The 72,089-nt window shown below is 40.9% G+C and overlaps 1 long non-coding RNA gene and 1 other non-coding gene across 2 annotated transcripts; both read right to left on the reverse strand.

Moving 5' to 3' along the window:
- Positions 1-21,395: 21,395 nt before the first annotated feature.
- Positions 21,396-29,028, reverse strand: LOC144585830 (uncharacterized). The gene is made up of 2 exons (XR_013540395.1): positions 28,954-29,028; positions 21,396-25,972 (listed from the first exon to the last, which is right to left on the reverse strand). It is a non-coding gene; the product is annotated as an uncharacterized LOC144585830 (long non-coding RNA).
- On the reverse strand, positions 27,080-27,243 carry LOC140703389 (U1 spliceosomal RNA). The gene has a single exon (XR_012082806.2). It is a non-coding gene; the product is annotated as a U1 spliceosomal RNA (small nuclear RNA).
- Positions 29,029-72,089: the final 43,061 nt, after the last annotated feature.

Here is a 72,089-nt window from a genome sequence, read left to right on the forward strand (position 1 = left end):
ATCCTACTGTGGGAGTGAGCTGTAGGGAATATGCAGTAGCATTAAGATGTAGCTGGGAGAGAAAAGAGGGAGGAGAATGAGTGATGTGCAATGCCGGAACTCAGATGTCCGGGTTGGTCTGAATTCATTTTGTGAATCCAAAAAGGCAGTCTTCACATGCTCCTATCATCCTCTTCTATGATTGTTGAAGTGAAAGATCAACTTGTCAAAGTGTTCACCACTGTGGGAGGAGAACGTGCATTACTCAAGATGCTGATGGATGATTGCTGATCATGATTGGTTATGCTGATGGATGATTGCTGATCATGATTGGTTTTACTGGCTGGGGCTGATGGGAATTGTAGTACAGCAACATCTAAAGGGCCACATGTTTACTACTCTTGCCCTGTTCCTTACTTTTGTACATTAAAGAACGAGTGAACATTATGTTTATAACTTTTCTAGCACTTTGGGATACGTTTCAAACCTTGCTGTTGCATCGATTTTGTTGGAATGAATGAAATGAAATAAACAAAAGCACCAGTTCACCATCACTATTGTGACCTTACTTTTGCATGCTAGGATTGAGCTGGATATTGAGGGCAAAGGGAATGAAGAAAAAAATCTATGAGCAAGGGCGAAGAGGCTATTGAAAGTTAGCACTGCTCAGGGGAAAGACCCAACTGAATGGTAATATACAAGTCAGTTTTTCTCTCCCTCAATTGTTTGAAAGATTTCTCAGTGATACTGTCAATATGAACAGGACACAGACAAAACTAAATAGCATTTGTGGTATAAGCATTCTTGCCACCTTTTTTTTTCTCTTCTAGAAGAAGCAGTCAGAAGAAATGAGTAACATAATGATGTCACAATTTTTTACCTCCTCAGAGTAGTCAACTTGCTCCCCCAATGGCTGATTTTATTGGGGGAAGACTTGAGAACCACACTGAGGGTCTGAAGAGGAAAATCCCATGCAATAATCCATGGAGCACACTTTGCTCACCCCTGCTATATAGGAATCCACCCTACATTTTCAGTCTGCGACTAAAATAATCATCCTTTAATATCTAACAGTGTAACTGAATGCTCACTTAGGACTGAGGCCCACAATTTTCAGCTGGGCTTACTCAGAAGCAAATGTGGATAGGGTTGCACTACATCCCTGGCTGGCTTTCTTTTCTTAATGTTGGCCATCTGATTGCTTTCAATGCCTTTTAGCAATTTGCTTCTCAAATTCCTCATCCCTGTATTTTGAAGAGTATCTTCTTCTGAATTTAAATGTGAATTTCCCACGCAGAGCTGTCTAACAACAACATCTCTAAACAGATCCCACAGATTGATCACTATTTTCTCAGGGTTCACTTCATAATCTTTTCTGCAACTCACTTGTACTCTGTTGTACCTAAATATTTGTTTCAATTTGTCTTTGCCCGAATGTACACTCACCCAATAAATAGGAAGGTAACTGAAATTACCCATTGGGCCATTTATTTCTTTAGCAACACTCTCTGGCAGCCTTCCTGGGTTCTTTCTCCATCTCAAGTTCAACACTACAAAGATAGTCTGATATCAAAGATTATGCCCTCAATATTGTTTTCTATTGGGTATTTCTGTTTTATGTTGAGGCAGAAATTATTCTTCCAAAGGGTCATACTCTAGTGCATTTGATTCCATTTTTTTACACTGTGAAAGCGGCTTACTTTATCCTTTTTTCTAGACTTGATAAAAATTGATAACCATACAGTATCCCAGTGATAATTAGTGTTTCACCAGATAGGTGATAGTCACGATAGATTCATATTATATTCCAGTCCCAAGTCCTCTAATTCACCACTCTTGTATTAGAGACTTGTGTCATCAGCATACAAACCAGTGCATATTCCTCTAGTTTTTTTCTTATCTTCGGTATTTGTCTCAAGTGGCTTTGGGCCTCACTGGAAAATGGAAGTATAAGTGTCTCGGGCAAGAGTTCATACAGCCATTTATTGGTAAGTTCAACTGAATATACAACAGGGCTTATTTCTGAATAGACCTATATAGCAGCTATTCTCAATCCTTTTTTTGGCCACAACCATAATGAAAATATGAAAGAAATATAGGCCCAGTCAGGATTGTATAAAGTTGCATAGTGGACCTTATAAGGTAGTGTGGGAACAATTTTTTCCAGTCTCTGAATCCCTTCAAATGTGCCATGGCCCTCACTGAGAATGGCTGCTATACAGGATCACAAACCCCATTTCTCTCTCATTATTTCTATGACTTGGAGTGGGGAACTATGTACATGCCAGAACTTTGGAAGGGACATGGAAGAAATATAGAGGATGCCCAGGTGATGTAAATTTTCTCTCTGCATCACACTTGAAGGCACCATAAAATATGCAGACAGCACAGAGAAATTATATAGTTAGTTGTATCTCTGTGCAGATTATCTGTTGTATGCTTTACTACCGATGTTTTTATCAATGACATACATACAGTTAAGGAAAAAGCAATTCTGTATTTATGTGTGACATTACCAAAGCAATAATTTCTTCTGAAAAACAAGAGAACCTTCATTTGTGAAGTAAAAACAATACTAACTAGAACTGGAAATGAGACAGACATGAAAAGCTGAGGTAGAACTTGGTTGGGTCATTCAGGGCCAGCTTAGACTTTTCTGGCATCTTAGACAAACTGAAATCATGTTGTCTTCTCCCTACTTATCATGTATGTATAGCACATCAAGGCTGAATGCTTCTAAACATGCATAGATTGCTTCCCCCACAAAGGTTCAAGTGAGCCTAGCTGCATGAAAAAGAATTCACACTCTCTGCTTCCTACATACAAAACCACACAGTCAGAAGCCTATGTAGAGGGAAAAAAATTGTAAACGAATCCCACCCCCAACACTGACCTCAAAAAGGAATGTCACAACAAATAAAGGGGAGTGGGATTGGAAACTCAGGACAAGATGTACATAGTTCAAATGAACAGTTCCCGGAAAAGAAAAAGAAGAGCTAAAGATAGCCTTCATGCAGAAAGAAGCAGAGTTTGTAGAAGTTACTTTTTAGGACCGCAACTCCCAGAATTCTGGGGTAGCTGATGCTCTCACTCTTCCCAGGTACTACTGGGATATAATACTTTAGACCACTGGTTCTTAACCTTTGTTACTCAGATGTTTTTGGACTGCAATTCCCAGAAGCCTTCACCATCAGCTGTGCTGGCTGGGGTTTCTGGGAGTTGCAGTTCAAAAACACCTGAGTAACAAAGGTTAAGAACCACTGCTTTAGACACCCCTCACAGTGGCCCATTGACTGCTGCTGCTGTCCAATTGCCTCCTCCTCCTCCTCCTGCCAGGGTTCACATTGCCGCCTTGTCTCCTGCCTGGAGGAGGTGATGAGGGGGCGGCAGCAGCAATCAATGGGCAGCCATGAGGGGTGCCCACGGCCGCCTCTGCCCCATCCCCTCGTGGCTGCCCATTGACTGCTGCTGCCGACACCTCCAGATCACTTCCTCTAGCCACTTGCGGGCTGCCTTTGGGCAGGGGACAAGGCAGCGACGTGAGCTGGAGCTGAGCCCCAGCACTGGCTCCTTCGCCTCTGCCTCCTTCTGTGTATAAAACAACCCTCCATTTTTCCTCTAATGATTTTAAGGGGAAATGTCATTTTATACACAGACGAATACAGTATTTATAGCATGGTATCCACCTCCCTCTAGTGGCTGTCTACGGTAATACATATGAAAAAAATCTGGATTTTTTTCTTTTAATATTTTTAATATTTTCATACTGTGGATAATGGAAATTGTGGATACTTATCCCGTGGTTACAGGATCATATTGAACTAATTTATTCCAATCCGATCAGATCTTAGCTGGTATACTAATACAGCAGGTAAAGAAACATATTGACATGAAGGAACATGTCCAGAGAAGGGCAATCAGAATAGTGAAAGATCTGCAAATGAACCCCTGCAAGTAAAGTTTTCTGGTTGAAGTAGAATTGCTCTGTTGTCCATTTCCAGTGCATGCGTTAGCTGGAAATGAACCAACGTGATCCTTCTTGTTTCAATTTGCTAATATAGTAAAGTGACTTAACAACAGAGCCACTTCATTATATTGGCAAATTGAACACTTCCTCAACACAGTGGAGGATGTTTGCAATAAAGCAGTAAATATGCACTGCATCACTTTAAAAACAGAATTAGGTATGTTTATTACAAGTTAGGTAGCAATATCATAGATATATGTATTAGGTATATGAGTTAAATATATATTAGGCATGTGCTTTAGCTATACATGCCCAATACACATACCTAACTTGTAATACAAATACCTAAAGCTGTTTTACACTGATGCCGTTCATATTCACTCCTCTAATACACACTTGCACTTCCTTATCCCTTCCATGAAGCTGAAGAGATGTTTAATTTGCCAATATCCTAACATGGCTCTCTTCTTAAGCCACTTCACAATATTGGTAAATTGGCAGCACAGTGCTACTGACCAAACAGGTTCATTTGAGGACTGTATATACTATTTGGATGTGACGATTGCACCAAATGGGAATACCGAACCTCCTAGCAAACCTATTAGGCTGACCCAATCTGTTTTGATTGCCACATGTAGTCAAGCCCTAAGTGCCTGAGAAATAAAGATTTTTCTCCTCTGCCAATTGTCACTCATTTTTCAAGGGCTCACTATTTGAGATAGCAAATCTTTACAGAAACATGAGTTTTCTGGAGCAATCTTGGTATAATGTCTTACTGGTTTGCAATACTATTCTTAATAGTAGAAATGGCAAGTGTGCGTGCTGAAGTTCTAAACTAAGATGACCTCCTCATCCTGGTCTTAAAAAAAAACACTATAGAATATACAGTACATAGATTGCTCACCAGAAGAGTGTCATACCTTGTAACACATTTTTTCTAGTACAGCAAAGTTTATACTAATGAAATGCATAAGTTCTTCTCAGATAATAAGATACCAAGAAACATAAAATATAAAGGCCAAAATGCATTCTTTTCATATTTTGGTCACTTTTTGAAAGCAGTGACTGGTATTTTATCATGAAAGCAGTTTGTGCAATCATTCTTGCAACCAGAACCCTACCAGGGCAGGGGTGATTTTATTTTATTCTTCTGGATTCTTTATTCAAGCGTGAGTCGACCTTACTGCAAAGCCTGAAAATATAATATAAAATCTAAACAAATTTGCATTTCCTCAAAGAGTGGCAATTATAATCAACACCATCTGTATTTATGTGTGACATTATGTGGCTGGTCTTTTGACCGTAATAAAGTTTTATCTATCTATCTATCTATCTATCTATCTATCTATCTATCTATCTATCTATCTATCTATCTATCTATCTATCTATCTATCTATCTATCTATCTATCTATCTATCTATCTATCTATCTATCTATCTATCTATCTATCTATCTATCTATCTATCTATCTAATCAACACCATCAAGTGCTGTCAAGTCCATTCTGAGTCAAGGTAACCCTTTTCAGGTTTTTCTCGGCAGAGTCCTCAGAAGGGGCTTACCATTCCCTTCTTCTGGGAGGAGCTCCGGGACTGTGCAGCTTGCCCAAGGCCACACAGGCTGGCTCTTCTCACTGGAGGTATAGTGTGGAATCGAACTCTCAACCTCTGGCTGTGCAGCCAGATACCTAACTCACTGAGCTATCCAGCCAGCTAAATAACTGTTCAGTTTCAGTTGCCATACGTTTATTTCTTCCACATAGAGTAAGGCTCAAGGACTTTACTCCACCCAAGGCCTAAGGTTTATCAGTGTATGTGGAACTATGTAAGATAGGAGGTAGGAAGAAAAAACATAGTAACTGGAGATGGGCATAAACTACTGGGTTGGTGGTTCATGCTGGTTTATTCATAAGCCCAACAGGTGTTTGGTGCTTCCCAGCCCTATCCGTTCTGGCAAGTGGCCACTTGAAGACAGCACCCTGGCTTCCCTGCCCTGCCTCATCTGGCCACTACCTCTGAGTGGGCACTCACCAAAGGAGGTGGGGCTGGGAAGCATCAAACAGCGGTCTGACTGATAAACAAACCTGCATGAACACACACACACCCCAAGTGGTTCATTTCCATCTCTAATAGTGACACAAAGGGAAGGCCCAGATTATCAAATAAACTATCAGAAAATGATGGAGTACAGAGGCAGGGCAGGAGGGACAGGAGGAGTTATGTGCTGATATCAGTCTTATTTAAAAATTTAAAATATAATTCCTGCTTGAAGCTTGGTGTAACAAGCACCATTTACCAACTGAAACAGAAGAATACATAGCCTGTGCCACATAAGATAGGGCAGAGAAGGAAGCGAAAACAATAGAATTTCTACCAATTCCTTGAGTCAATATAAACAATATAAAACCCATGATATATTTGGGCTATTGTATGGAGGGAAAACCTTCTGGTTGCAGGCCATTTTCCCGTAACGCTGCATTTAAAAGTTTATATCATGTCACAAATCTACCCTGAACAGAAGATTGTTGAAATATATAGCACTTCAGAACAGAGTGACTTTACAAGTCACATAAAACACAACAAGGAGTTCTCAGCACAATCAAATTATTGTGACATACTGAAGGCAATGAACAGCATACACTTGTGTATGACTGATGTCATAGGTTAGGAGGTTTAAAAAAATCATCCCCCATGGTGGAGGGGGAAAAGACACAAGAAGAAAGGGAGGTGAGGTAGCAGAATGAGAATAACCTAAAAAATAAAAACCCCACATTTCACCAACCAAAGAGTCTATGAGGTCTCCCAAGATAGAAGTAGCAATCAGTTTTTGTCCTGTAGTGGCCTGTATTGTCTAAAATGGAGGGCCAAACTTTTCCAACATCCCAGCAAGGCTATGGGTTGTTCTGGGCAAAACCTAACAATATCAAATCACCTAATTATTCCCACTTGGTTGTCTTATCTTGTCTTCATTCTCCACTACATTTCAATGCATTGGCTGAAGTGCTCTTGCTTAGCGTGGTCACATTAAAGTAGGTCCACTGAGGCAGTAGGGATTTGGTGAGTCAAAGCCTCCATAGATCCCATTGATATAAGTGGACCTACTGCAGTTGCAAGTGACTGTGCTAAAACAAGTCACAACTCGAGTAGGGCCATCCGAATCAGTGGAACTCATGGAGAAGACAACTCACCAAACACCCATTGATTCAATAGGCCTACTGTGGTCTGAACTACTACACTAAACAACAGGATCTTGACCACTGTATGCACCACAAGGACTTAAAATCAAGCTGCCCCCTGGTGTTGCTTTCCCCCTCTTCCCCTCACCCCTAATTACCTTCGTAGAATCTGGCCCAATGAAGAGATAGCGATCTCAGAAGCTTGCATTCAGTTGGCCAAATAATAGTATCATCCCAATATGTGTTTGAAGGTTTGTTTTATGGACCCCATCCAAGGCTGGCATGGGTGCGCTGAATGAGGCAGTTGTGTCAGCTGGCAGAATATAGTTTAAATGACCCTCTCCCCTCCAACCACCACATCAGAATGCTGGTGTAGGCATGGGCTTGAAGGGAATTGATAAGCAATGCAATTCTGCCTACATATATTTAACAAAGGTGAAAAAAAGGAGGAGAGAACTAGTGGCTTATTTGGGAGGGGGGAAAATATGAGAAGTGTCATCAGTGATGACAAGTGATGGCAGCCCCCCTCTTTCACCTTTAGGCATAGATGAGGGAGGAGCTGGAGAAAGTGGCTTTCTTTGAAAACAAATTAGAAAGGATACAACAGTGATAACAGAAGCAGAGGCAAAAGACAGCAAAGCAGAGTGCATCAGCTGTTTATGCTGTTGGAAAAGAAGGAGGAGGACAAAAGCTTCCAGCCAGAGCCTTCACATGGATGATTTTCCAGGCTATTGCCTTCTCTAGAGTCATGGGTCTGAGGAACACACTTTGGTACCTGGCACTACAGAAGTTAGGGGATTACATGGCTGTCTCTTTCATCTTTAATGGTGGGAACTGGTGATACGCTCCAGTGTCCTTGGCCTCTACCACTGCCTGTCATTAGTTATCAGTGCTGCCTCCACAGGTCATCTTCCCTCCCCCCATTAAAATGCTTTTGCCAGCTGTCCTCTGAGAGAGGCACTGCCATGACTCATCACTGTGGCTATCACCACTTGTCTCTCTTCCAAGGACATTATCTTCTGCTCTCTTCTTCATCATGGATAGGGCGATGCCTGCATTTCTGCTCCCTTCTCTCCCTTCACATAATCTTTGCTCTTTGGGGCTATGTGGCTGATTGGGGGGGAGGGGCACATATTGTTTACCCTTCAAGCCACAGGAGAATTTGAACCATCTCTTCCAATATGGCTGCCTTTTCCTTTGAAAGAGCTAAATGGGAGCAGTTTGCTGTTGGGAGCAATGAGCCTACAAATGGAAGATGACTTTAACTTCTGAGACTTTCTTGGGGACAACATCCTATTCACTTCCTAGAAATTCGTGGAAGAACTCAAGAGATTAATAGCCAAGGATCTGTGAACTGAATTGTTCCACAAAGGTTGAACGTAACATGCACTCACAGTCTCCAGGGAAGAACCTAGCTAAGCCTCTTACTGACTTTTTATCCTACCAGCTTTACAATGGTCTACAACATTTAAACATTTGAAACAATTCTAAAAATTTGAAAAGATAAAATGGGACATCACAGCAGATACCAGGAGAACAAACACCTGGATGTTAGCTAAGTGACTCGTGTTCCTTTATGCTTACTGGGGGATCCTATGAGCTGCAGTTCAAAAAAAAAAATTGCCACATTGTGGCCAATCATGCCCCAAACTGTGTGGTCACTAATTGAGGGAGGAGCCCTCCACACAGCACATGGGAATTTGGTTGAACCAAAATATGAAGTGACTTCTGTAGACTTTGAGATTCTTGCAGTCAGGAAATGTTCTGTTCTTTTCCCTTGAATACAAGATACCATCTAATGCTGAATCTGATGAGTGCATTAATCCTGAGGAAAAGCAAATAATAATAACATTGTTTTCTTGCCCAGCGTAAGGTGATTGTGCCAAAGCTGCCAGTAGCATCTATCTGTTATGTGTGATGATATTCTCATGAAGTTAAGACGATCATTTTCACTTGATGAAAAAGAACTGGGAGGAAAGGAGCTGGGGAAGAAATTTTAGAAATTTGTAATACTGGAAGTGGTTGGCAGTGCACATTTAATAAAATTAAAATGTTCCAAGCCCAAATGATAAAATGATGCTGATGAGTTTAAGCAGAGGATCCCAGAAAGAAACTCTTAATTTACACTTTTACCACTTCAGTAAATTAACTGTGAGTAAAATTGATAATTAAAATACAACTAATTAAATTGTTCTAATTACAAAACACTCAATTGTTGTACAATTTGAGCACAATTACCAATGAACAAATATTTAACCATGATCCTTATAATATGTTGAGTAAATATTTTCTGTAACTTGGAGGAACACACTGTCACCACTTGTAATGGAAATCTGGATTAACTAAATGTGTGCTTTTGAAAGTTGAGTCAGGTTTGTAATCTGCAGGTGTTTGGAACGCTAGGCATCCATGAACTAAATAACTAAATCAACTCTCTTAAAGGAGTACAGTGGTGACATTAATTCGTTCCAGCGAAATTGCTATAGAACGAAAATGTCGTAATGCAAAAATAAAAAAGCCATTGAAACGCATTAAAGCCTGGTTAATGCGTTCCAATCGGCTAAGAACTCACAGTCCAGTGAAGATCCTCCATAGGGGCGGCCATTTTTGGGTGCCTGTGCAGCGAAAAATGGCTCCTAAACACAGCAGGGAGCCATTTTGAGCACCCAGTGGCCATTTTGAAAACCTGACAATCAGCTGTTTTGATAGTCAGGAAGCGAAAATCGATTCCCAAAACAGGGAACCGATCATCGCGCAGTGAAATTCAAAATGTCATTTTGCGATTGCTTTTGTGATTGCAAAAACTTCATCGTAATGCGGATTCGTCGTTAAACGGAGCGCCCGTCTTGCGAGGCACCACTGTAATTGTGGGTATGTTTGTTTAGTAAATAGATGCAGTATTAAAATTGCTGCTATTACTGATACTATTCTTATTACTGCCACCACTTCTATTGCTCTGTTAAATGCTAAGTGCAAATTTGGTAAAACCTACAATACGACAAACAGAACAAGGAAGTTCATAGAATTTGGTCATCTACATAGTACGATTGCTGCCCCTGTCTAAAAATGTATATCACTTCAACAAACGCTTCCAGCTGCATTTGTAAAAAAGTGACATAAGGAAGAGTTTAAAGAGAAAAAAGTTGTTACAACAATAAAATCAACAAATTAAAAACTGATGTGCCTTAAAAGGTGTGGTGATGGAGGTGAAACAGCAAAGGCAAGTGCAGGAAGTTGCTTCCTTGAGCAGGAAGTTTCACAAATTGTGCAACTCACACAAACACATGCATACACAAAGATAGGGCAGCCACAGAAGAAAGAATTAGTAGATGACCTTGTTGCATGAACAGGTTGATCTAGCAATGGGAATTCCTTCAAATACTCATGGAAAGCTTTTTTAGAAAGTACAACTACATTGATCTGGGCTTAAAGAAAGGAGTTGTTCTTCCTGGGAAAAGTCAGACTTCCACAAATAACATGTGAGCTACCAGTCTGCAGACCTTTAGGTTAATTCTCCTTCCCAGAACCCTCACTAATATTGCTGTTTTCTTAAATAAATATGGCTGATTCCCTTCTACACCAGACTCTCTGCATCTTGCCTCTTCTTTCTACCTTCACCTAAAAAAAAAAACAGTAATACATACTTAAACAAAGAAGAAATTAAGTTTTAAATGTTCTTGTTTGAAATGGACATAGAATGCTATAGCTACTGTGAAACCACAACTTGATTACAGATCTTATAATCCACCAACCAACATTAGCAGTGAGCATGAAGACTGGTGTTTCAGTCCTCCTAAAAGTAAAATTTCCAAGTTGTACTGGAAACTTCCAGGGTCCATCTTTTTCCCCCCCTTTCCATTTGCCTCTCCCTGCATTCCCATATTTGAACCAAAACGAGTTCCGATTTAATTAGGGTCCAAAGACCTCCTGCCTCGTGTCTGTTCTTCATCTGAGTAACATCTGCTTTTTTCTGGCAGTTGCTGATGGGCTTCCAGTGAAAGGTTCCATACCCAAAACAGGAGCTAATTTACAGCTTCAGTGGTCAGCTGGCAGTTTACCAGGTGAAATGATCCAGAAAAAAATGTCTTTTGTGAAACAACAACAAAAACAACAAAAACTAGTCCAGTGTTTTTTTTTTCCATTCACCAAAATGGCAAGGTTTGCTCAGGCGTGTCACCCCTTCATACACAATGGCTAAAACATTCAACCAGCATAATCCTTTGCGATGAATATAGGACACGTTGCAGCTGTTTCTTTCACTTGCATGAGTAAGGCAGAGGAAAGGATATCCTCGTAATTCATGCCAGTGACCCTAATTGAACATGTTCCAGTAACAGCACTGGTTAAAGGGGGGGGCAAGCATGATTATGATTATCATCATCACTATTAATTTTTGCATTTGAATGAAGGACAGATGACCGGTTTGGCTAGAGCAAAATTATTCTGAATATACACCCAGCATTCTCTTTTCAGGCAGGCGGCCTAAGGCTAGGAAACATTGAATGGAGCTATTCAGAAAATGGAATCACATCCAGTTAAATTTAAATTAATTTACATTTATTCCAAGCTATGTAAATTTCAAAAATATACCTTAAACAATATGAGAGAGGAAGAGAGAGAAAAAATTCTAAAAGGAAAATGCATTGTAGTCATTTTTGTAGCTATAAATACTTAAATATTTATATTTTAATGATTATCATATTAATCTTTTTAAAGTGATTTTGCTGTTGTCTTTAAGCTGTAACTTTACACTAAGGACTATTGTATCCACAATTGGCTACACTATATCATTCATTTGAGGTACACAAAACATTTATAAATAGCCACATTTTTCCAATATTGGACTTGAAGTGTAGTAACAGAAGAGTATTTATATATTCTGGCATTTAGTTAACAACAGAATGCTGTTCATAGTTTTCTCTCTTTTTAAAATTTCTTTTCATGCATAGTCAAAATGCCATTTGGATTCATTCCTCCATTAAAATTGCATTCACATTTCTAATGAATAAAGCTGAGGAACTGAAAGAGAAATCATTAGGATGGAAAATTAGAAATGCCCCGTAGAGCTCAAAAATTTTACACATAGACATGGGATGTTCAGTGTGCTTCAGAAAGCTTTGTTTAGATTAGTCTCTGCTGGACCATCAAAATGTGTAGAAAATGGAAATTCTTCCTTCAGTCAGTGTGAGCTTGCAACACACGTACAAATTATGTAGCAATCATGTGTCATTGCCACCCATGATGTGGGGATGAAGAACAACAAAGTGATCTGAGACGGAGGGAAGGAGATTTGCATTCACACAGCCTCTTCTATCCTTGAGAATAGTGAGATCTAGCATGAGATGTACCTCATTTAGGTCTGGGGCAACAAATCATCATCAACTGCAGAACTGGGACCCTGTGGATCATCAAATCCAGCCCCTGTCAGAGAGGCACAGTGGGGATTTGAACACCCAACAACACATCTAATGCATCAAATTATTAAGTAAAATGGAAACCATCTTAATTTTGTGCAGTTGTGCATAATTCATGATTTATGCAACTTTGCAAAAAAATAAAATAATAAAATAATCAACAAGTATATGCAAAATTGATAGTTTTTGTGCAAAACCATTGTTGTCAGTGCAAAGACATTATCATAGAATCATGAAGTTAGAAGGGGCTTATAAGTCCATCAATTCCAACCCCCTGTTCAATACAGGAATCCAAATCAAAGGTCATCTGTCAGGTAGTTGTCTAGGTTTCTCCTGAATGCCTCTAATGTTGGAGCACTTACCATCTCTTGAGGCAATTTGTTCCATTGCCATATTGATCTAACAGTTAGGAAGTTTTTCCTGATATTCAACCGAAATCTGGCTTCCTGTCACTTGAACGTAAGGTCATGCACTTTTCTACAGGTTTCTGTGCTATTCGTGAAGTAGTGGTGTCCAGCCTGATGAAGTGGAATTTTCTCCATGAAAGCTTGCAGTTTGCTTGACTTTTTTAAAGTGGTCCAATGAAAGTATTACCCTCCTCTTACATTTGTTTAATTTTAAAAACCACACAGCTTTTTCTGAATTCTTTCCGGCGTATCACAGGTATCTGTTACTTAGGAAGCAATGTTGTTAAAGGCTAATTCATTGATGGGTAGAATCATAGATCCTAGTTATGTGGTAGAAGGACCTTCCCTCTGCCTCTCACTGCCCCACTACATGTCAAATGCATATGCTGATGTCCATTTAATATGGAAGCCATCTTTGGAGCATGGCTTAAATCTGATCATTCTAAGTCTTAGACTGTAAATTTGAAACTTCATTTCAGTGGTAATATAAAGAAGCAATCTATGTTAGATTATATGTGTCCACAGAAATGGAAAAATCCAAAGATATCACACTGACTCTGATGTCAAACTAATTAAAGAGTGTATATGCACTTCTGTATGCATATACAAGTATACAAGTGGTGCCTCGCTTAACGATTACCTCGTTAAACGATGACTCCGCTTTATAATGGTTTTTTGCGATCACTATTGCGATCGCAAAACGATGTTCCTGTGGGCTTTTTTTGTTTGACGGGAACCAATTGTTTGCTTAACAATGATTTTAAAATAGCTGATTGGCGGGTCGCAAAATGGCCACCAGCTGTGCAAAATGGCTCCCCGCTGTTTTCAGCACTGATTGCTCGCTTTACAGGCATCAGAAAATGGCCACCCTGTGCAGGATCTTTGCTGGACGATGAGGTATTTCACCCATTAGAATGCATTAACTGGTTTCTAATGCATTCTAATGGGTTTTTAAATTTCGCTTGACGACGATTCCGCTTAACAGCAATTTGAACGGAACGGATTATCGTCGTCAAGCAAGGCACCACTGTACTAAGCAATGCTACATGACAGTGAATGGACTGCTTAGGAGAATGGTGGATTCTCTGACATTTTAAGATGATTGAACAGAGGTTGGATGGCCATCTGTCAGGAACGCTTTAGGTGGGGGATTGATGACCCCTGCAGTCCCTTCCAGCCCTAGTCTTCTCTGAGTGTATGAGCCATATGCACAATAAGACAGCATGTTAATGAAAGCTGGATTGGAACCAAAAACCAATCAGACAAGCTGGTAATATCTCCCCTGCTCCAGTGCTCGCTTAAAACTACTCTCTTTTTTTGCCACTTCAAATCATGTTCCTCCAGAATGTGTCAGCTAGAGCATCATATTGTGTAGAACTGTGCATGCATCCCTTCATTTGCAGTTACGAGTCCAATTCAGCATTTTGGGATAGACAATAATTTAATCTGTGGTGATGTGGGTCTGACCTGATTTGATCTGTTCCCTGGATCTGTTGTTCCGAGTCTGCAAATTCAGATCTCTAACCCTCCCATTGACTTTTTATGATTATTATTATTTATTTGATTCATACCCCGCCTATCTGGACCGATGGACCACTCTAGGCGGCTTCCAATATAAAATCCCCCCCCCCCAAGTACAAGAAATTTGGAGACATGGCTAAAACACAATCCTCATATTATGACCTAGCATTCCCCCCCACCAGGATGGATTCAGCATTGTTCCAGTATCCATTCTTGTTGGTGGAAGAGAGAGATTGTCTCCCATTGGCCTGGGGACCACTGGCTACTGAGCTGTAGCGTATGCAGATACTCTCTGTTTAGGTCTTTGGATTAACACCACAACCTCCATTTATTCAGGTTCTACTGTGAGCAGGCAACCACTATTGTCTGCTGTTAGCACATAACCACTGTTACTGTGGTTACCTACTGTTAGCTAAGGAAACCACTACAGGCAACAGATAATGGGAAGATAGTATCCCAGAGCCAGCAAAGAATTAGGATTCGGTTGGTTTACTGGGTAGGTTCTATATATAGAATGGAAAGCAGGTGTCACCTTGCCTTTTGCCTTGGAGAGCAGTTTATCAACCCTTTAATCTCCAGGGACATAAGCAGTGACAATATACTCTTTTTCCAAGACCCAGGCAATTGTTGATAAATCAAGCCTTCAAGCGACGTACAATCAAAACAATTTTATGAATGCACACAATGGTTTATTTAATTGTTTATTTATTTGCAGTGTTCTTAATGTGCAAGGAAAAGGAGTGTGCACGAGATGCTTGCAGAGCCTTAAGAACGATTACAGTAGGACTGCCGTATTCATGGGGAAATTGGTTCCAAGCCCTCCTGTGGATGGTGAAAAACGTAAGTTATAGCAAATGCTATAACAGTCTGTTGGACCTGGTACCTGCAATTTTTATCTCAATGGGGGTCGCTATAAAAGCTAAGCTGAAGTCTTCTGTCCTTTACTAACCTACTGAAGACTGAAGGTGACCATGTTTTCCACCCCCCTCTCTCTCACTCACACAAACAGACACAATCTCAATGGCTCTGCACCATTTCTTCTTACAAGACAATTAAGAATCCATTTCCTCGTTTGCTCAGAAATCTTGAGGAAAGAGGTGGCTGGAGGGCACGATGGGGCGGGAGGTGGGAAATCTCTCCCAGGATGCAGTTTGGCTTAAGGCTTGCACTCCTCCTCCAGCCTTGCCAGCCAATCCAGCTCTGAGTTTTACAACAACACTGCTTTGGAAGGAAGCTGCCTTGCCTATAGAACATAGTGTCTGATTTCCTCTAGTGCCCAGTGTTACAAACAGCTATGATGTCACCTGTCCTTCAAGGTTTAGGCTGGAGTGTTAACATCCAATGGTGGTCGGAAGGCGGGACATCAGGGGGAGGAGCTGGGATATATAGGGGTGTGAATGTGTGTGAGAGGCAGATCAGGATCTGTGAGTGTTGAGATGAGATAGTGATCAGATTGTGTGGAGATATGAGTCTGTGTGAGCTAGAGCCTTTCTTTATGTGATTACCTGATTTATTTGTTATACCAGTCTTAATGTACCAATCAATAAACTTTAGTTATTTTGTTTGAAATCCATTCCGGCCTGAAGATACTTATTGCAGGGGATGGATGGTGGCAGACTACCAGAAGAGTAACAGTGGAGTGACGTAGCGACCTTCCTTGGTGAGGTAGAAGATGGCCGTTACACCCAGTTCTGATAACTACATTTGATTATCTGTATAGTATATCTAGGTATTTTCATTTTAAACGTTAAATATTTTCAGATTGCGGTTAAATGAATCAGTGGATATTGATCCAGCAGATATGGGAGTCTTACTGTATAAGGGTACAGTCCATAACTGATCAACAGCAGGATAATGCTCCAGGGCCCAGCTTCCCATGGTGCAGAATTAATTTGGAGGCAATTTTAGGTCACCTTTTACGCTTCTTTTGAGTGATGCATTGTCTTGAGAGTACCAGGGTGATAGGATGAAGTGACAATTATAAAGAGTGGTTATTTATCCTGCAGCTCTAAGCTATGGGACTTATTTATTTATTTGCATCTTTATTTAAATTTTTGCTCTTCCACCTTTTTCGGTCAAAAGGACACAAGGTGGTTTACATCATTAAAAGACAGTATAGCTAAGAACAGTGAGCGTAAAATACTAAAGCAGCAGTCCATTTAAAAAAACCCACTCATGTAGCCAGTCACTCAAGGAAAGCTTGTCTGGATGGAAAGGGCTTCACCTGCTGGCAGAAGGACAGCAAAGATGGGGCCAGACTAGCCTTCAGAGGGAGAGAGTTGGAAAATCTGGGAGCAATAACAGAGAAGGCCCTCTCCTGTGTCGCCACCAAATGCTCTTGTGAAGGTGGTGGGACTGAGAAGAAGGCCTCTCCTGATGATCTTAACACTGAAGTTGGCTCAGAAAGGAAGACAGCTTGGGTCCACGCTGTTTAGGGCTTTATACATTAGAATCATCATTTGAATCCTGCCCAGAAATGTATCAGTGATAGCTGGAACTGACTAAATGCCTAACTGCTTTCAACTTCTTGTTCAGTATTCTATATCTTATACTATTATTGGAGTTTTATGGCAGGTAGGAAATATTTGATATTCCTGATCTACAACCCAGTGAAACTAAAGTCCTTTGATTTATGTCTGTCCCTAGCTTGGTCTGAAAAATTGCTATGGTAGCAAATAAACATAAGGACACAGTGCTGGTCCAACAAGTATAGCCACACTATTTTCTTGAGAGAGAGTAACAAGAAAATGCCCAGTGTCAGGTCTAAGCTATGTTTGCCCTTTGAAATGAAGGTAGGCTGCAAAAAGAGAGAGCTGCCTTCAGCCTCACAGAAAGCAAAGCAGAGAGCCCTGTATTTTCCTTTGGAAGATGACAGGCACGTTTGTTTTCCCATAGAAAATAAATTGGGAGATGGATATCTCTAACTCTGAAGTGGCAACGTTTGCAGTCTCGCTACCCTTTGAGATTCTTGGGCTGTTTATGCGCTCAGCTTCAAAACCAGCCAAATTAATTATTTTCTCTTTAGAGATCACTGTGTGGGAAAGCACAGTCTCTTTGGGTGTGGTGCTATGGTTCTGCAGTTAATGATATAATTGTGGTTTCTGGAACTGACTCCTTCCGTTAAAGGAGGAGTCCTGTGTCTGTACCCCAAGGAGAAAGGCAAGGTTATGCAGCAGACATCAAAAAGAATGAATTTATTAATTTACTAATTAAAGGGGATCTAATCTGCCTTACTTTCAGTTCAAGTCCAGAAATTAAAAGTTATTTATCCAAAGCACAATTAAAGATAAAATAAGAAAGGAACTCTCATTTAACCTTTGAAATCGGACTGATCCAATATGAACCCTCCAGCCTGTGGATTATGACAGTAGTAGTCTAACACATCTGAAGACCATCTGAAAATTGCTCTAGATCTTTAGCCTTTTTACTTCCTCCTCATATGTATTTCTGAATCTGACTCTTATTCCATCTAGCCCAGTGACTACTGACAGTGACTATTAGCCACTTTCCCATGTTCTAGGGGCAGGCCTTACATGGAGCCTTACATGGAGAAGCTTGGGAACCCTCTGTCTGAAAAGCAGACAGGCCTATGGCTACTCTTCAAGGTATTTCTTCATTGAATATTATGGATATAAGGATTCACCAAACAGGATTCAATTAGGTGAATTCAGTTGTGCTGAGGGGTTATGTTTGCATTTAAATCCTCCTTGTAGTGCTCATGGCGGCTATAGAGCACCAGGCAAAGCTAAGCCACTCCCTTTTTGCCAATGGCCCTCATACTTTTCCACAGCTATTTGGTTCAATTTAAGCAGTGTATCATCATTTTCCTGTCCCCAAATGTGAGAGTAAATTTCCCCCCAAAGGGATTGTCACGCCTCATTTTCCAAACATAATCCTGAATTCTGCTAAGAACTTTGACAGCATGAAATCTCCAGGAGGGTTTTACTTTGTAAATAGTGTTAAGCCCACCCAGTGCTTCGGGGGGGGGGGGGGAGAGAGAAATAGGTCACAGAAGGAAAAGAAAGAGCATTGGACCAAATGAAAGAGTTTCTTTCAAAGCATCATTTCACCTTGCTTAAAAAAAAACGCACATTGCCTCTATGAACTTCAGAAAAGGGCTTAATTTATAGAGAGCAATTGATGTGCTGGCAGGGGATTGTCACATCCCTTAATGACAAGAAAGTCAAGGCCCGTGAAGTAGACATAAGCATGCATGACCCATGGGACCGCGACCTTGTTTCCCCTCTTCTTGGTAGTCAGGAGCTGTTTGCAGTATCCTTTGACAGCTCACTGATAAACACTTTAGCTGAAAAAGAGGTGATCTATGGCACAGGCCTAGAAACAGAATGCTGCTTAATGGACTCCGTAATGTTAGACTGGTGTCTTCTGCTAAGCAAGTAGCCATGACCAATTTCCAGGAAAACAAAGGCACACAGTCCACCTCCTTTGGACTATTGAAACTGAAATTGCTGTTGTTAAGCACTGACAAGCCACCTATGACTTATGACAACCCAATGAATGAATGACCTCAGCCCTACTCGGTTCCTGCCAATTTAAGGCTGTGGCTTTGTTTATGGAGTCGATCCCTCTCATGTTGTCTCTCTTTGCCTCTCAGGCAAACAGTTATCCTCCTGATGTTCAGGACTGCATTTTCTATAATTCTGATCCAGCATGGCCAGCAGTCAAGGATGATAGATGCTATAGTCCAGTGGTTTCCATCCTTGGGTCCTCAGATGTTCTTGAGCTAAAATTCCCAGTAGCCTTTACCGTTAGTTATGCTAGCCAAGATTTCTCAGAATTGCAGTCCAGGAACATCTGGGGACTCAAGGTTGGGAACCACTGCTATAGCTCAATACCTCTGGAGAGCAGTGTTGTCTAGCACTTTAGTAGTCATATATCTACTACCTCCTCATCTCATTCTGGTTGGGGACCTAGACATGAACTGTGAAAATAGTTGCCTCAAGTCAGTGAAGTCATAGGACAGCCATTTTCTTTGCACCCCACCCACAATACTGTGGCCCGAGGACTCCAGGACCCAGATACTATGAAGGAAGGCTCCAGCAGTAGTCCTATCAGCAGATTCCTCTCCCTTTTTCTTCCTCCCAGCATACGAGTGTTGCCATTGAGATAAGGGTAGTTCTTCTCTGCTCACCTTAGACAGAAGAGAACTTTCATTTGTCCTGCCTCCAAGCAGTAAACATCGGAAGTCTTTTGTCATAGGGTTAGAAACAGTGTGAAAAAATAGCATGCCTTTCCTTTGGGCACAGGTCGGTAACTCTTCTTTACGAATGCCTTCCAATGAGTGAACAAAACTGAAGTGTAATATAAATTGATTGGAGCCTAATATAATCTTCTTCTGAAGAATATGAAGCCATTTACATGAACTGAGAATACAGTGGTGCCTCACTTAGCGATGTTAATCCATTCCGGAAAAAACATCGCTAAGTGATTTAATCGCTAAGCGGTTTAAAAAAGCCCATAGGAACGTATTAAAACGCGTTTAATACGTTCCTATGGGCTAAAAACGCACCTTAAAGCGAAATTCCTCCATATTGGCGGACATTTTGGGTGCCTCTACAGCGAGGCAAAACAGCAGCAGCCATTTTGTTTTTGCGGTGGCCATTTTGGAACCGCCGATCAGCTGTTTACAAAAGTTCGCTTTGCTATGATCGCTTCCCCACGATCATCGCAAAGCGAATTTTAGCAATAGAGGACATCGCGAAGCGATCGCTCCAGCGATGGCCAAAAGTCCATCACAAAGCTATTTCATCGCTCAATGGAGCGATTCCTAAGTGAGGCACCACTGTACACAAAATTGCTGGTAAAATGCTCTTCTAATTAAAACAGAAGGTGCTGACAGAGTATAAACCTTTAATAAAAAGCACTGATTTTTGTCTTTTCAGTCTGAAGGGAACTTGCCTGTATGTTTAATGCCAACTATAACTGTATGCGATCAATTTAATCTTCTTATATTAGAGAGAGAAGGGCAAGGAATAATTAGTTTACCAGCCTTAGATACACTGGATGGTTACAGCTCATGACAAAATGCCAAAAATAATCAGAAGAAGCTTAACAAAAAATAAAATCGAAAAATTATGCTTGCCTTCTTCAAGCCTAGAAGGTGTTCTTAAAATAGCCATTTCAGTGTCTAGAATTGCCAGGGAAGAATTGAAGGAAAATTAGATTTAGTTAATGGATGAGAGGAATTAATAAAAAGATGAAATTATAACAAATGATGTGATAAGCATTACAATACAGAAAGTGGCTCAAACATATTGGAATGAGCATTATAACTGGGCCAGATGCCACAGGAAGACTGAAAGATTTCAGATTGTTTTGCAGTACACACCGAAGTTGCAAAAAAAAATTAGTTTGGCACATGCAAGTTTTATGTTGTAAGTATTCAGAAATGTTTACAAGGTGGGTTTGAATCTTCTTTCCCCGTATAAAGAGAATGTTTAACCACATTTCCCCTCATTGCTGTTACCATGCTTAGCCTGTGGTCTTTTCACTGGAGCCTGGAACGTGGTGACTTTTCAGTTCCTTTCATCAAAAGATTTTAGCAGTAATTTCAGTACTGCTTGGAGTAATTTGCTCAGATGTCATACTCCTGATCTATTGGGTTGCCAGAGACACTCTAGACTCTTGATAACTAGACCCATGATTCCCATCAGCTTTTGCTTGATAATATTACCCAGCCAAAGATATAAATGTCTTCCTTAATTTTCAGGTACCTGAAGCAGAAAATTCCAGAAGTATCACGTTAAATAACTGTGACGGCTGTGATGATGTCACCTGCCTGTCACTGCTATGGCTGGAGTTTATCTGCCTATGGCAGGACAGGAGGTGGGACTTCAGTGGGTGGAGTTAATGTATATAAGGGGGGAGTGAATGTGGTGAAGGCAGATTTGGGGGATTTTGGGGAGATTGGGATGAGATAGAGTGTTAGGGCCTGTTTATTCAAGTTATGAGGTACTGTGCTAGAGTCGGTCTGAATGAGAGAGTGATTGAGGGGGACACTTTATTACACTGATTGCCTTATTTAGTTCCTACAGTGATTTACTATTATTTATGTTTTCTCAATAAACAATCCTTTTTAATTTTTAAATCCATACCATTGTCTGATGAGTCAGATCAGTAAGTGTGGTTGGTGGCAGCAAGTAAAGTGTGAATGAGAGAGTGTCGTGACCATTGTGACGTGAAAGGAGGACGTCACAATAACTAACAAATTGTTCTTTTCATGGCACCCCAAATCAGTGGCTTGGGACAAGTAATTCTGCCTACTAATAAAGCTGGCCATGGATAATTGTACTTTGTACATGACATTTACTAGATGTAGGGTTTCTTTTCTGCACTAAAAAGGCTTATCTAGTTCAGCTAACCATGTCTAATGCATATGAAAGAGCCTTATTCCCATGCACGCATCAATTTCTTCGAATTAGGACACATTTTTCCCAGTGAAACCACTTATGAGACATAAACTGTCTAGCATAATAACATTAAAAGTTGATAGAACTGCCATCAAGATCAAGTGATTATTCATGAGAAATATGGAAGAGCATCATTTTAGCAGATAATCGGTGAATCTAAAATTCTGAAAATGTACAGTATTGGCATTACAATGGATACATTCTCCTGTCAGCATTAAAAAGTTCTTATTGAAAAAAGTCCAGAACTTTGTAAGATGAGGCAGAATTTGAGTGAATTAAGGCCCTGAATTTCTTCAACTGGAAGATTGATCATCCAGGAAGTTTAAGATTAAAAGGTTGTGGGCTTTTAGTGCAAAAATCAGTTTCAAAGGTACATGTAATTTCTCTTGTGTTGCGGATTCTCAGATGAAAGGGTTTTCTTTCTATAATACCAGCTTTAAAACCTTGGCAGCAATAAAAGACAAATCACTCTGTTTCCTGTGTGTGTCTCTTTCACATATTTCCTCATAAATCTGTTCCATGAAGTTTCTGTATTAATCTGAGATTTTTTTAAAAAAATGCATAAAAATTTGGATGAAAATTGTTGTTTCACAGTATAGATATATTTTGTCACTGGTGTGTACTTTGAACTAACTAAGATATACATCAGGACTTCTGGAAACTGTAAAAGCTAGTAGTCTGATCTGTGCATTAGTCTGGAAGGTGCAGATGAGGTAAATACATATCAGAATTCACAAAGATCAGTATCTTGAAGCAGCCCTACCTGTAACTCACGCTGAGGAAAAAACATTTCTGTGGCACCTAGAATTGCCTTTTGTGGTTTAATCCATAGCAAATATATGCCCCATGTTGAGGGAAGAGATATATTAAAGTATTTCACAACAGGCAACTCTCTTCTTGTAAAACAGAAATACGGATATTGAAACTAGACCCAATGAGTTGCTATAAGGGCAAAAAACTCCAAAATCATACTTTCAACTTATTTAACTCTTGGGTGAGCAGCAGGACTGTAAAAATTCACTTCTCTCATCCTTTTAGGCAAGGATGATTGCAACATTATTTTCTTTTCCAGTGACATCACTTCAGGAACTTCTTAGGGCCTTTGATAAGATCTCTTTGATTGGCAAGAATGAAATTCTGTGTTTTAAGAAAAGCCAGTTTTGCACAAAGTGCAAAACTATGTTGGATTCTTCACATGTGCTACCTGTGTTGAACCCTCTCTACTTAGTAATAAAACACACTTTTTGTCCTTGGACCAGTTCCACTGTCTCAGCCTGAGTTACCTCCGCACAGCAAGCACAGGATTATTGTGTGGAGGAGGGGAACCATGTATGCTTCCTTGAAATAGAAAAGGAACAAACTAACCAAATAATTTTCCCAGTCCATTTTTGACATTGTGTCATGGTACATCATGATTTCATATATTCCCTCCTTAAGGGGGCAATTTTTTAACTGGACTTCTGGAAGGTTTGTGATGTCATATGTCTCAGTGCCCTCTGACAACATAATCAATATGCATAATGTGGTGATCTTTATTATGTTGCTCGTATGGTCTATTTACACTAGATCAGTGTAGGAATGGATGAATCATTTATACCTACTTCATGTCAGTTTCACATGTATTTAACCAAATTTTTGCATATATCTGTGATTTCTTTAACATTCCTGTTTATTTCTGTGTGCAACTTTCCACATTTAGTTTAAAAAAAAAAAAGTTTAACTAATACACACATTTCTATATACAGCTTTCCCAAATTGAGCCAAGAATGGCATCATCAAATTTGGAAGCACTCACAGTTCAAACTGTGAAGTTGTGTTCTGATTGTATATCAAACCATAAACTGTGAAGCAGATAAGTTTTATTTTAAAATTTAGATTCCTTAAAAATGTGGATCATGTTTCATTCCCTAGCTCAGCAACGATAGCATAAAATTGGTTACCATATTTTTCTGTGTATAAGATGATACTTTTGTCTAAAATATTTAGATTAAAAATTGAGGGCTGTACAAGTAGGGATAGAGATGTTTCATCTTAATGTGAGGAACAAAGAAGTCTGAGGCTTTTTAATCCTTCTACAAAACAACAAGATTTTTTTTCAAAGCATACTCAAAGAAATTTGTGTGGCCGATTTTTTATATTTCTCAAAAGGGAACATTATCAGAAAATGCAGAAACTGTTGGCTTCTTGCATGAATTAGCAAACAATAACATTGGGCTACTTGTTTCTGTTGAATCATTTGATCAACCAGCCCTTTTGTGTTTGATTTGTTCATGTTTGTGTTTGTGTATGCACAAACATAGGGAAAAAGTCACTAGTTTTGTACTGCCACACTTTCCACAAAATACAGAAAACAGGACCAAGAAAAATCACCTATTTCATTCTTGCATTAAAAGGTGAAAGAAGATGCCCCATCTTGAGGGGGGGGGGAGAGAGAAGAGATAAATAAATGAAATTTATAAATTATGCCATCAGCCATGGAAAGAAGTGCACAATGAAACCCTACTTTTCCATGTGAAAGAACCTGACACTACCTAGGTTTTTGCCTCCACTGTGCTGATTTCAACAGCATTGGAGACTTGTAGGCCTGTGTGAGTTCTTGAGGAGATTTGTCTGTGGACCTCCTGAAGTTGTCCATCCGTGACCCAAAGCCATGGCCTCATTTATGCGACCATGTTTATTTTTAATATGTGATAACAGATGTGTATCAAGCCGTCAAGCATGGAGTTCAAATTTGGAAAAGTTGCTTATCAAATCTCAGAGTCCTCTGGGGAGTGATTGCACTGGCTGGAAAATTCTAGAAGCTGGCATCTGAAAAACATTCCAGACTTTGCTTGGGGTAGATATTTCTTTCATCAAAATTAATTTATGTCTATTTTCCCAGTCCTCTACTGTGTGAGTAGGGATCCTTGCTTGGTTAAGTGTCCAAACCAGGACTTGAACAAATATCCAGCTTAGTAGCCATGATCAAAGTCCAGCACAATGTATTGTCACAGAGGACGAGGTAGGAAATAGCATGTTAATTGCCCAATCCTTCTTTGTGCCTTAAGATTATTCTAACAGACAGCTCTTTAGTTCAGTGTTCACTTTAAATTCAGGTGATATTGCAAATCTCAAGCTAAGGTGCTTAGGAATAGAATGTGCAAGATTAATCACTTTCCACAGCCATGAGGAACTAAAAAGGCCCAAAGGAACAATGTTTAAATAGGATGAGTAATCTATTTAGGAAACCAACTTGCATGAATCTTCACACCTTTTGCCTCCAGGTTTTTGTTTTTTTAACATATTTGCTCATGGTCTGTCGTACGCTATAGTTTCCAGGAAAATAAGGGCTCTGTCTGTTTCACCAAACTTAGAGTCATTCATAGCTCACATACAAAATGAATTAAAGAAGTATTTCTGAAGAATCTCAACTATACTTACTGCACTGATTAATTATGTCAGTTCTTGCTTATCTAGTCTTTGTGTTGGAGGAGGGGTTAGTCAGCATTCTTCTATTTCTGGGTGAGGATGGCAAGGAATTCCTGGTCATTCTCAGAAATCTTTCATTGGCAAAAATGAGACTTTGTGCAATTTGCGCAGTTTGCACAAGTGTACAAATTTCACAAAAGGCATAAATTACCCACAAACTAGGCTGATTCCTATTTTGTTTAAAAATATGAAGCATGGAGTGAGTTGTTTGCATCTTTCTAAACTATCAGAAACTCCTTCTGTACTTGCTGCATTTTATTTTTTGCTTCTCAAAGGAAAAGAGTGACAGACATATTTTGGTCAAATTATAGAAACCTAATTAAGGGAGCACAGTTCTTTGTCTTGCACTTGCAGTGATTCTCATGTAGATTTTAAATTCCACCCTTGTCATAATCAGACTGCCTAAACTGACAAGTACAAGAAATTTGGTGAGTGTTATTTTCATCTCCAGTCTTTCCCTAGTGTTACAGAAAACAGGGGAAAAGAAATGAAACAACAACATTACCGCTGAAGCTGCTGCTCCATCTTCTGATGAACATCTAGTTGTGCCAATAAGTGCTGAAGAACAGTGTTTCCAGTTTCTCTTCTCAGCTGCTTGCTGTACAAACATCGCTGTTAAACAACCAGCAGATTTAAGAGTCAAAATAATTACTAGTGGGACACAGCTCTCTGACCTCAGTATTTCACTCAATAGCCCAGAGGCTGTTAATATTGTAGGACCTGTAATGTTGGTCTTGTATCAACCTACAACAAATATGTATTCCTCATAAATTTGATGAAACAAGAAAAGAACATATATTTTCTCTCTAATCAGTATATCTTTTATCACTCCAGCAAGCTAAAGGCAGCCAACCCAAAATAGGCAGAAATAGATATAAAAAACCTGCATTCATAAGATTTTCTTACTATAGTGGCTTAAGCTATGGAAGTACAGAATAGCTTGAATATCTGGTGGCAATATGTGGAAGGAGAAAGGGGCACATGAGAATTTTATTTCAGTTCAATTTCACAGGTTTTTATGTTGTCTTTAGATTATGGTTTTATGATTTTTTTTACCAGTTCCCTTTTACTATAAGCTCAGTGAGAACTCTTGTTAGTGGAAGGAAAATACCGTATTTTTCACTCCATAAGATGCACTTTTTCTCCCCCAAATAGTGGGGGAGGAGTATGTGCATCTTATGGAGTGAATACAGTAAAAAAAGGGTTCAGCCACCACCACCCAGAAGCCTCCCACTGCCATGCTGGGAAGCCTCTGAACTGGCACCAGAGGCTGCTTGCTGTGGCAGCCACATTGAACCTCACCATTCTGCCATCTGCACTGCTGGCTTTCCAGGATCTGCTTCCTGGAGCCCAGCTGGAAAACCAACAGGGCCAACAGGCTTATAGCAGCAAATTTAAATGGTAGAATGCAATGAAAATAGCCAGGGAACAAAGGGAAAATAGTGATTCTAAAAAGATCAGGGGAAACCATAAACACATAGGCATAGGCATCCTTCAGTCTCGAGAGACTATGGTAACATGCTCTGAATCGAGGAGTGTCCTCTCCAGAGCATGAAGCCCGGGTAAGGTAATATGGAGGATAGGCTGTTACCCAAGCAACAGATCCCCCCTCTCCACATTGCTGAAATGGTCCAATGGAAAGGCAAGAGCCAATACGACTGGTTCCAGCAATGTCGCAGGAGTTGGCAGAACGACACATGCTGCCTTCCGGACTCCAGCTCCGGAACCATAAACACAGTCCCTCCCATTACCACAAACAAGGCAGTTAATTTTCCCATATTTGGGGAAATCACAGTCATTAGCACATCCAAAGTGCAATAGATGAGCCTTACCCTGGGAAAACCACTTTTATGATCATGGTATCTCCCCTGCCAGGTATGAGTTGGTATTGCCCCTGCAACTCCTGCCCCTTTCTGTGCCCTGTCCCCCAAAGGCATGATGACCCCCTGGCTGCACCTCCTGATCAGAACAGGGCTGCACAGCCCCAGTCCCGCCAGAGGCCAAGAAAGCTCCTCAGTGTTTCGGGATGCCCCACAGGACCCCCATCAGGGGCTGGATGTTCCTCCCACAATCCTCCAGTGCACAGATATTAGCACACCTAACATGTGGGGAAGGCAGGGAAAGCGGGAAATTCAAACTTTCAGTTAGTGAAGAGGCTGCTTGTCTGCTTCCTTGCTAGTCCAAGCAGTTAGATAGCTGGGAGAGAGACCTGGGACTGCCTGGTATTCTCATTTTAAAATGTAAAATTTAGTTTAAAAGCTGTTTGTTTGGGGTTAGTGCTTGGGTGAAAAGGTGCTCCATTTGAGTTGAAACCTGCTTGTGTAGAAACGTGCATACTTGCTTTAAAAGCTGCCTGGGAAGCCTTTTAGACCAGCGCCAATCAGCTGTTAGGTGGGGAGAGGGAAGGGGGCATGAGTGGAGAAGAGTACAAAATGGCTGCCATCTGCCTGCCGGCTGCTCTTTTTCGGCTGTTTGGGAGGCTACCAAGGCATTGTGAAGAGCCAGGCTCAGTCTACAGTACCTGGTAAGTGACTTTCTTTTAATTTTTTTAAAGTTTCTGACCTTTTTCCCCCATAAAAATGCATTAATTAATTTTCAATGCATTTCTATGGGAAATTTGGATTTGACTTGCAAACTTTTCAACTAGTTCTGGGCATCTAATAGAGAATGTATTTCCAAAGGGTGTTGCAGCAAGGAAACTAACTGTGTTAACAGCTGTTAAATAGTTTAATTCCACTATTTATCCTCCACACAACTAAAAGGGACCTCTCAATGCAGTGCCAAATCAGACAAACCATTTCTAACTTAATATAGGCTTGAGCTGTAGCTGGGCAGAGTCGCACAACAATCTCATCTGTCATTGAGACATTTCTATAAGCATGGGGAGGAGGTGGATGAAAGAAAATGTAAAATATAGGTAGAGTGGTATAGGTCTTATCACTGGCTGATAATGGTCTATATGTACTTGACTAAAATTTATAGTACACAAATTTATGGTACATAAACTAGAGTACACAAACCTTTAAGTCTCTCCATTTGTTAATGACAGTGGTAATGGTTCTTAATGCCACTGTTGATTGCTGTTCACTTTACATGGTTCAAATGTTATTCTGTTATAGTTTATTAAATATTTTATTACACTATTTGGTTCAGAATATATTTTCCCTGTTTTCCTCCTCTAAAAATTAGGTGTGTCTTAAGCTCAGGTGCATCTTATGGAGCAAAAAATACGGTACATGACATCATAAATAAATAACTGCAGTCTAAAGGGTGCCTGTGGCCCTATTTATCTGGCTTCCTGTGGAACCAGAACTTGGTTTGGGTGAAAATGTAGCCATAAAAAAGGATTATAAAGCTTTGCTCATCCTATTGTCATGGACAAGGATGGGAAATTGAAAAATTCCTCACCTTGCCAGCAAGAATGGTAAGGAACTTCCTGACACCCTTGGAAGAGTTGTTACATCAAGAACAATGTTTTGCAAAACAAATCAAACCATTTGTATACAATTTCCCCTTTCGGTTAAAATTGAGCAGTGCAGTCTCAATTTCATTGACAATTTACTTCCAATCATAAAAGTTCTCACATGGCTTACCATGACTTGAGGCAGGGAATCTTCTCGTCTTTAAAATTCCTTATCAAGATTTTTGTGTGTGTCAAGAGAGTCTGAATCCAGGAGGAAAAGAAACATAATGAGTGTTCTTTCTATCCCTACTGGCAAACATTAAAGAAAATGCTCTGAGTGAAAATACTCAAAAGAATTTGTTGCTATGTAGTTCAGAACCAGAAAGATTAAATGCTAGCATTTTATATTTAAATCAGTTCTTAAAAATACCCACATGTCTGTGAAACGGTTAGCCAAAGATTTGCAATGAGATGCACCAGGTACCTAAACTTAATATTATGCTTTTTCAAGTCTGCTACCTCAGGCTGAGCTATTAAAAATGAGGGGAGGGGAGACAATAAAAGAAGTTCTCCTCTATTATAACAGCAATAGTTCATCATCAGCCATTTCTGGCATCTCGCTACTGTGAATCAGCACTGTGACAAGCCCCATTCAGACTTGCACATTCTATTGGATTTGAAGCCAGGCTCCTAATAAGACGTGCTGTGAGAAGCACTGTCTTTGTCAGGCCAAAGGCAAGCTGAGGAGAGCTCCTTTGTCCAGGTGCAGATGGCTGAATCCTCCGAAGCCAAGTCCAAATCTGAAAAGAATTCAAGTGGAGGGAGTTTCCTCCCACCTGCTTGCTCCTAATGATACACCAACAATGCTACTTTTCACCACCGATACTGCTGTCATCCTTCTTTCTTGGATCTCAAGCGGTCATCACCTCCTGTGGGTGAGCCAAAAGTCACATGCCCAGGACAGAGTTTCAAGTCTAATCAGAGATATTCTTGGAAGCAGTCCTCTCCCCCATCCTCCACCCACAAATCTCCCTCCAAGTCATCCCACACAAAGCCTATCAGCTTGCAAAAATTCGGCACACAAGCAGCTTTTGAACAATGCGGTTGGGCAGAAACTAACTGTGGAGAGAAGAAGAAGCTGTTCTCAGCTCCTTCCTCTCCGATGACGACAATTAATAATTAATCTCAGGGGACAGTCTTGGCTGTCACTGTGGATTGCTTCTGAAATATTTACCGGTTTGCTCCAGTGTTTCTCAACCCACAGGCCACAAGTCTGGAAATGACGCTTACCTGAGCAGGCTTCTGTGTCTACTCTGAGAAATCTACATGCCTCTTAAGCAAAGCCTTATGAAGCAGAAATGTTTTGGGGTAGCTGTGCTTTAAGGCAGATGTTGTTGTATTCATCCCTATGGCCAAAGTTAGAACATTAATGCTGCAATGCTTTGTACAGAAGGATGGCATCAAATTTCTGTAACAAAAGGGAGGGGGACTGGCAAACAAATGCCTCTATTTTGGAAAATTTACCTTGATTATAAGCCTCTCCCTCACAATGAATTCAGCTCATAATTAAAGCAAAGTGTGCTGCTTACATGCCACCTTATAGTGCTCAAAGCACTCTCTGGGTGGCTTACAATGTAATTATGCAGGCCACACATTCCACACACACATATCAGCAAGTTGGGTTCTCAGTTAATGACTTTGGAAGGTTGGAAGGCTGAGTTAATTTCTAGCTAGCTGTCTCAGCCTGTCAGGATCAAACTCAGGCAATGAGCAGAGTCATGACTGCAGTACTGCAGTACTGTAGTTTAACCACTGTGCCATGATTTCTCACAATGAGTGACAGCTATCTCAAGCACAGCAAGCAGTGATTCTGCTCCCTTTCTCCAACTTACCTTGTAAAGAAGGACAGAAACAATGACAGAGAACCATGGTGGCTGGAGGAGTTGTCAAAAAACCCACAATCTTTTGTTAGCTCTCACTGATAGTAGGGAAGATGAAGGACAACGACAAGTCTCATTTTTCCCAGTATTTCTGGTGAAGTAGAATGTTTAGCACACTCCATTGCCAGTTTGCCACACAAGATCATAATCAGTAGTTGCTAATTTCTCCTAGTCCAGTCTAGCTAAATAAGACCCAAACACCAGTCTTTTGGTAGGGGGGTCAACATCTGTGAACAGCAATTTTATTTATGTTATTTATATACCATCTTTCTCCCCTCAAGGCACTTCAGAGTCAATTGAAGCCACACAATAATCATCATTAAAAGCATCATATGACTTTAAAAAAGCGCGCGCGCACACACACACACACACACATAATATTTTTTTAAAAAAAACACCTTAAAACATTTTTTTAAATCTGCATAGGTGTAATGTTAGGACTTAGAAAAAGTGTATAGGATATTGGACTATGGCTTTTGGAATCTCTTACAAAGCACATCTACTGGTTACTGGAGTCCAAAAATTCATTTTCCAAAATTGAGGAAAAAAACCCTCTGATGTACCATCTATAGTGTCTGAAATACAGTTCAGGTATGTACAGTACATCTCAGAAGTGAATACACTCCCTCACATTTCATAAATATTTTAGTATATCTTTTCATGTGACAACACTGAAGAAATGTCACTTGGCTACAATGTAAAGCAGTGAGTATACAGCTTGTATAACAATGTAAATGTGCTGTCCCCTCAAAATAACGCAACACATAGCCATTAATGTCCAAACTGCTGGAAACAAATGTGAGTACACCTCTAAGTGACAATGTCCAAATTGGGCCCAAGTAGTCGTTTTCCCTCCCTGGTGTCATGAGAAGGGAATCCAGGCTACCCTTTGCAAAGATGGCAGCTGCAGTTTTCCGACCCTAAATGAAGCCACAGCCACCATCTTTGCAAAGGGCAGCCAGTTTCCCTTTCTACAGGCCGTGGCTGCAGAGGCCTGATTGAGACCTTAGCAGCGGTGGCAATGATTACGGTAAGGGGGTGTCAGCGGGGGTGGGGTGGGGCTAAAATTAGTTGTAAGAATTGTATTTTTATATCTGTTTTTTGATGTGTTTTAACCTATGTAAGCTGTCCCCGAGTAGACGCTGTCTAGAGGGGCGGGGTATAAATAAATAAATAAATAAATAAATAAATAAATAAATAAATAAATAAATAAATAAATAAATAAATAAATAAGGTAAGGAGAGGAAGGGAGTGGGGGAGTAGGCTGTGAGGATGGGTGGCTGCCTACTGGCCCACCAATTAGCTGATCAGCAGCTGGTAGGCAGAATGGTGTTTTTATTATTATTTTTATTACGAAGGATGAATAAAAATGGGAAGATATTTGTTGATTCGTAGTCATTGGGACTTAAAAATGACGAATATGGATCAATGAATATTTAACAAATTGGCTATTTTCGTCAAAAAAGCAGATCCATTTTTATATTTGTCCTCATCTCTAGTTTAGATATTAATGGCTGTGTGTTGTGTTATTTTGAGGGGACAGCACATTTACATTGTTATACAAGCTGTATACTCACTGCTTTACATTGTAGCCAAGTGTCATTTCTTCAGTGTTGTCACATGAAAAGATGTACTAAAATACTTATGAAATGTGAGGGGCTGTACTCACTTCTGTGATATACTGTACATGCAGTGCAAAAATGTGACAATGAAAACTGTTTCTCATTAAAATGAGGAGAAACTGGTATATTCTTGAAGAAGCTACTTCCTGGATAAATGGTTTAGAAAGTCACAATTCTATGGGGTAGACAGGGTCAAACAAAAATAAGTAATATCTTAAACGGAAATTTGGGTGGGGGAGGGGAGGCAGCAAATCTATGTAGTCCTCCTCATCCAGGCATCCTGCTAAGTGTTGCCAATGTGCATGATCTTCAAACCACATATCCTAGAGACAAATAGTCCTCATGTCATAACCATCTTTCCAGAGTTTTCCTAACACTCTGCTTTCCTCTGGTCATATATTTTGTCTGCTGTACATAGATAATTGTAGGGTTGATGAAGATACTGGGCTAGCAGTGCTAATACTGTGTGATAAAAAACTGCAAGGTATTGCATTATCCCACATTGGATAGAGTGGGGGTGTAGGATAAAGTAGAGAATTTGAGACCTGGTTCTGTTCGTTCAAGTAGATCCAGGTGAAATCCTGTATTGAGACCGTTATGTGTTTCTCAATAACTAGGTTACATTGTTGTTAGCATTGCTCCAATTGAATAAGTTACACATTAGTACTTGCACTGTGGTTACTGACGTGTCAGGAAAATATGGGGAAATGTTGTCTGGTTCCCTCTAGTGTTCACTTCTGATATTACACTTGAAAATATTTATTGAAAGGCAAAAGACAAATCAAACAATACTTAGAATTTATAAGGGAATGGAACAAAAATGAAAAGTGCCTTTAATTACCCTTTAAATAAAACTTTTGGAAGTAGCTAGGTACGTAACCTATAAATAAATTGTATCTGCAATCTAGGTTGCTTGATAACAAAAAAAGCTGTGAAAACAAAGTGAGTAATGACCATGGCCCCATAAGGCATGTAAAAAAGCCATAGTTTCATTAAGGTTCCTCTTCAGAAAAAAAAAGAGAAGAGAACTCATTCCAATAATAATAATTTTTCTCAGAGTGTTAAATATAGCAAAACATGCTGCTTATAGGCCTTAAAGCACTTTCTGGGTAGTTTAAAATTCAATGATGCAGGCTACATATTGGCACTGCTCAACAAGCTGGATACTCAGTTTACACAAGGACAGAAGGCTGAGTGATTCACAAGCCAGGTACCTGGTACTGAACCCAGGTCATGAGTTGGGTTTTGACTGTAGTACAGCAGTTTAACTACTGCACCACAAGGTTTCTCCAACTAATGGGAATGTAGTTCTTTTGTTTGTATTTTCATACAGTCTGTTTGATCAAAAGCCAATATGCTATTCTACAGAACATCTGTATTTGGGGACCTATGCCTGCTACCACCAATAGCACACTGATGGTTTACAGGGAAGAGGCAAGATGAATCCTGAGGTTATATGTCCTTTTTGTATAAACAAAAAGGTAGAAATCCTGTTGTGCACGTATACAAATGGCATAAACTAAGATATCTCCCTAGACATCATTTACTGAGTACTGAGTCACAATGATTTGGCATGCAACAGATAGTGCTTAGGGAGATTCTCTTAATGTATGGCCATTCATGTCCAAAAATTACACAGTTTTCACAACTGCACAAGACCTCAGACGTTGTGAGGTACTAATGGTATACCTTACCCTTCACAGCAGCTTTGTCCTCTTCCCTTGAAGAATTCCTCTACCCCCCTCACCATTCCCTAGAGAGGCATCTCACAGCCTACAAAGCAGGCAACAAGAGGGGATTGAGATTGTTCTGGAAGTGTGTAAATGAAACAGTCACATTGTTTATTTGCTTGTAAGGTAAAGGTAAAGGTTCCCCTTGACAATTTTTGTCCAGTCATGTTCGACTCTAGGGGGCGATGCTCATCCCCGTTTCCAAGCCATAGAGCCAGCGTTTGTCCGAAGACAATCTTCCGTGGTCACATGGCCAGTGCGACTTAGACACGGAACGCTGTTACCTTCCCACCGAGGTGGTCCCTATTTATCTACTTGCATTTGCATGCTTTCGAACCGCTAGGTTGGCGGGAGCTGGGACGAGCAACGGGCGGATTCGATCTTACGACTGCTTGGTCTTCTGACCCTGCAGCACAGGCTTCTGCGGTTTAGCCCGCAGCGCCACCACGTCCCTGCTTGTACCTGCCTCCGATTCCTGTCCTATCAGTACAGTAATAAACCTCCATGCACACAATCCAGTTGAAGGCACAAGAGGTGTAGCAGGCTATATATCTGATACATCCAGAACCTTCTAGTGTTATTTATTGCTAATACTCCTCAATTGGCTCATTGTATAATTGCTGGTGTATTATCACATCAGTCCATTTCGCTCCATGTTTGCCTATTTTCGCAGACAAAATGGGAACAGCCTGACTATTTCTTTTGAAACAAGGAAGGCATATTGTTGGGTTTTTGTGTGGGCTTTTAAATTTTTGTTTTTCCTTTAAAATTATGATAAGACCTAGCAATTGACTCTCAGCAGCAAAGCATCCACAATAACCCAAACAGCTGGCTTTGTGTCACCACCATAGAAAAGCCTAATTGCGGCAGAGAACACATGCCGCTCTTAACAGCATCGTATCCATATTGAAATGCCTTTGTTCAGTCCTATCACTTACTGAAATGACTATTATTTTCACAATTTTACCTCTAAGCTTTTATGATATCTAGGAGCAATTTGCAGCCATTAGCCCACAGATGCAGGCATAATTCAATGGGAAGGCACGACTGCCAAGATGTCAGCTTTCCTGGCATTGTCCCTGGCACTAGAGTCATGTCAAAAGACTTGATTTCGGTCCATGTAGCTCCTCCACTTTCCACTGATGCCTCGTTCTTGTCACTGCTCTGCCAAGTGAGGCTCTGATTCATGCCCAGACAAGTCCATTTCTACTGGTATTTGCACAGAACACCTGTCTCCCTCTCCCTTTTCAGCTGATTTTTTTAATTTGTAGGATTTTGTTTTCCTCAGAATTTTTACTGCACACCAGAAGGGTAGCTTCATAGAATGATGTCATTCGAGGGGCAGAGCCAAAGAGAATGGGTGCTGCTAGAAAAACCCCAGGTCTCCTTGTTCTACCTCAGGAAGCGTTTAATGAGAAAAAGAATCTTGGCAGCCATATTTTTGGATCCCAATTGCATCTGCCATCTTTCTTCAAGCAGCAGTGAATTATAACAGATTTTGGATGAGGAAAGAACTACAAGCACTGAAGAACCAGCTGGATCTGGTACAACTGTTGACATTTTTACTTTGAGGACCAATTCAAATGTGTAGAGGAAACACAGGATAGCACAATGGGCTGCTAAGATAAGAATTTTTTAAAAAAAGCAAACTAATTCCCTGACATCAAAACATCCTCGTCTCACCCCAGTCACCTTTTGTTCACCCCAGTCACCTTTTGTTCTGCTCCCAGAAGTTATAGTAACCATGTTATCTTGGAGTAGCTGGTAATCAAAATTAAACAAAAGCCTTTCCAAAACTCTGCTTCTTACATATATGTGGGTCTGGGTGATATTTTCTCCCATCTCCTAGGTTTGCTTTTTTTGATACAAGCAGCCTGCCTGGGCCATAAAGAAATCACAAAAATAAATAGCTGGCAGACTTAAGAAGTCCAGTGGCAAAACAATGTTTAGTTAGAACATTTACACTCTCCATTTTGTCAAGAAGCCTGAGGTGGCTAATATTGTACATGAAAATAATAACTGACCATTTTTTTAAACAACATCACAACCTCTGTATGAGCCAAACTGTGCTGAATTCCCAAGGCGCAATGGCAAAGCTGTACAACAGACAGGTTTGTTTGTCTTCTTCCTGTTCTTCCCATACAGTGTTAGAGCTAGAAGATTCCTCAAAGATCTCAGAGTCCACCACCACCACCACTATCCCCAATCTAGGAAATTCTCTGTCACTGTATCTCTAAGAGGTGGCCATCCAGCTCCTGCTTAAAAGTCACCAATGGAGGAGATCCCATCACCTTCCAAGGCAGTCCAACTCTTTGTGTCACCAGGGAGCTCCTCCTAATGTTTAGTCAAACCCTCTTTCTTCTCATCTAAATATGTTGGTTTGAATCTCACATCCTGGAGAAGCAGAGAACAAATCTCTAAATGTAAATGACAGCCCTTCAAACAATCTGAACGTTGTCTCTTTGTGTTCTTTTCTCTGCAGCAAAGTCTTTTAAGTTTTCCCCATTTGGCTTGGTCGCTCAGCAGCTCCTTCTTCCATTTCTCTTATTAGTGTGGAGGAGCAGCTATTTAAGCTTCTTGTTAGGTCTTTCCTTTTTCCTGGTTGTCAATGGCTCTCTACAGTTTCTGACAGGAGCCTTTCCACACATCCCAGAAAATGTGTGAGATTCAAGCAAGGTCCTTCTCCATGCAAAGCATGTGCTCTCGTCCTTTCCCTAAAAATTGAAGTGGCGTGGTCTAGGAACAGCTATGCTCCTTCTGCATCTTTGAATATAGCTCTGAATAGACAACAGTGGTGGCCATCTTCCTTGTTGGGGTGCACCTTACCCCTCTATAACACACTAGCGGACATACTGTTGCAAATTTCTGAATTTTGGCTTAACTCCTCTAACTGTACAGCAGAAAGGCAGGGACTTACAGAGCAGAATTATTTTTAAGTCTCCCCAGAGTAGACCACCCCTTATTGTCTCCTCATCTAGCACTTACAGTCTCAATAACTGACTCTGGTAGGAGAAAAAATAAAAACAAAAATGACTGCTTCCAGGAACAGGGCCTTAACAGACTCACAGCCTGCTTCCATAAGACTCCAGCTATACTAACAGCACACATTGCTAACTATTAACCACTAACTAAAAAAGGTAAAGGTTCCCCTTGACAATTTTTGTCCAGTCATGTTCGACTCTAGGGGGTGGTGCTCATCCCCGTTTCCAAGCCATAGAGCCAGCGTTTTGTCCGAAGACAATCTTCCGTGGTCACATGGTCAGTGTGACTTAGACACGGAACGCTGTTACCTTCCAACCGAGGTGGTCCCTATTGATCTACTTGCATTTGCATGCTTTCGAACCGCTAGGTTGGCGGGAGCTGGGACAAGCAACGGGAGCTCACTCCGTCGCGTGGATTCGATCCTACGACTGCTGGTCTTCTGACCCTGCAGCACAGGCTTCTGCGGTTTAGCCCACAGCGCCACCACATCCCTAACCGCTAACTACCAGCAGACTAAAAGAGAGAGGAAAAGACTCCTAAGCTGAAAGGTGTGGTTCTCTTCAAAATCAGAGGCAGGGAAGGAACAATTGGTTATTGCTGGACTGATTGACAGTCACTCCAGTCAGACCTCCTAGAGACAGTATACAAGGTTAAAAATAACTCCAACACATACCCACCCATTCACTATCACCACCACCACTGTTTTAGCCACCACCATGGCAGTCCAGCTGGACAACATGGCAGAAACAGAGGGTGTCCCTTGTTTTCTTAGCTGAGTCACACTTGTAGTGTCCACACTCCAGAAAATACGACTTTGTTTATAAAGAAATCAGACATGACCCATACACCCTGTTTCCCAGCAGAAAGCTTTCAGTAACGATGATTGAAGTGGAAGGAAGGAAGGAAATGAGGCACATACATCCTATGGGACACAGAGTGCCCATCCCAACACAAAGAGAAGCTATATATGCACTAGAAAGAATGTGTGTGTCTCTTTTTACAGTGTTTAATGCCACCAAGTACATCTGCTGCATCTTTATTCTGGAGTTATTCCTCAGACACATTGAGCTGAATCCTCCTTTTGTTCTGGAAAGCTAGTCAAGCAAGGGCTTAGGATCAGCCAGGGCGTGAAAGAGGTTAGGTACACCCGTTGGTTGCTGACACTGTTAAATCATCAGATGTGATTCCTGCTGATATGCAAAGCAGAAGAACTCCTGATGCTGCAAATATATATCTGATGGCAGAGCCATGACCCAAGTCAGGCTGCCTAGGATGAGTTTTGAATGGGTCAGTTCTGACCCTTGATAAAGACAATGCTGCACTCATGCTCCGTTCTTTAAATGATGCCATTAACACATTAGTGGCCACTAAGAGTCATTAAAGATAAACCCAGTGTTTATTCATGGCACTTGTGGATAAACTCTGATTTAAACCTAGATCCCTTTTGTCCTTTTTTTAAATTTAGGAACAAACAATCCCCCACAATAGACTGGGGTTTTATAATCCTCAAACTAGTTACTTTTCTTCTTGTCAATTCATTCTTCATGCCATTGATGAGTCACTCCTGCCTTTCACTCATTTCAGCAGAAACCCAATTTTGCTTTGATCACTACACTGGGCGGAGTTCCAGGGGACCTAACAAGTCAGTGGAGGCTAGCCCCTTAAGGAAAACGGAGCATGACCCTTCCTCAGGATCCAACTGCTTACCTCAGCCAGCCAGTTCTTGCCTCCTCATGGGGTTTGAAGGTTAAGAGTTTGCCTTTCCCTCATCCACTGAATCCCCAGCGTCTCCAGAAACTATATGGCCATATAGAAGGCTTAAAAGTAAGTGAGCAGCATTCCACTCTGAAGTCAGGCTCAGGGGAAAGAAGAAGAAGGTGGGAACATTTTTAATTTGAGAGGTGGAGTACATTTTTCCGTTGTTCATCTGAGCTGTAGAGAATGAGCCAGAATCTTAATGAATGTCTGCCTGCCTAGCCTGCTAAGGGTGTATGTGCTAATATCTGCCAGCCCTCATATATTTGTGGGAATCTGATCTACCTCTTTCTGAAGCTTCCTTGGATCCGCCATTTTGTTTCCTACAGAGAGGGGCACTAAACTGAATTGTTCCAAGCACATATATGTTCCTGGTTCCCCACCAGCGCCACAAACACCAGCATTATATATGTAATGGGAAAAGTTTCAGCCAACAAAATGGCTCTTTGCAGATAAAAGGACTCAACCGAAACTGAGTGAGCAATGAATCATGGTTTGACAGAGATATATCAGCAGCAAACAGCTCTGAACACAAAGACCCATACAGCCTACAGACTGCAAATCACAACTGAATTCCTTCTGCCTAAGGGGCCTTTTCCAACTTCACATTTCTTTCCTAAAGACTTGGGACTAATGTGATGAATTAGCTCACTGAAGATGAGAGGTCCTTATCTTGAATCCTGGCTATTATTAACCCTTGTTTTCATATTCACACACAAAAAAGATTGTCATTGTTTGTGAAGATTGTATGGTTGTTAATGTTTTCATTATTTTCTGTTTCTCTGTTTTAATGGGGACACTAGGCACCATAGAGAATCCAGTTTTTAAGAGTAGGGTGCAATACTGCTAATAAATACATAGACAGCATTAGAGATGGCCATAAATCAGAAAAATTGTGATTTCTTTTGATTCATTATTTGCTAAGGATGCTGAACGACAAATTACAAATTTATGATTTTTTTCTGATGAATCAATTTATCAGTTCAATTTTTTTTTTACTTTACAACCCTGTAGAATGGCCCCCAAGCACCTAGACACATCATATTTGCAGGAAACCCTCCAGGTTTGGTGAAGATTTAGTTTCAGACATCCAAGTTATACACCCACAAAGTGGGTCCCCATAGGGAAGTGCCCTTTAGCAGTGGCTTGGGGAAACCCAATGTTCACCAAACATGGAGGGAATGTAGAGGGAAGTCATGGGAAGCTTCTCTGTGATCTTGGTATTTCTAAGTGCCTGGGGGGGGGCTTTCCTTGAAGGACCTATTTTTGGGCAAATAACTTGGACATCTGAAACTCAATCTTCACCAATCTGGGATAGATTGTAAAGGAGAATCAGAGGAAGCTTTCTTGCAATCTTGGTGTCCCTAGGTACATTGAGAGCTGTTTTATAACCAAACAAATCAAAAATTACTAAAAATTCATTGATTTGTGTTCGTTGGGGACATTGATTTGTATAAATACAACTTGACAAATCAGTGATCTTTGAATGAGTTTGGTAATTCATTTTTTAAAAATTCATGCCCATTTCTAGACAGCATAGATAAAGCACTCATATTACTGAATGTTACTTTAAGTTCAGCATTTTTCAAACAAGTCAGTTGATAAACTCATTTACAATCCCACTGCGATTACGCCTTTCCACATCCTTTTGTGGAAAGAGCATCTGCCACAGAAAGAAATGATACCAATGCAGAGTTTTTAAATAATATGAGCATAGGAGAAGGCAAACCTGACAGATTTCCCTGTCCCAATTAAGTTTATGATCCTTTGAATGTACTAATCTCTGCTCAATTTAAAACTTCTCTTACGCATAATAATTTATGCAATGTTATTCAGAATTATTAGTTAGAATAACACATTATGAGCATTCCTAGACCCATGTCTGGTGCTGCCAGCAGCAGCAGAGTCTCCCAGCAATAATTCCATGGGCTCAAGATTGTGGGAATGGCCAAAAGCAAACTTTATTGTGATTGAGAAACCAACAGGAACAGGAACATTGAAGGGTTGAGTTCCCTGAACTAACCCTCCAGGGAATGTTCTTTCAAGAAGGTCTCCTGTTAAGGCCACATGGTGCCCTGAGAGTTCTGGTCTTGAAAAACTGGAAGACAAGATGAGTCCCAGCCCTGGTTGAAGAACTTTCAAGGTCAAATGGTAGAGCAAGGTGTTGGGGTACTCGTGCCTGCTCTTTAGTGTGAACCTGTGCAAAGACATTACATCTTAACTATTTGTTGGGTTAATTAAACATACTTTCATCACTCTGAGTCAAATGGGTGGAAGGAACCTGGCAAGCTGCTACTGCAAGAGATGTGAAATCTCTTTGAACCCAGTTTCAAAGCCCATCCTGTTATCAAAGGACTGGGGAAATCATTCATATTCTTGCCCGTCTCTGTATCCTCAGGGCATACCTAAGAGATTTACCTTTTTGGTTAAAGTCTTATCGACTTCCTGCTGTGTTCAAAGGCAGCTTACAAGCCATTAGTGATAGGTGTTCTGTTTAGAGCTTAGATATGAATACGTTACTGAGGAGCCTCACAGTGCAATGGTTAAACTGTAGTACTGTAGCCAAAATTCTGCTCATGACCCAGGTTCAATCCTGGGTAGCCAGCTCAAGGTTCACTCAGCCTTCCATCCTTCTGAGGTAAGTAAATTGAGCATCCAACTTGCTGTGGGAGCATGCAATGTGTACCCAGCATAATTAACTTGTAAACTGTCCCAAGAGTGCTTTAAGCCCTATGGGGTAATATATAAATAGCACACTTTGCTTTCCCTTTGTCTTCACCCTAGAAGGGTGGGAGGCATGAGCTGAAAGTGGAAGTCCAGGCAGCTGGCTTCAGTAGCTGGTACATTACTTTCTGTAAATTAAAATAGCATGTAGTTTACTGGTCTTTTTTCTGGTTTGATTATTTGTATCCTATTTTTTGTAAATTATTATTTCCAATAGTCAACAATCTGTTTTGTTCTATCATTTTTCTTTATATGTGTTCTTTCAATAGATTTGATAACAGTGGTATGTCTGGTTCATTAACTACCAGTTCTAAATCAAGTCCTAAACTCTAAGGCACTCTGCTGGAATGTACATATTTTGGATAAAGGTCCCCAGTTCCTTATTTTACTGAAATCTGCAATGGTGGCAGTTGCCCTGCTCCCAGGCTCCTTGAAGATTCATGAAATGACATTCTAAGGTAAGATGGGGAAGAAACAACATTCACATGTGGGCACCAAGGTCATGTTGGTGGTGCCATCCTGGCCCCAGATTCTCTTGTCCCTGGCCCCTTCGTCTATCCAATGGGCATTGCTCAGTGACTTCAACCTTCGACTCCTCTTCCCAGTCATTCTCCACCTCAGCCAAGGCAATGAATTGGAAATCCCGAGCCTTGATTGCCTCCCCTTGACTGCCTGCATCTGCTCCTCCTCCAAAATATCTGTTTCTCCCTTTGTTTCTCTGAAGAAAGCGCCCATGTCCTCCTGGTCTCCCTCCTTCACCTCCCCCTCTGCCTCCCCCCTCCCCTCTCGCAGGTGGCCCTCATCAAACAGCTCCCTTGTAGGCACCTCTCATCTCCCCCCATTTCCAACGAAGGCTCCTGGAGCTGAAGACTCAGATGACCTGTCCAGGTCTCTGGCAGCAACCCCCTCACACGATTTCATCTGGCAGTCTAGGTGCCAGACTTAATGCCCAGATAAACCTAGACACAGGCGTACAAGGCTTAAAAAGTGTTTGCATGCATTCCATTTTGCTTAAAAAATGTGAGACATTATAAGGCACTGTTTCTCATTGCCTTTGTTGCTTGCCTTATTTCCTGAATTGCATCTGGATGGGGGCAGCAGTGAATCATCTCTTCATGTTTTGTTTTCACATGCTTTACGAGATAGAGGCAAAGTCACAATTCCAACTAGAACCATAGCAGCAAGCCACAAGAAACCTGGAGAATCTTGCTGGCCATGACTAACTTAAAGTCCTGTATTAATTAGATTCATAGTTGATTTTTGCCTTTATTTCCTTAGTGATACGCTGAGTTTTTTTTTTCCCTGGGCTTTCTTTTGTCTCCTGACCACATGGCCTGGGGGTGGGGCCTAGGGGTGGGACTTCCTGCTGTAAAGGAGCGTGTCCCAGGACCCTGGACTCTTTTCCCTAGGAAGCTGGGCTGAGGCCGAAGGCCAGGTCTGTTTGCATGGATGCCATGCTGAGTTTTTTTTCCCCCTGGGCTTTCTTTTGTCTCCTGACCACATGGCCTGGGGGTGGGGCCTAGGGGTGGGACTTCCTGCTGTAAACTTTTTATCTGGCCTTAATATGGTAAATAGGAAAGCCAATTAGATTTGGATAAGCCAGGGAGTCAGGAAAGTTTTAAGGATCAGATCATACTTTTGCACTATTAAAGAGCAGGCCGGGTAGGTGGGGCTCGTCAGCCATGGAAGGCAACCCATCTCGGAGAAGGAAAACTCCGATTTCAAACCTCCACTGCCTTGTGGCTATATCCACCGATGGAAAAGGCTTCAGGAGTTAACCTCGAGGCAAAATCCGGAGCTGGAGTCCCGAAGGCAGCTCGTGTCGTTCTGCCAACTCCTGCGACGTTGCTGGAACCAGTCGTATTGGCTCTTGCCTTTCCATTGGACCATTTCAGCAACGTGGAGAGGGGGGATTTGCTGCTTGGGTAACAGCCTATCCTCCATATTACCTTACCCGGGCTTCATGCTCTGGAGAGGACACTCCTCGATTCAGAGCATGTTACCATAGTCTCTCGAGACTGAAGGATGCCTATGATACGTTTGAGCTTTGTGGAATTGTGGTCCATATTTCATTACAGCAATTCTAGAAAAAGAGTCCTGTGTTTGTATTCTAAACTAAGGTTGATTCCTAAATATCTTGAAATCCTTTGTATATTATAAGAAATATTACTATTTCTTATATAGATCAAGTCTGTTTCTTATATAGATCAAGTCTGCCTTTGCCCATTCGGCATATAAACCAGATTGCCTCAGCTAGGATACCTTTAGACCAGGTGTGTTTCAACTTGAGATGAAGGGGAGAGGAGTGAGTGGAAGTTCTACTGAATTAGTAAGTGGGTAAATGAGCACCTTCATCTCCAAGGAAAAACCTCTACATCAGCTTAGGGAGTTCGGAATGTTTAGCCTTACAAAAAGAAGGTTGAGAGGGGATGTCATGTTGAAGAGGGGACAGGTTTGTTTTCCAGGGTTCCAGAGAATAGGACACAGAGCAATGGTTTCAAACTACAGGAAAAGAGATTCCATCTGAACATTAGGAAGAACCTCCTGATGGTCAGAGATGTCCGGCAGTGGAATAAGCTGCCTTGAAGGGTGGTGGAGTCTCCTTCTTTGGAAGTTTTTAAGCAGAGGCTGGATGGCCATCTGTTGGGGGTACTTAAATGGATGTTCCTGCATGGCAGGGGGTTGGACTGGATGGCCTCAGTGGTCTCTTCCAACACTATGACTCTATGACTTCTTCCTTCCTTCCTTTTACTCCTGTGCCCATCTTTCTTTGCCCCCCTCCCCTGTAAACAACAACAGCTCCCTCAACAATTTGGAGCATATGGAGTTATCTGACAGTTTATGACCTGGAGGTTTATACTGCAGTATTTATTCTCCACTGCCCCCTCCCACTTCTCGTCTTAGGTCAATCACTCCCTAAAGTACTTGGAATAAAGACACCAGAATGCTAAAACAGCTGCCAAATTGCATTATTCCTAAAATAGGGGACAGTCATATGTGACTGGCCCAATGCTGTCAGCTTAACTGAAATGCCAGAAATTAATTCCAGCCTGGTAAAATGTCCTGCAAAAATCAGCTGCAGCATCATGATGCCATTGTGCTAGAACATTATCAGAACAGTAGGAGACACTTGCTTCAGCTTCCTTTTAACCCACTTTTCACTATCATCACTCCAGCCCCCTATCCACCCATCTAGCCTCCCATATATATGTACCTGTGGGAGAATTGTGTAAGAACAGTTTAATTTCAGTGTATAATTGTTTTTTTCAAATATGACATTTATATAGTGCTTTAAAATCTCTTAGCTTACCTGTTATGAGCCACCTTGGGTCCCCTATCAGGAGACAGATGACATAGAAATAATTACACAAACAAGCAACCAAACATTCCACAGGAAATTGTCACCATAAATGGCCAGTCCAGATTTAAGGAGTCTATCCCAGTGTATCTTTGCCCCCCTACCCCGCAATAAAGAAGTGAGACCATAATCATATGGCCCATAAATATGGGCCACACTTTATTTAGAAATCAATATTGCCAATCCTTTTGCAAATGGGGTCCTACTGTAGTGTGGAATCAGGTTTAAGCACAGAGGTCTCCACGGACCCGCTAACAAACCAGTTTGTGAGTTCCTGGCCCCAAGTTTTCACCATCATAAAGACAGGGACAACCTGGCCGGCCAAAATTTGACCACCCCCCAGACCTCAAGCCATCCTCTCCTTGTTGACTGTTGGTCCGGGTGTGGCCCCAGCACATCTTCCCCCCCCCCAAGCACTGTAATTGTACTATCCACAATGCTAAGAGTTCAGATGAGCTATACATTACCTGAGACAACTATGGGACTCATAAAAAAAAAACTATTTTTCTGCACTAACCACTACCGCATAGAGACAAGCCATGCTATGTCCCATGCCCACCATCAAGCTTATCATGCTCCAAAAGCAGACCCCCTTTGATGTCTTTAAGGAAGACCTCCAAACCCGCATCGGAGAGATGTACACCATCTGGCCAGAAAAATTCAGGCCTATCCAAGCAGATCCTCTGGTGACCAATTACCGATCCAAGGCCGATGCAGACAGCTCTGAAGACCTCTCTGTTAACACTCCTCCGCACAGTGTTAACGAGAAAAAAACTCCAAAAAAACATCCCTCCAAACCAGTCGAAGGATGATTGTCAACCAAACGATGCTCATTGCAGGGTACGTGGCCCTCAACCACTTGATATACCATAGCACATCAAGAATTAAGGCCTTTCCACAATTCCTGGCCAGATCATTACCGCCCAGGTGTACGACCAACACATCTGGGGAGTACCAACCAAACACAGCTGGCTCCACAGCATTCTACACAGCCCTTTTCATTCAATATGGGCTCAAGCTCTAAGACCCAGACTGCTAATCCAAGGGGATGTAGCAATGTGATGTGCAGCCCAAAAATATAGCTGTGACCAACAATTATGATGTGCCTTCTTTCCACCAGCACCAAGGGACCTGCAATGAGAAAACAAGACCAGGCCCCTGCCTAAACATTAGGGAGTGTCCTGATGTACCTAAGATAATTATGAGAAGACCACCAACCAATCCCCTTGATGTCCTCTATGTGGTAACCTAATACTGCTGCAGTAGATGCAGCACCAATTCTAAATGAGTGTGTACCAAATTTCAATCCCTGCAGGCCAACCTTATTAAGCGCTAGGTCTGTCAGCCTCCAAAATTGAAACTTCATTAGTGGGGAACTATCCTTATGTATAAAGAAATATTCTTGCCCGGCTTCCCTAATCCTCAAATATGATGCAATGGCTTTTACAGGGCAAATACTGTATCATCCATATGGCAGTGCCCGGCCTAAAGTAATGTAAACTCCTTTACCTCGCTGATCAGCCTTGGATCGGGGCATATGAATCTGAACTGACCCTGCAACTATCCTAACATCCTGCCATTGTAGTGCTAATTTGGACATGTCTCCCTTTCTGGTAGCCACCACCTCACTTATTCTAAGGGCACCAAAAACGTTAGCAAAGATGCCACCTTAAACAGGGCAATTTCATAATCATCCATGCAAAGAACCTCCCAGTGCTTACAAATTAAAGGTAAAGGTTCCCCTTGACAATTTTTGTCCAGTTGTGTTTGACTCTAGGGGGCGGTGCTCATCCCCGTTTCCAACCCATAGAGCCAGCATTTGTCTGAAGACAATCTTCCGTGGTCACATGGCCAGTGCGACTTAGACACGGAACGCTGTTACCATCCCACCAAAGTGGTCCCTATTTATCTACTTGCATTTGCATGCTTTCGAACCGCTAGGTTGGTGGGAGCTGGGACAAGCGACAGGAGCTCACTCCGTCATGTGGATTCGATCTTATGACTGCTTGGTCTTCTGACCCTGCAGCACAGGCTTCTGCGGTTTAGCCCGCAGCACCACCACGTCTCTCTTACAAATGCCTTCCAATAATTCTGGCGATATAGGTGCCCTTGTATATCTAACCCTACCTTTTTTCTTAGACCATCCTTCAATCATCTTTTTAATATGATAGTCAGAGGAATGATCATGATAACTATGGATCTTAGCATAAAAGACGAGCACTGACTGCTTACACTGCACAGACCCAGGTGCCAACACCTTCCTGTTCAGAAACACAATGAATTGCTGAAGATGCTCCACTAGAGCAGGCCACTCTGGCCTGGCTCTAAACTCCTCAAACTCTATACTCGCAGCCGAGTACCCTTTCCATGTCCTCAGTGCCAAGGTCAAGCTATTGCCGTTTCAGCATCTTCACGCCAATTTGCCAGACCTCTGGGGGAAGAATGTTTGTTGGCTCCTGGATCTAGCTTTGTAAACCTCTTGATCTGTTGGTGTGATAATGTATCGGGTAGGCTGTTATCTATCCTTGGGACGTGTCCCAAAATATTAAATCTTAAAGCCTGCAGTATAAAAGCCCTAACTCGCGTCATGACCCATTCTGAATGCGATGTAAGGTTGTTTATGATGTAAACTACCACCTGATTGTCACACCAAGACCGCACAACAGAGCTTGCCCATTCTTCTGCCCAGAGCCACAAGGCTCTGACTATTGGGAAGAATTCCAGGAATATCAAATCCCGGGTAATCCCAGCCTCGTGCCATTCAACTGGCCATTTGCCAGCACACCATCTGCCCCTGAAATAGATTCCAAACCCTAGTGAACCAGCAGCGTCCGACTGGTCCTGAAAGTCCGCCTTAAGCCCCAGTCCCCCCTCCCAAAAGATACTCCATTAAACTTGGATAGGAACTGACTCCAAACCCGCAAATTTTCCCTCATACCTCAAGTAACTCTAGTCCTATGCAAGGGGTGACTGACGCCTTTCATCGCCATGCAGAGCCAATGCAAAAAGGCACGACCGGGCACCACCACCCTGTAAGCAAAGATCAAATGGCCCTCGATTTCCTGAAGCTCCCTCAATGACACCTTCTTTTTCTGCAACATCCCTGCTAACCTGACCTTAAGGTCAGCTAGTTTACTCTCAGGTAGTCTAGATGACATGTCAAGTTCAATACCTAGGAATGTCAAGGACGTAGATGGTCCCTCTGTCTTTTCCTCCGCCAATGGGAGACCGAGCTTGCTCGCCATTAATAAATCTGCACCTACCTGTGTTGTTCTCACTACAAAAAAAAGATAATTAGCTAAATAATAGGCCATAGTCTTACAGCCCACCCTGTGCCTAAATTTCCACTCCAGGAACAAGCTGAAATGCTCAAATGCTGCACATGAAACTGAGCAGCCCATAGGCAAAACTCTATCAATGTAAAATGATCCCTGGAATTGGAAGCCTAGCAGGTTGAAATCCAATGGATGAACTGGAAAAATCCAGAAGGCTGATTTTATATCACATTTTGCCAACTCCGTCCCCACACCACACTTTCTTACCATGTGAACCGCTTCATCGAAGGAGGGGTACACACAGTACAAAGTTCCTGAGGGATGGCATCATTAACCAAAGCCCCCTCAGGGTATGACAAGTGGTGAATTAATCTAAATTCGACTGGAGACATTTAGGGAACTAATCCCAAGAGTGATACCCTCAAGGTCTCCATAGGAGACACCACAAAGGGTCCTAGCACTCTTCCTTCCCTCACTTCCTTAGCAATCTTTTCTTGGGCAATATCCTCCATGCCAAAAACAGATTTCAGGTTTTGTGCAAGAAATGCTTTACGCTCACCCCATGCCGGTTGTGAGCAAACACGGGTCCAAAAACACACGTGTAAGCCTGGACAGAGAGCAATTAGGAGTTTGCACATGCTAAAATGGGCTGAGTGAGTCCAAACTCAGCTAGCCTTGATACAACACTCCTTTTCGCAGGTCTGCCCACATAAGAACACCCTTGTACTCTCAGATATTATTATGAAAAGGTCAAGTGGGCTTTGTAGTCCTTAGACTTAACTTGCACCACTGACAGGACTCTAAGTAAGCTAGGCCGAGGCAGCACTCTCAGATGACCTTATGACAAGTGTACTGTTCAGGAAACCAATTGAGTTTTATAATTTTTATTTTATTAAAGAAAAAGCATGTTACTAGGTATCAAAGCCAAATTAAACCAAAGCAAATAAACTAGCATTGTGCTGGTAAGTTACAAAGATGTAGTGAGGCAAAGAAAACATGAAATATAGAAAAGTGTTCAAAAACCTTACAAAAACACAAAAAGCCATTAAAAAGAATAAAAACAGTTCCAGTCCAGGAAATCATTAGTAAAAACAAAATAATCCAAGTAGGTTATAAAAAGGCTATAGTCCTCAGTGATACTGTAGAATAAAAATCCCTTAACAAAAGTAAAAATCCATTATATGTCCCATAGTCCTTAGAAAAGAAAAATCCAGTAAATATACCATAGTCCTTACAAAATTACAAGAGCATAGTCCATATGGAGTATTCCAAGAAAAGAAGTCCATAAAGAATATTCCATAGGTAACAGTCCATAGAAAATAGTCCATGCATAGTCCTTAGGAAAAAGCCCATAAATCCATAGGTAATCCAGTATAGTAAAGGTTAGTCCATGTGTCACGAATGACTGAAGAGTCGGTCTTGGAAGACAATGTCCATAGGCAAAAAGTTCCTTTTTCAAGAGTAACTGGCAAGGGCTTCTCGCACCTTCCCACGATGTCATCCAATCAGAGTTCATTACTAGGCAAACAGTCCTGTTGCATCACATGACTTCTTTCCCATCCACACCAGATGTTATTTGGGTTACTGTAGTTTATCAAAGAGTCACAACAATTCCCATGTAATCACACCGAGTCCTTTTTCTCAGGCTATCAGAATAACATTCTCTCTGCTCGCCTAGAAAATAACTTGTCAGCATAGCAAAGATACTTTATACAAAGAAACAAGATGGAACCTCCTAAATCCGTACCTAAAACCTTCCAATAAGTAACTGCCATCCTTTCTGATGGGATAATCACACAGCCACTCTTCCAAAACTGGAACTTTAATTGGGTTGGTGCCCTTTTCCAGTATTACCCCCTCCACTATTGTTTTTTACCTCCTCCTGAACCCTTACTCTGGTGCTGAGTCCCAACTCTGAAACATGAGGCACAGGGATGCTGTCCCACACACACTGAACATTCATGCTGAAAACGGCATGGCTTCCTGGTCCATGCACCCTTGTAATTGTAATCCCAGCAGAGCAGGAGAGGTTGAGCCACCTGCCCTGCTCCAGCATGGGGATTTTGATTCAAAGCAATCTTCCCAATAAGATGTCCACTGTCGCACCTATCACCAAAATTGGGCCTGGCTGGCATCATAGATTGTAGCCAAAGTCCAGGAAGAGGCTCATCCCACCACAGATTAGGTTGAATCGCACTGCGCATACGGAATGATTTGTCATAACTAAGTCAAGCTTGACCCACAGAGTCTACATAAGTCCAATAGATTATGTCCAGGTATTTAAAGAGAGTGATGGTTGTTGTGGGTTTTTTGGGTTTTTTTTATTTAAAGAGAGATTGGGCCCACCAAGGTTGAGCCTTTACAACAACCCCTGTGTAGATTATAAAATCAGGAAGCCAATTCACCCATGTCCTATCTGGTTTCTTCCTTCTGCACCTCTCCTTGTCTTTCTCATCCTTATCCAAACCCTTTTTCTCTACATCAAAGAAATGTATGTAGATACCCTTCCAAATTTTTTCTTTAGTTGCTGGGGTGAGGTGGTCCCCTAAGGGCATTGTGTAATCCCCCACCAGAAAGGCTTGCACAGGTACCGTATTAAAATCTGTGTCTGGAACAGATGGGTATGGCCAAATCCCGCCGCCAGCCACCGGATATTGCAGAGCTGGGAATGCAACATGTGGATATGCTGCAGCCCAACCACCATAATGCACACTTGAGCCAGGCCAAGGGTAATTAGGAGCCATAGAACTCTGCACATCATAATGTGTGTAAAAAGGGGGACTAAGCTGCCCACTGCCTTGCCAGAGCCAGATAGTTGTTGGTGAAGGAGTGTCTGGTGCAATGGTGGACTCAGCAGTCGTAGGGGGTGTTGCAGTTGGTTCTTCCCTGCTGTACGCTGTTCTGCTTCTAAAACAGCAAACCTAGCCATTAGGTTATCCGCCATGGCTTTAAGTTTAGCCCGGTGATGGCTCTTAACATCCCTGGCTGAGCGACACGGCTGCCCCTGGCTGGTCTGTGTGGCTCTTTCAGCTTCTAAGGCAGCTATTTTTTCATGCAATTGCTGCCAAATAGGCCAGGACTCTTCATCTGACAATGACTGAGGTGGGGATACCTGAGGGACTGGTCCTTTCTTCACTGGCTGCTTCCCCTGTTTGTTACCCTGACCTTTTCTGGAAGCCATTACCGCCCAGAGGTCAATTGCAGAAGGAACCCCACCGGCCTTGCTGCCACAATCGCCCAATAAATTACAACGTCCCTCTTTGCTGTAAGTACTTGTTGCCAAAATAAGCCAATATCTATGAGGGTATTGTAATCAATAACCTATTCACCAATTACTAAATAAATGTATTAAATCAATGTATACCACTGCAATTAAAATACCAATATAATTATTTGATGAAGCCTGCATATTCAGTCATAACTTATTTATTGCGTCCGATTGCATTATGTAAGATTACAAAGAAATCAATTTACCAATGTGTTTATTTTAATTAACTCACCAATTAAAGATTTTACTAATATTAGTATTAATGCCAAATTCAATCAATACAGTCTTTTTAATATGCCATACGAGACAGTTCATGAAATTTCAATTACTCTTATTATTTATTAATCAATTATCCAATCACTAAACTTATCCAATATATTTACTTGTTGATTATTTACATGATTATTTTAAAAGAACAATCCACACTATCAATGTGTAAAATTGATAAGCAATCAAATAACAATTTTACGTGATTAAGTTGTTTATTTGATTTAAAAAAACAATATATGCCCCTAGATAACTAAAAGTAGTTTGTGGAATACCAGCAATTCCCAACTGAAAAATATGGCCAACCACCTAAACGTGCTTGGCACAACTGCCCAGCATGTGGCCAGTTCAAATTCAAGTGCCACCCACCTCCATCGAGGTATTACTACCCAAGGCAACGGGGAGTGTAGGGGGGATAGGGGGAAGGATGGTTGTAGGGGAGCGAAGCACCCAATGGCTGAGGCCAATTAACTGGTGTCAAGCTGATTAACCAGAGCAAACACCAGCTTGATCAAGTGTCTAGAAAAAGGAGCTGCACCGGCTCACCCCCCCCTTGTTGAATATCACTCAAAATCAGTAGTTGACCAGCTGTTTAGCTAAAACAACCAGTCAGGCACCCAGCAGCAACCCAGTCTAACACAACACTAAATAAGCCAAAATATTATCAATTAATCAATCCAACCAATGACCACTCAATTAAAGTGGCCTACAAAAAAAAAAAAAAAACCTCACAGCACAGCACAGCTGGCACAAGCCACATGGACTCACACGCTCTCCCTATTAGTGTAAATTAACCCAAGCTAAATCTAAAAATTTCAACTAAGCCAAATCGATGTTAATTATTCTAAAAGTAAATAAGCAAAGCTAAGCAAAACGAGGGAGGGAGCCGATGCTACCCCCCCCCATTCTGACACTCAGAGCAGCGCTAGCCTTGATCAAAGGAAACGATCAGCCAAGTGCAATTCAAATGAAACAATTAGCCTTACACCAACTAAGTAGCTCGAAGAAAAATGCTAGCTGAATTCCTTCTCCACCATTGCCAGCGAAATAACCTGCCATTCCCCTCTCTCACATGAAATGCTCTTGTGAGACTTAAGAGGCCACACGATTTCCGGGGAGGTAGGCAAAGACAAGCTGCACCGTCAAAGCAGCTCGACCGCGGCTCAAACATTTTGTATGGAAAGCAAAATGGAAACAAAGTTGTGTGGGCAAACTCTAAAATTATGTTGAGCAATTACTTTGTTGGACTAGTAAAAACATCATCTCTAACATCATTATAAAGGTTTTTGTCCTTGTGACTCCGTTGGGTTGGACATGTCAAAGCTTGAGGCATGGAAAGAAACAGGAAGTCCAAAAAAATCATATTGACTAGATGTTGACATCACAAGGTCTGAAATTAAATTAATGTTCCAACACGGGAGCTATAAATAGCTCAGCTTGACATGTGGTGATATCTGTTCTCCACCTTACAGGATACGAAATAAATTGCCCTTTGCTGTCTCTATAAGCCTGGGTGAGTGCCACTTCTTTTGACTCTCTATATGACAGCTGGAGAAAGCACTCATTTTGTGGAGAATCCATCATGCACCCTGCAGCCATTGCTTACCTCCTCAGGAGTCCCCAGGATCTCCATATTTTTTTCATTTAAAAAGCAAACAATTGTAGTTTTCCAGTAAAATTTGGCAGGAAACTGCTAAATGTACATACTGCTTACTTCAGTAAATCAGTAGTGATTGAAAGTTTTGGCAGGGTATAATATAATACAGAACCTCTAATTACCGATAATTACAAACTTCTTTCTCATGTCTTCTTTGTGATCAGTCAATCAATCAATCAGCCTCTTCCTTTGTTGTTTTAAGAGACTTTGTTATTTAAACAGACTTTTAAAGCATTTGTTGTTTAAACAGCTCCTGCACTTTCTTCTTCCACAATATGGTTCTTTTCAAAGCCACTTTAAATTTATTCCATAGTGAATTAAATCTAATTTCTAATTAATGTCAATTAATAACTAATTATGTCACAATGGGTGGTGGGGAAAATGATGAAATAATATTTAATGATTTTACATTAAAGCTTTATAGTAACAAATAATAATAATGAACAATAATTAATACATACAGTGACCAGAATCCTGTAAGGATTTGTGTAGTATTTGCACAACTTGCCATTATATTTGTGGCCAACTGATCCATTGCTAGGGTGTGTCTTAATCTCTTGCCAGGTCACACATCTAACTGTGCAACTAAGATGTACTTTCACACTTGTTACTTAGCTATAATTAGCCACAGCAAGTTATGCAGACCGTAAACAATCACCAGTAGGATTCTGCCTATTATATATATACCACAGATTATGGTAGACATATATACCTGAGCTGGTATAGCTGAGTGGGTAAGAGCATCTGGCTTGAGTTTTAATCTTCACTGTGCTTCCGGCGTGGCGGTGGGGGGGTGGCAGCGGTGGGGGTGGCAGCAATAGCAGCAGGGGGTGGCAGTGGCAGTGGGGGGCAGGGTGTTTTTTAAATAATCTCCCACAAATTGATGAATATATTCATTATTTGTAGCTTCATGGGGGCAACTTCATGCTTCGTGAGTCATCAACTTTTGACGACTCACGAAGTGAGACAACTCGCCGACATGCTGAGTTGTCCCCATCTCTAATTATAAGTAGTACTTTTGACTGGAGAGAACGACTTCCAAAAATGGTATCTATCACTTAAGAACTGATTCTCACTAATGCAAATATGTGGGCACCTATATTGTTTAGTCTTACTGAAACTATACCACCTGAGAAACTTGTGTTGATCACTACTTGTTCAGTGCTTTCTCTTGATCGAAATCCAGTTAACATGTCACACTGAAGGCTAAGTTAATGGAGAATTGGGTTGGAAGTCACTTAATTGGCCAGGCTTGGCAGAACCAAAGTGAATCTAAGAAAACTGTGTTTTCAGACTGACACAGTCCATAGTGAGTGTGGAGATGAACAGGCCACTTCCAATCCATGTCAGTGTACACTTTGTCCCTCAAAATATACTCTGGACGGCTTTATGTTAGCTAACTCAAATGCTCTTGTTGTTGCCAGTTATTGGGTGGAAAAAATCTGATATATTACTAATTGTACTGTGGTGCTTCTGACATGCAGAAAGAAGTGGGGTAGGGAAAATAACTTTCCCTTCTCAGGAGTTTCTGTTTCCATATGTCTGATGAAATGGACATGTCCACAAAAGCTTATATTAAAATATCATAGTTAGTCTTTAAGATGCCACATGTTTTTTTCTTGTTTTATTTCTTTGGATTTTGCCAAAGCTATTGTACTCTCTATTTCTTTCTTTCTTTCTTTCTTTCTTTCTTTCTTTCTTTCTTTCTTTCTTTCTTTCTTTCTTTCTTTCTTTCTTTCTTTCTTTCTTTCTTTCTTTCTTTCTTTCTTTCTTTCTTTCTTTCTTCACAGGAATCCATGGACCATTATATCCCAACTGGCAGGAAAACACTGCCTCTCGCTGTTAATTGGGATGAAAGAGAGGAAAGGGTCTTTCCTCCTTCATTTTTTAAAAAAAATCTCCTGCAGTTCTTGCTTTTCACATGGTTTCACAGTAATACTTTCTCCATCGGTTCTTCTAAAATGCCAGGGAGAAAGGCAAAACTATCCACTGACCTGAGAAGTTGCAATTTATCTACATCTTCTCCAGTATCCCCCTATTACCTCTAGGTCACTGATTTCACAAAAGCTGGTGCTGTTCCCATCCTACAGCAGCTGGTATTGGCAAAGCCACTGAATATTTATGGATGCCTTGTGCATGCTCAGATGGGTGTTGTAGCAACTAATTTGTTGCCCATCTTCCCATTTCTGGGAGAGCTTGAACATTTAAATCTATTTTCCAGCCTTGCTGACCCTCAGCTCTCATGTACTTGCACCCATTTCATGCTTCTTTCCTTCTGTAATAAGACATGAATCAATGGCTGATTTTTTAATGTTTCCGGATATTTAGTCAAGGTCATGTCTGGTGTGAAACCTAAGGGCTATGATGTTATGGCTAAATAAGGGGTGTATGGACTAACTAATGCTAGGCAATTGGTAATTGCTTAGCTTTTTTCCCCAATTCCATTCAAATTCTAAGCATCAAGTCTTCTGGAACCTGTATCCTCTGGCCAATATGCTTATACCCTAATTTCAGATATGTGAGATTACCAACAGCAGTGTAGTCCCAGTTTTTGAAGTATGGATGCTCACCGTTGGTTTTCACAGCCAGCCCCCACATGGAAAGTCCATAACGTCAAGCCACTGGATCAGTCTACATCAACAAATGAGGAGCAGGTGTTTTGTAAAGCTAATGTCTCTTAGATACCCAATCAAGACCAAGCCCTGCTCAAATGTTTTGCATTACAGTATTACAATTTGCAACAATATACCCTCCCTGGGGAAATCATTTTTTTTCTCTCCTAGATACTCTGAGAGTTGCAAGTAAGCTCAGAAGGGGCAGGGGATCTGGAGGTGGAGAAAGATGGAATTATTCAATAGTCCCTGCTGCTCATTACAGGACTGCTGCAAGGTTGCCACACAGACTAGCAAATGTAGAAACATTTCAAAGACTGTTCAACTCCTTTTAGCTGGCTGCATAGTTCAGTGAGTTAGCTATCTAGCTACACAGCAAAGGGTTGGGTGTTTATTTACTTATTATATTTATTTATTTAATTTTTATCCTGCCTATCTGCCACTCTAGGCAGCATTCAGTTCCCCACTATGCATCCCAGAAAAGCAAGCCTGGGTGGCCTTGGGCAAGCCCCACAATCCCAGGCTGCCCCCAGAAGAAGGGAAGGGTAAACCACTTTTGGGTATTCTCTACCTAGAACACCCTGGAAAGGGTCACCATACGTCAGAACTGACTTAGCAGCATGCCATTATTATTATTGTACAGTGGTGCCTTGCTTAACAACGATAATCCATTCCAGGAAAATCACCGTTAAGCGAAAACATCGTAAAGCAAAAATAAAAGCCCCATTGAAACGTATTGAAACCCGTTCAATGTGTTCCAATGGGGTAAAAACTCACCATCCAGCGAAGATCCTCCATAAGACGGCCATTTTCACTGCTTGTATAGCGAGGAATCCATCCCTAAACACAGCAGGGAGCCATTTTAATCACCTGGTGGCCATTTTGAAACCACCGATCAGCTGTTCAAAAAACGTTCCCAAAGCAGGGAACTGATCATATCAAAGCGAAATTTCCCCGATTCAGACCATCGTTTTGCGATCGCAATTGCGATCACAAAAGATCGTCATTAAGCGGTTTCATCATAATGTGGGGCAATCGTAAAGCAATGCACCACTGTATCCTTTTGTGGTCTCCCCCCCCCCGGCCGCTGCTCTCTGTTAGAGTACAGGGTGTTCATTTATCTTCATAATAACAAAAAGATAGTGCTTTGGGTAGAAATAAAGTTTTTTTTTTCAAAATATAATTTGCTCAAATTGTGAAAACCACGATGGGGAAAATCCTGTTGGTATCTTTGGTATCTTTGTCTTACATTGGAGACGAATCTCTCAAGACATTTGGAGAAGCCTGAGGATCCTGCCTCCATGTCTTGTACTGAGACAGCCTCTCTTGTCCACACTATAACCACTGGTGAGATTGCTTCACTACTCTAGGTACACTCAGTATATGACACATTTTTCAATGTCTATTAGTAACTATAGCTATATGGAATATCCATTTTAGGATTCGTATTCCTTGGAGTTTTTGCTACAAGAGAGAAACAACAGGGAAAGGCTACTGAATTTGTATCCTGTACAGTGGACCCTCAACTAACAGACGGCTCCACTTACAGACTTTTCGAGTTACAGACTTCTCTGGCCGCAAAATTTAGGTTTGACTTGCAGCCGGAGAATCGACCTACAGACCAGAAAAAAAAAACCCAAAATGGAACAAAAACGGCTGGTTACTGATTAATCGGTTTTCAATGCATTGTAGGTCAATGGAGCCTCAACCTACAGACTTTTCGACCTGCAGCCACCATTCCAATACGGATTAATTCCATAAGTTGATGGTCCACTGTATGTGGAATCTCTAGAGGCACCTGATTAGCTCTGAGGTTTCCATGATGCTGGTAGGACCAGCCCTACCGTCTAGGCACAGTGAGGTAGCACCTCAGGCAGCAAACATTGGGAGGAGGGGATCATCAGAGAGATGCAGAAGGTTGGCCTCATGTGGACTGTATGAACTAACTCGTAACCTGTAAGCTAGTTTGCAGTGGGAGAACACTGTTATCTTCTCATTTGGTACTGAAGTTTGGCTGGCAGTAAAGTTGGTTTCCTTACACAGACCACCTTCTCTTTCAACACAGGCAAAAATGTGATCTGGCTCTCAGTGTCAGTGTTGCAGTGAGACACTTCAGAAGATGTTACACCAACAATTTCAATATTGCATTCACCTCCATATATTTGAGAATGTTTAGCTATAGGATTCTGAAATGCCGCTGTAACATTTGATATTCTAGTCTTTCAATCAAATAGGAAATGATCATGAATCATACCACCAACCTACACAGAATATATTTTTATTTACTTGCTGACTTAATTTACATGGAAAGTAGGCAATTATTGGAGGCTGTATTTCAGAGACTTAATCCAGCCAGTCTGTTCAATAAAATACTGACTTAGCAATGCCTTAAACAATGTTATCCTTGGATAAAAACATCTTAACTCATGTATGTGATTGATTTATATGGTTACAAGTTTATTCAGATGCTTAACTTAAAGAAAGAAACACACTGCCTGCAATAATTAATATACATTTTTCTTTTCTGGGTTTCAGCCTTTTCCAGACTGGCATCCTTAAGATATACGTGGCTTGTGACTGGAGCAGAGAGTACTTGCCACCAAGATTCAAGGATGAGACACATGCCCCACTTGGCCCATCAGTTGCCAGAGCCTTCAGATTACAACTCCGCTGGAACCAGTGTCAAAAACCTTTGTGTGATAGAAATTGTAGAGCTGAATGGCTGCACTGGCTGAGGTAGTCCCCCAAAAGTAACTTTTCCAAACTCTTCTCCATATATCTTGTACCCTTTTCCCATGATGCATCATCACTGAACATATTAGATTAGGCTTACAGTGTGCTGTAGTAAATAACGTGAAAGTCTAGGTAAAGGTTCCCCTTGACATTTTCAGTCCAGTTGTGTCCGACTCTAGGGGGCCGTGCTCATCCCGCTTTTCAAGCCGTAGAGCCAGCGCTTGTCCGAAGACAGTTTCCATTGCCACGTGGCCAGTGTGATTAGGGAACACCGTTTTACCTTCCCACCGAGGTGGTACCTATTTATCTACTTGCATTTGCATGCTTTCAAACTGCTAGGTTGGCGAGGACCTGGGACAAAGCGAGGGGAGCTCACTCCGTTGTGTGGATTCGATCTTACGACTGCTGGTCTTCTGACCCTGCAGCACAGGCTTCTGCGGTTTAGCCCACAGCGCCACCACGTCCCTGGTAACGTGAAAGTCTAGGACTCAGGAAACCTGGGTTCAAATCCCCACCTGGCAGTGGAAACTCAGTGGGGAACTGGCAATGGTAAAAACACTCCTTAAATATCTCACATACCTTGAAAGCACCTTCATCACATAAAAATATTTATGGCAGTGGCTCCAGCTTTGGAACTGCATATGTTGTTGGACTACAACTCCCATCACAACTACCAATTGGAGATAATGGAAGTGGCAATCCAATGATATATGGGTTGGAAGTTGGAAGCCATTGCTTTATATATGCAGAATCTGCATCACATTGAATCATACTGCTGGTCCCTACAGCCCAGTGGTTCTGCAAAATTTCTTTCCTAGACCTACCATGGACTAAATGTGGGATCTTTTGCCCACAGACTATATTACTGACCCATTTCTAATCTTTAGCGAAGGGGTGTGCAACAGAGAGCAAAATAAATAAATAAATAAATAAATAAATAAATAAATAAATAAATAAATAAATAAATAAATAAATGAATGAATGAATGAATGAATGAATGAATGAATGAATGAATGAATGAATGAATGAATGAATGAATGAATGAAGAAAAGAGAAGGGAGGGAAGGCTTAAGCTTCCCTAGTTCAGAGTCAGATGGATTCCCTACCCAACTGGCTAAGAACTTGGATTGAATTTAGATATACAATGGTGCCTGCATAGCAATGATAATCGGTGCAGCAAAAATCGCTGCAAAGCGATTTTGTCGCTATGTGATTTTAAAAAGCCCATAGGAATGCATTGAAACCCCTTCAATGCGTTCCTATGGGCTTCAGACTCACCTTAAAGTGAAAATCCTCCATACGGCGCCTATTTTTGCTGCCCGGTAAGCGAGGAATCCGTCCCAGAAAACAGCGGGCGGCCATTTTTTTTACCCGGTGGCCATTTTGGAACCACTGATCAGCTGTTAAAAAATCAGGGTACCGATCATCGCAAAGTGATTTTTCCCCATAGGGAACATCGCAAAGCGATCACAAAAGCGATCACAAAAAGTTAATCGCTATGCGATTTCTTCGTTAAATGGGGCGCCCATTAAGCAAGGCACCACTGTATGTTAAAAGTTCATTTTCAGTTGAATTTGGGGAAACCATTCTGTTGAGCTATTTTAATTGCTTTTGTTTGATTTGTTAATTCCAAACAGCTGGAAGTCTGTAAATTTTGACAATAAACCTGATTTATTCAATGGGGGTTGAATAATTTTGATTACAACTGTATATGGAAACATTATGTTGATGGAATAAAACTCCCCAAATACTTTTTCCAGTATGGTGATGATTTTATTTTATTTACAATATTTACAATATTGTAAATCATATTTACAATATGATGATGAAAGTACTACTAGTAGTTGTAGTAATAAAATAATATTTGGTTCTTTTATAGTTCTACCTCGTGTGTTACAGCTTAGGGGTGTAGAAAATTATAGAAAAAGTATGCTACAGTACTTAAAATACTCTTTGGGTGGTTTACAACTTAATTATCCAGGCTCTCGGTGGCCTCCACAGCAAACTGGGTACTCATTTTATTGACCTTGGAAGGATGGAAAGCTGAGTGAAACTAGGGATGGCTACCTGAGACTGAACACCTACAAGGTCTTGTAGAAGTACAAATTGCACACACAGTTCAGTTTACATCAACTTGATGTAAGACCTAGTGGTCTGAATTCTACAGTGCAAAACAGGATTCAGTTCCCTGCCACCAACTCAAGTGTGTCGTGATGTTCTGTTTAAGAATTGCAATGGAGAAAAGAAGTGAGGGAAAGGATTGCACTAAGCGCTTTAAATCCATCTTGTGTTTAGCAGGAGTGAATGTTAATAATTAGATGGGCCATCTGTTCTGATAAAACAAATTATAAGGATTATAGCAAGATAGTACTGAACAAAGGCTGTGAATATGCTGCTTTATGATTAGAAGATGAATCCACTGTGGAAGTTAGAAGTCTTTAATACTGGAAAAACCTTGCTAGAAAAGGAAAAAAACAGTTTTTGTGCAAATAGCCCAGTGTGTTTTGTGAGAGATTGCACTATTTCTGTAGGTTGCACAATGTGTGTCAAACTAGAACAGCTGCAGCTTTGTCTTCTGCACATTTAAGAGTTTTAAACTTTGAATGGGTTGTTTGCATCTTTCTTAACAGCTAATATTCTGTATTTTTTTTGTATAGGTTGCAATATGCTTCTAAAGGGGGAAGGGACATTAATTTTATGCAGACATGATTTTTTTTTACATAAGAACCTAAGAACAGCTCTGCTGGATCAGGTCAAGGGCCCATCTAGCCCAGCTCCCTATATCTCACAGTGGCCTCACCAGATGTCTATGTGAACACACAAAGCAACTAGATATTTCTCTCCTGATACTCCTCCCCTAGCATTTTGAGGTACCTTCCTTTTTAAGGCTGGAGATTATACATCCCCATCATGGCTTGTGTAACCTTTTTTTACAAGTAAAAGCCTGTTGGTCTCCAAGTCAGCTGAAGCTGAGCAATGTTGTGGGTTTTTAAGTAATCATTAAGGTACCTTGTTGAGTTTTCCTATCCTGAACAGACAAATCAACATGAGAACCACACATGTACATGTGTGCACATGCACAAGCATACACACACAGCAGGATCAGTCCTGCCGTTAGACAGAATGTAGCACCTGCCTCAGGCAGTTGATGTTGGATCCCATTAAATATTTAAGGATGCCAATGTATAATAATAAAAATAATAATAATAATAATGATGATGATGGTGATGGTGATGATGATGATGTTTTTATTCCAAGGGAGAGACTTGTGGAATTGTTTGCCTTAGATGCCAGAATAAATTGGACAGCCTTGGTTACTTCTAGACCCTCGGTTGGTTGGTTGGTTGGTTGGTTGGTTGGTTGGTTGGTTGGTTGGTTGGTTGGTTGGTTGGTTGGTTGGTTGGTTGGTTGGTTGGTTGGTTGGTTGGTTGGTTGGTTGGTTTATTTATTTATTTATTTATTTATTTATTTATTTATTTATTTATATCCCGCCTATCTGGTTGGATTAGGACCACTCTAGGCGGCTAGAGAATTTGCAATTCTGCCTCTGGCAACAAACTGTTTTGAGACAGCCTCAAAGTAGAGATGGCCACAAACTGAACTACAAAACAGAAGGAAAAAAAACCCGAACTGCACTGGTTTGGTTCAGGGATCCTGTTTTGCTGAAACAAAAAAAATGAACTCCCCTCCCTCTGCACTTTGTTTTGCTTTGGCAAAACAGGATGCTCACCTCTAACCCTCCCTCTGCCCCTATTGCCTCCTTACCTTGAAGCCTCCACTGCTGCCACCACCACCATTCTGAGAGGTGATTGGCCTGACTCCTTGCATGGGAACCTGGGCTGCTGTCTGTGTGCATGCATCAGCCATTCAAATTTTGGGTTCACGCCACCCCCGACACATGAACCTGAAAAATGAATCACAAACCGGTTCACTGGGGGAAGGTTGTGATAGTTCATGGTTCATCGTGAGGAAGGCCACCTGGAAAATTTAGCTATCCAATTTTATTTGTGAATATACCCAACCAGATAGGCGGGATATAAATTAAATAAATAAATAATAAATAAATATTCTCCAGAGCTGTATAGGGCTCGGTCATAAATGCTTGTCCTGTAATTTGGGGGTTGTATAGAATTTTCTCTCAGCAACAGTAACCTTCACTTCGTCACAGTGAGCTTCAGAGAAAGGTGGCATTTTTTGCCTCTTTTCAGTGAAATAACCCCTTTTTCATACATTTCATAGGTTCTGATATTCATTTATTTGTTATGAGCTCCTTTCTTATAGATAAAGAGCCAATTACATCAGAAAAAGATTCAGGTGCTGGGGCACTTAGCTTTTTCTTCCTTTTTTAAATGTCTACCTTACGGAAACACTACTTCCATGAAACAATAGTGAAAGGGAATAAAAATTAAAGACAGGTTTTCTTCCTCTGACAAGCTTCTTCTTCTTTTCATTCCATATAGTGACATGGTCTCCTTCCAGTGCTTTGTCATCACAAAATATAAATAAAATTGTGTTTAGCATTTATTTATTTATCATATGCGGCAAGGTTTTTATCCTTCCCTTTCCACTAAGATCACAAGGACTGCTTACCCTACAGAAAAAAAATAGGACTCAGTATAATAGAAAAACTTTGAAAACAACTTTATTTTATTCTGTGTACAGTGCTGCTTCTGGCTGTCAGCAAGAAGATGATTTAATACCACAACAAAGTCTTGCAAAATTCAGTACCAGCCACGTCTTAAAGAAGCAAGCAACATTGGTATGGAAAAGATGTTTCTCATTTTTCTGCTAATGTCATTATTTATGACATAACCTCCAGGAAGGTTATGAGAAAAAATGAACTTCAGTCTAACTCCATATCACAATTGGATACCAAGACCTGGAAAAGAAAACAGAGGGTTTTGTGTGGCTTTTTTTTTCACACCTTCCAGAATTCCCAAACTAGCATGGCCAGTGAGGAATCACTGCTTCTCATCATTAATGGCACCTCTCCGGTCAGCTTAGCTAAATCAGATGTGAACACTTTGAAAAGGGGAAGGAGGACTCTGATGGTTTTTGATGGTAGTGGTTCTACAGAGCAAGCCCCATGATTAGGGAGAGTGAAGCAGCTACTCTAGGTGGAAGACTATAATTGTGAAAAAAAGATCAGCAAACATTTAATCAATGTATTATTATTCTAACTTCCATAGAAGGTAGCCATGAGATTTTCTGCCTCATGTCTCCAAATAAATTGATGGGCTTTAGATACAATGTGCATGGGAACCATTTGCTATTCTGATCCAAGCAGCAAGATGTCTTGAGCCACACTTCCTCCACTATCATGCCACTTTGGTCTGTATTCTATTTCCAGGGGCTGAAGGTCAATGTTTTGTGTTTCATTCATTTCATTTGTGCCATATATTACATTTGGCTGCATTAGGAGTGTTTTTTCTACAGTAGACGCTGGAGATCAGATAAGCACCAGCTTTTAACAAAGCTTATACTACAGGGACTGAATCTATCAAAATCCTAACAAGAAAATGCTAACAAATTTGGAACAAAACAGACTGGAAATGCTCAATATACACTGTAGTCCCCAATAAAGGAAATGCCGAAGAGTGCAATAACTGTAGGACCATTGCATTAATTTTCCATATAAGCAATGTGCAAGTTTTTACAACAAATAATTTTATTGTCATAGAATGAGAAATGCCTCAAGCTGGGCTCAGAAGAGGAGGAAGCACTAGGGATCATACTGCAAATATAAATTTCAGAAGAAAATCACTTTGTGCTTTATAAATTACAGTGAATCCTTTGACTGTGTGGATTGTGAGAACGTATAGATTATTCTAAAAGAAAAAGATGTGTCCCAACATTTGATTGTCCTGATGTATAACCTATGCTCTAGACAAGCAGCTAATATTATGAAAATATATAGAAGAACAAAATGGTTTCCAATATGCAAAGATGTCAGACAAGAGTACATTTTATTTTCCTATCACTGCATATGGAACATCTCATATGGAAAACTGCTGTTAATTGGAGTATTTCTCCAAGTCCTCTTAGACAATTCCATGTCAACACAACCAGACATGAAATGTGAAACCTGCACCTCTAACTTGAGACTGTAATGCCATTTTGAAATATGTTTTAAGCAGAGAAGACTAGTCTGCGCATGTGACCATTATTTTTTAAACTTTTTGTGTTTTTTTCTGCACCACACACACAGACCTCTGATGCCCACCCTGATGAAAACCTGCATTGGTCAAAAGGTAGCTTCTTTTTTTCTTTTTTCTTTTCTTTCATTGGTGATGTAATAAAGATATCATCTACTCATGCCTTTGATTTCATACAAGAACTATACTGCTATTTTTTGCTTTCTTTTTTGCTTTCTAGGGGGAGTCAGAGGGTGGGTGGTCATATGAACCCTCTACAACAGTTGTCCCCAACCTTGGGCATCCAGATGTTCTTGGACTACAACTTCCAGAAGCTTTCACCACCACCTCTGCTGGCCAGGATTTCTGGAAGTTGAAGTCCAAGAACATCTAAAGGCCCAAGGTTGGGGAGCACTGCTCTACAGAGAGTCTGCTAAGCAAACATTTAAATTAACATGCTAATTATGCCAATCTAATGAGCTCAATATTTTCCACACAGGTGAGCAAAAACAGGTGACCAGATAACTTGCATCTTATCTACAAACATTCATAACAGAGTGCTTGGGGCTGTGAGCACCATCCCTATACAAATCTTCATAACATCCCTAGTAAAACCCTGTCCTGTGGGTTCTCCTTTTACTTTTTCTTCTTCAGTTCTCATTTACTCTCATATCTACATGTTCCACCTTAAACATTTTCCTGCTCATATTGAATGGTAAGAATGGGTTAAGTGTACATAAGCCCACTGAAATATTGGTTGAATGGTGGTCAAAGTCTTAGAGAAACATTGTATTTTAAATGCAGTTTCTTCTCAGCTGTCATCTACATTTTTATTTTCTGTGAATTAAAAAAGGTGTGAGGAAGAGTCTGGTCCATCAAGGCCAGTTGCATTATTAATGGAGGAATGCATCTCCAGAATAATAACTGTAAATGGGTTTTGTTTTGTTTTTTTTAAAAAAAATCAGCTTCAGGCAAATTTTCCACATGAGTCTTAATTGCATTGCAAATCATGTCTGTAGATTCCCCTGCCCCCACTTCTGAAGGCCTTAAAGTTCTAAGCTTTACTTTTCATTATGCCTGGGAAACTCAACTTCCTGGATTGTTAATAGTGTCTGGATAGATTAAGATTGGGAATTAAAAATGGGCACAGTTCATCCCAGTTCGTTTACCACCACAAGTGTTCAGCAGTCTGGTGCTCCACCCCCCTCTGGTGGATGCCCACTTGAAAGCAATGTCATGGCTTCCCTGTCCCACTTCTTCCGGGTGCTGCTTTTGAATGGGCATCTGCCATAGTGGGTGGGCACAGAACCCTCAAACATTTGCTGCAACAGTAAACGAACTGGGACAAACTGCCAAACCGACAGTTTGTGTCCATCTCTATCGAAAATATGTCCATATACTCTAAAACTTGGGTGAATTTTAGACTCATTCAGACAATTAGCTTGAGGCATGTTCCATGCTACCTTTTGTTGTTTGATCCCAGGGCAAGGGGAATCTGCAGGTGCGAAGTCTTACATTTAGTTCGTGAAAGGAGTAATCTTGTATATGACACAGCTTTGTACATATATGTGTGAATCCTCCTAGGGAACAATAGCCAGGTTCTCAATATTGCATTTGCCCAGTCTCCGTAAACACTTTGGATGTGTCTTTCAAAGGCGCAGCATGCTACCAAAGACATTACTTGCCTAGAGTTATGTTTAATCTCACATTGGCATTAGAGTGAGCTATACCAGGGGCAGTGGAACTTACACCTGAGTAAAAATGCATAAGATTGTGCTATACCTCTTGCAGAGACTGAATGGAAACAGAAGTCTCCAGTGTATAGGCTTTGGCACCACCCAGCAGACAGTCAAAAGGAAGTTCATGACGTACTTGTTTCCTACTAGTATGAAAGGGAAAACTGAATGAATGTGAATTGCCTGTATGTTACAGCACTTGCTGGGGATGGCAGAACAGCTTCCCAAGATGGCATTCCATTTAAACACTGTGTTTCAGGCTTTAACAAATACCCACATAAACACGTTTGCTTTGCTGGGACATTGAGGTGCCATTTGGATAGCAAAGCCTTCATTAACTAACGTTCTGTTCTTCTGCAGCTGATGTAAATCAGGCTATTAGGGAGGTAGTGAAAATAAGTAAGTTAAATCCATTTAGAGGCTTCTAATTGAGATGAAACTGAGAGTGACACATTGAATTTTAGCATTCTCCATGTTGACAGTTTAGCATTCAGGGTTTTTTTATGGCAAGAATTTATGAACTGTGCAATGATTGCCCCAGAAAACATGACAACGTAATGGCATGATGCACAGTAGTGCTTTAGGTTTTTATCATCTAACAATTGGGAAAGATGAGATCTGATAGAACATTGGTCCCTCTGCTTTCTGAGGAACATTTCAGCAAAGCTGCCACTTTCTAAAGCACTTCTCTACCTGAAGTTAGCCTAAAGAAGATAGGAATAAATGTGAGCCAGTGGAATCTTACAATTTTGAGATGGAGACCTTGAAAATATATGATGCCTTTTCACCAATGAACTTTTGTTTCTGCCAATATAATGGTGCTTCTGATTCTTAGGCTGCTGGGAAGCGAGGAAGCCTTCAGGTATTAAATTACATCCCTGTATGGGGAAAAATATATAGCACTAGGGACGTGCATAGTACATGGAACAATTTCCTTAATTTTATCTGAAGTTTTCTGACTTCTCAGGGATAAAATAAAATCTTTATGCTCTATGAGTATTATAGAATAAATGTAGCAGCAAGGCAGGGATACAAACACACAGGAAATTTTTATTATTTTCTATTTTATTTATTTATTTATTCACTGAAAAAAAAACCTCATATCACATTCTGCCCAAAGAGCTCTTGATGCAACATGTAGTTTTCCCCACCCCCATTTTGATCTGCATGTCAATCCTGTGAAGCAGGTTAGGTTCGGAGGTAGTGATCACACACATGTAAGGGGTAGGCATGCGGAGTTTCCCTTTCCACACAACTCTTAATGTGCAGGAGCCCTGTACTGCGTTTCATACGCCCACCCTAATAACTGGCCCAAAGACAACCATTGTTTATGGATTAGTCCATTACTTTAACCAGTACACTGCACTGGCTTTCAGTTCCCTCAAAATCCTTCATGCTCTAGTCCTATTCAAAAATGATACCTGAAATTATAGAGGTGGCTTAGGAGGATGGGGGAGGTAAAGAGATGCACACAGACACACACACCCCTTGTCTTTTACCCCATTCAGAAGTGCTTCAAGCTTTAATATGATGAACATGAAGATCTGAAGTGGACTCTGTAGATGCATTCAGCTGATTAGGAGCCTTGTCTTACTAGGATTCCTGATCACATGAGCTCTTTAACCAGTTCCAAAGAATTAAAAACCTCCTTTTTTAAAACTTTCAATAAGTCCGTTCAGAGGTCCAGCAGGAGGAAAGTTCTCTCACTTGGCTACAGAAAGCCCTGCATTTGGCTGCCATGCATACAGGTCTGCTGGTAACCAGTATAGAGACCTTCCGACCTTATTTAATTCTCTCTCTCTCTCTCTCTCTCTCTCTCTCTCATTTTTCTTTGTTAAACAACAGCTAAACTCTGGAAAAGAAAGAGAAAGGAAGTGAACTCCAGAACAGTAATCTACATATCAGGAAGTAATTTACACAGAGAGAACAGGTTCAGATTACTTGTTGTGTGTTATTAGTACTCTGTGTACAACAATAACATATTATACTGTATATTGTGTGTGAAAAGTGTTTGTATGTGAACATGCATGCACGCGCGCACGCACGCACACACACACACACACACACACACACACACACACACACACACACGTAAGGGTACATTATTTTTAAATGTGTATGAATGGATGTCCATGGGATGTTATGGATATTTTGACCGGATGGAAAGCCAAGAGTATGAGACCTATTCAAACCCCATCACTTCTTGCCCTTATTTGTTACATTTCTTAGATGTTCTCCTTTTCATTTCTTTAATTTTATGCCAGTTTTTCCTCTTTGTTTAATTTCGCTTAGTGTGTGTTTAACCTATTTATTCACTTGTTTTTATTTTTCTCAAGGGCATATCACAGCAAGGTATAACAGGTTACAACATTTCATTAAAAAAAGAAGAAGAATGTTCTCTTTTTATGGAACAGATGAATTGTTTTATACTTCCTGCAGACCAGCAATGTTATTTACAGCTTCAAAAGGTGATGTGCCCTTGTGAAAGTCTTACTCTTGTCAAACCACTTTGTACTGCATGGTTTATTAAACCCACATTCCAGCACATATCAGCCAGTTGGCTATCGGTTCAGGTATGTTTAAAAACAATTGTGAGTCTCATCCGTCAAGCCAGATCACTTTGCGAGAAATACACAGCTACCAAAGATACAACTGGATGGTGATATATGTCACCCTTTATATCCTTTTTGACAACTCTGGCTCTTTGTTCACAACAAATCCTCCTTTTCACACTGTTGCACTGTTCACACTGCTTTTGCAACAGCGAGAATGTATCCAGAAGAGCAACCACTATCCATATTCCAGTCTTGTCTGGCCAACTCCTGTGGCCAAACACCAGTCCTTGCTGAACCACACATATAGCACACTAAACTTGTAGATCATAGTTGTTCTTCTTTTCGATAAGCTGCATCATGTTGGGGTAAAAGAGGGCATGTACCCCAGGTTGGGACAGGGGTGGGAACAGGTTATGATTTCAGCAAGAATACTGCCTTATCTATTCTACCACAGGGGAGAGAAGGTTTATCAAGTTTTTGCTTAGCTTTTGTTTTTACAAATCAGCCTCATGCTTTCAGGGCCATCATGCCTGCTTATTTTTCTACCTCAAGAAAATGGACCACATGGAAATGGTCACCTACATGAGGAAGTCAACCACTTTTGAGGTCCTTGCTGCTGATGGTGATGATCTATTTTCTTTGTAAAACAACAGCTAAACTCTGGAAAAGAAAGAGAAAGGAAGTCCAGCCCCCAAGCAAGAGATCTATGGGTTATCTGGGGAGTGAGGGAAAAGACAACTGCAGAAATTCCATCTTGGAAATCCTTCTGTTGGAAGACTCCCCATACACATTTTTTTAAAAAGAGAAAACTCTCCTTTTTTACAATCCAATCGCATGTCCTTTCATCTTCTTCCTCTGCTTCAAAATCCTCTTCCTTTCTCAAGGACCTTTCCATGCAGAATAAAAACTCATCACCACTGGATTCTAAATATAATCATTCTACATACAGAATGTACATACAGTTATGTGAAAAAGAAAGTGCACTGTCTTTGAATTCTATGGTTTTACATATCAGAACATAATCAAAATCATATGGTCCTTAGCAGGTCTGATAATCAGGTAAATAAAACCCAGATGAGCAATGACACATGACACATGACATTTTACACTGTTTCATGATTTGTTTTACAAAAATAAAGCTAAAATGGAGATGCCACATGTGAAAAACTATGTGTACCCTTAACTGCTTCCATAGGAATTAAGAGGCTAGGTAGCAGCCTGCCTGTTTTCTCTTTGATGGGGCAACTGGAATACCATCCAAGTCATACTCCAGATGCAGCCGTGTCATATATTCCAACGTGGACATCACAAAAGTTGCTGCTTTAGTTTTAATTCCTTTCCCGATGGTCCCACAGTTCCTCTGTAGCTGCTGCGCATGCAGTGGGTATTTTCCAATCCATTTGATGTTTTTGTCACGTTGAGTTCAAAGTCAGGGAGAAGGAGGGTAGCACAGCAGACTTTTGCCCTCAAGGCCAAACATGTAGATCTGGCACTGGTACAAAGGAAACATGGCTAGAAAAAATTGGCTAACTGTAGCTTCATGTTATAGCAAGATGAACTGAGCTGTGGCCTGTGAGGTCTCTCAGTTGTGTCCCCCATCCAGTTTAACATGAACCTGAAAGGGCAGGAAGGAATTACCCAGCACTTGAGTGGTCTATGCTACCAATATGCTGATAGCACCCTATTGTTACATGTTGTCTTTGGTCTAAATTCTATTGCCAGTGTAAGATTTATTTTTATTTATTTATTTATTTATTCAATTTTTACCCCACCCCTCTAGACAACGTCTCCTCGGGGCGGCTGATAAATCGCATAGGTTTTCTTTTAATGCAGGTTTTCAAATCAATGTAGTCATTATTTGTTTTGCACTGGGTTGTGTGACTTGATATGCAATGGATAATGTATACACTGATATTCAAACCTGCAGCAATTCATAATCAAAAACTCAGACAGGTACGATACACTGACAATAGGATTTGGCCTTTGCCTTTATTTGAATTTTATTGTGTGAGTTGCCCTGAGTGCCATTTTGGGCAGAAAGACCAAGGATATGGTTTTAAAAACAACGACAGTGTGGTTGTTATTTAGGCTGGCTAGATAGCTCACTGAGTTAGGTGCTATGCTGCAGAGCCAGAGGTTAGAAGTTCAATTCCCTACAATGCCTCCAGAAAGAAGAGCCAGCCTGTGTGGTCTTGGGCAAGCTGCACAGCCCCAGGGTATCCCCAGAAGAAGGGAATGGTAAACCAGCTCTGAATATTTTGTACCTAGAAAACCCTGAAAAGGTCAGAATAAGTCAGAATTGACTTAAGAGTGTGTAAGTATAACTAGTCATTATTTGTTGCACACTTGTGACTCAGCATGCATGTTTTGGAAATATTTCAACTTAGTGTACATTACACATATGTTTTGTGGGGTTTTTGCTACTTTTAAGTTGAAATATTTCCAAAAAAACCCCTACAGACATCTTTCCCATATGTCATACACCTACGTTTTGCTTCCGTTTTCATTTGCCACCTCCTTGTAGACATCCCAATATATGTGACTATTAGTGGGGGGAAGCTAGTGCCATACATTTAAAATACATCTTCATTAATGAAGTTATCTTAAGCTATAGTTCCTTGAGCTGCTGGTTAGCTTCCATTTTGGACAGGGCTTCTGGGGTAAATCTATTATTTTTTAATAATATGAGTTATTATTAATGCTCCTTGATTAACTCCAGTCCATGATCAACTGAGCCTTTTCCTTATCAGTCATTGCCAATGAGGCACAAGCAAGTTCCCGATCCATGCGAGAGGACTCAGCCGCACCACCTGCCTTCCAAAGAAACATACACTCCTGTGCCTCTTTTGAACCTACTTGTCAGACCAGCCTGCTCCCTTCCATTCCACCAAGCAGGCTACATGCCATGGTCTCTAACTGGCCACAGCTGTCTGCAAAACAACAGCCCCCGATTGGCTGTTTTAAAACCCAGGCAGTCC

This window comes from Pogona vitticeps, chromosome 1 (assembly GCF_051106095.1).
Source record: "Pogona vitticeps strain Pit_001003342236 chromosome 1, PviZW2.1, whole genome shotgun sequence".
Taxonomy (NCBI): Eukaryota; Metazoa; Chordata; class Lepidosauria; order Squamata; family Agamidae; genus Pogona; species Pogona vitticeps.